The sequence below is a fragment of the Bos grunniens genome, chromosome 27 (assembly GCF_055505025.1).
Source record: "Bos grunniens cultivar Pamir isolate PY7600 chromosome 27, Bosgru_T2T1.0, whole genome shotgun sequence".
In the NCBI taxonomy this organism is placed as follows: Eukaryota; Metazoa; Chordata; class Mammalia; order Artiodactyla; family Bovidae; genus Bos; species Bos grunniens.
In genome coordinates this window covers 37901948-37974036 of record NC_141191.1, presented here as the reverse complement: position 1 = coordinate 37974036, position 72089 = coordinate 37901948, and the positions used below count along the sequence as shown (strand labels likewise).

At 45.2% G+C, this 72089-nt stretch overlaps 1 long non-coding RNA gene across 1 annotated transcript; it reads left to right on the top strand.

The window, feature by feature from the left end:
- The first annotated feature begins 42930 nt into the window (after nt 1–42930).
- Nucleotides 42931–52637, top strand: LOC147343814 (uncharacterized). Its single transcript, XR_015156044.1, has 2 exons — nt 42931–43119; nt 51525–52637. It is a non-coding gene; the product is annotated as an uncharacterized LOC147343814 (long non-coding RNA).
- Nucleotides 52638–72089: the final 19452 nt, after the last annotated feature.

Sequence of the window (72089 nt, the reverse complement as noted above, 5' to 3'; positions counted from 1 at the left end):
TCATTCAGTGGCACTTTGCCATACAGGTAAAATAGAAGCAAAACATGAGTTGAAACAGTGCAATAAAAAATTAGGAAATGGTCGCTTTTGAGTATCTATTCCCTTTGTTTTTGATATGGCTTATATCATTTGTATGACTAAGTTTACAAAACTTGGTTTTTAATGATTGTTTACCTTAACAATGAGATCACAAAATCTCTGAATACTTAATGGTTGATACTCATGAGCCAGTATGGGCCAACTCCAGCACACCACTGGTACAAACCAGATAGAAGCATGGGATGGAGATTTATACAGAGTGTTTGGTGAATGTTGTACCTAACGGAAAGTTTTTATTTTTATTTTTTACAGCACTAATGATGATTAGCCTTGATGTTCCTGTTCACATTCTATTTTCTTCTGTTGGATCTAATCCTAGGAACTCAGATGGCTAGGAATCCCAGCTGCCCGCCTCCAGAGCTCCAGAGAAAAATCATATAAATAAATCTTTTGTTGTTGTTGCTGTTTGAGACTCCATGAAAGACAGTTATTGAAACATCATTGGCCAAAAGTCACTTCTTTGAACAAGGAGGCCTTCCCCAGGGAACAAGCCAGAAACTTCTGTTCCTTTCTCTCTCTCCTCCCACGGCTTCCTGCGCTGGACTCTGTTCATAGGTCAGCTGGAAGAAAGGACCACCGCGGGGGATCTTTCTGGAAGGAGAGACAGGTCCCTGCATTCATTTCTCTCCAGGAAGAAGACTCTCAGACACAACTTGTGCTCACACTGGATTTTCTTGCCCAGTTAACATGACTTTTGGACATCAGTATATGACTATTCCCTGGAGAAGGGAATGGCAACCCACTCCAGTATTCTTGCCTGGAGAATTTCATGGACAGAGGAGTCAATGGGGTTGCAAAGAGTTGGACATGACTGAGTGATTAACACTTTCAGATTTTCATATGACTGTTAAGCTCGGGAATGATGATATTTAAAAGGAAAAAGGAAGAGAATGAGTTGGTCTGTTCATACATTAACCCCACAAGTTGTTTCCATATTCAAATTGCTGAGCAATCCTTTTCCTGAGATGGTATGGGATGTTAATTCTTATATTATTATTTGGAATGATTTGAAATGATTTGGAGTGTTTTGACCATGGTGTACTTTAAATCCCACCACTAGAGTCTTCCTTTGGAATTCTGAAGGCCTCTCAGCTCAGAACTTGGGCAAACTCCAGGAGATGGTGAGGGACAGGGGAAAGTCTGGAGTGCTTGAGGTCCATGATGTCAGGAAGAGTTGAACAGGACTTGGTGATTCAACAACAACAGAATTGAGTTTATAGTCACCAGATGACATTTGCCCTTGCAAATGTCTTAGAGTTCTATTTCCCTTCCTGATCTGTTCTCCAACTGCAATGGTGAGAGACCATTGCACCAGGCTCTGGAGACATAGAGAGAAACGGAGTGTAGGTGAAGTAGAGAGGAGTCTGGGAACTGAGCTCTGAGGCAGGTGAGGGGCCCCCACAAATAGCCTTAGGAGTGGCCAGTGATGCAGGGGAAAACCATGAGAAACAAGTGGTAAGAAGCATAGAGCATTCATTTTTTCTCTCAGTTTTATTGAGATAGAACTGATGCACAGCACTAATGACCTACATATATTGAGAGATGATTACCGCCATAAGTTTAGTTATATAGACACCAAAAAGAAAAAGGGGGGGATGTTTGTTTTTCCCTTGTGATGAGAATTTTTAGGATCTACTCTGTTAGCCGTTTTAAAATATACCAGATAGCAGAAGCATAGGACATACTTAAAGAAAGATGCTGTGATTTAATTGTGTCAAATGCTGGTGAAAGTTGATATAAGAGAATTGACATTTAGGTTTGGTAAAGAACCTGGTGACTATGTGTATTAGTCAGAGTTCTTTGGAGAAATAGAACCAATGGTATGTACATGCATATATAGAAAGTGACTTATTTTAAGGCATTGGCTCATATAATTCTGGAGGCTGGGAGGTACAGATCTGCAGGGTGAACCAATGGGCTGGAGACCCAGGAAGACCTGATGCTGTGGTCCAAATCTGAAGGTCATCTGCTGGAGAATTCCTTCTTGCTCAGGAGAGGTCAATCTTTTGTCTATTCAGGCCTTCAAGGGATTGGATGAGGCCCACCTACCTACAGAGGGCAATCTGCTTTACTCTAAATCCACCATTTTAAATGCTAATTTCGTCCAGAAGCACCCTCACAGAAACACTGAAAGTAGTGTTTGACTGAACTGCTGGGCACTGTGGCTCAGCTAAGTTGGAATATAAAATTAACCATTGCACTTGGGCAGCAGCAGTTTTGGTGAATTATTGGGAGCAAAGGTCTTGTTAGAGGAGGTTCAAGACATAATGCAAAGAGGAGAAGGAAAGCCACAGAGTGGCGACTACTCTCTGAAGAACTTTCGCTGTAAAGGGAAATGGAGAAATGGATCAGTAGGTGGGGAGATGTGGGGTCAAGAAAGGTTTCACTTTTAGAGATGAGATATTACAGAATATTTACATATTGATGAGAATTATCCAGTAGGTGCAAAAAATGATGGAGAAAAGGGAGAGGACAATTGCTAACAGGAGTGTTTGTTTAGATAAGAGGCAACAAGGTCCCATGTACAGCTGGGAGCGGCCTTAGGGCAGATTTGATGGCAGGAACATGTAGAAGGTCTATTCTGATCGCTTTAGTTTTCTCTGTGACATAAAAGAGTTACTATTTATGAATGATATGGGAGAAGGGGCTCTTGTAATACAGAACTTGAGAGCAGAGACTGGGTTGCAAGTTCAGGAAAATAATGGCTATTTGAGATTGATTAAGCTGAGAACTTTCACTGCTACAGCCTTTCTCAAAGGGAAGAGAGGGAGCTCAGAGAGAGGAGGTGAAGGAAAGGTCAAGCATTTCTCCTTAATGTGGAGAACACCTTGAGTATGTTGGAAAGCAGAGAGAAGAGAGAGAGAGAGAGAGAGTCAGAGAAACACAGCCAGAGACAGAGATGGGGGCTCTGTAGGAGGACAATCAATTATACAAGCTCTCAGATGGCTGAGGACCATTTCTACTCACCTTTGTAGTCAATGGGCAGCTTGCCAAATACCCTATTTATTATAGATTCTTAAACATATAAGCAAATGGTTAGATTTGTTTTCTTCACTTAACAAGCGATAGGGAAGAAATTTTTATTTGAACCCACATTATTTAATTATCTCCTGCCATGTATCAAGGGCTATGAACTTGAGGGAGTTCTAGAACTCAAAATTTATGCAATTTTCTTCTGTTTATCAAATGTAGCTATTTTTTTTTTTTTTTAACTCTAGTTTATCCATCACTCACTGAACTCTGTTTTTAGTCTTTTGGGATTTTTTTTTTTAAGTGTAGGCTAACAGGAAATTCTTCTGTAATTTTTAGGTTTCAATAAAGGCTCAAAATGTGCCTAAGAGAAGATGGGGAAAGATGTAGGTAGGTTGGGAGATTTACTGTGAAAAGAAAGAGAGGGCTGCAATTTTTAGAATAATCTCCTCTTGCTGAATCCACTCAACATTTTCAAATCTCCATTTGACTTGTCTTAGCAGTGATGGGAATTAATGACTCTTCCCTCCCTGCAGGCTCACAGTCATCTACTTTGTCCTTAAATGTCAGATCCCCAAAGCTATTCCTTTAGGCTTCCTCCCCTTCTTGACATAGACTCCTTCACTAGACAGACTTCTCCACACAAGTGCTTTCTGTAGGCAGATTAACGCACTCAACCCAGACATCTCTGTGGACCTTTAGACCCACACATTCAGATGCCTACTTGGTATTCCTCTAGAGGTCTCCAAAGCACCTCAAATGCAAGCCTCAGAACCAGCCTAATGACCCAAGCTACACTGATGAGTCCCTCTTTTCTTGTGCCACTACATCTCTTTACAATTATATGTACACCTGCAATGGCTATGATTAGCCTGGGACCACCTACAGAATGAGGCCTTGTTGACCTGTGAGTCACCAGCTCTGACTCTGGGGCTTGGCAAAAGCAGACAGATGGATGGATGAATAAGTAAATGAATGAATTCTCTTCCATCCTTGAAAGACCCTGTGATTTTTCAGTTCCAACAAAAGTAAAGAGTACTATTTGGTTTCCCTCCCCATCATGGCACTGAAACTGTTGCCATAAAAGTCATCACTACCGCTATGTAGCCAATATGTGGACACTTTGGTCTCATCTCAGGAGCCCTCTCATGTGACATGATTTATCCTTCCTCTTTGGTTTCATGACATTGTTCACTGTGGGTTTTCTGTCATTGGAGACTCATTTTTTTTTTGGTTCAGTTCAGTCACTCAGTCACGTCCAACTCTTTGCAACCCCATTGCCTGCAGAATGCCAGGCCTCCCTGTCCATCACCAATTCCTGGAGCTTGCTCAAACTCATGTCCATTGAGTCGGTGATGCCATCCAACCATCTCATCCTCTGTCGTCCCCTTCTCCTCCTGCCTTCAATCTTTCCCAGCATCAGTGTCTTTTCCAAGGAGTCAGTTCTTCACATCAGGTGACCAAAGGATTGGAGTTTCAGCTTCAGCATCAGCCCTTCCAATGAACATTCAGGACTGATTTCCTTCAGGATGTACTGGTTGGATCTCCTTGCAGTCCAAGGGACTCTCAAGAGTCTTCTCCAACACCACAGTTCAGAACATCAATGCTTTGGTGCTCAGCTTTCTTTATAGTCCAACTCTCACATCCATACATGACCACTGGAAAAACCATAGCCTTGACTAGATGGACCTTTGTCACAAAGTAATGTCTCTGCTTTTTAATACGCTGTTTAGTTTGGTCATAGCTTTTCTTCTAGGTTGGTCTAGGTTGTCATTTTTTTTTAAATGAATTTTACTTCAACTTTATTGAAGTCTAATTGCTTTGAGGAGTACCGGTTAGATATGTTGTAGGATGCCTTTCTATCAGATTTTGTTTAGTGTTTCCATCGTGATTAGACCATGGGTATGGTTTTGGGGAGGAGACCACAAGCAGACTCCATTGTCATCACACCTTATCACGAGTGTGTATTATCTAAGTGATCTGTCACCATTGATGATGACCTTGATCACTTTGTCAGGTCTCTCCACCATGAAGCTGAGCTTTTATTTTCCCCTTTGCATACTATAGCCTTTGGAAAGAAGTCACTGTGCATGAATCACGCTTCAGGAGTGGGAGTTATGTTCTTTCTCCTTGAGGCCACGTGGAATACTTACTTAAATTTTTTTTGAATTCTTGTCTCTTTTTTGAATTAATTTGTCTCATTTATTTATTAATTTGTTTATATCAGTATGGATTCATGGATATTTCCTTTATGTTTTAGGTTATAATTCAATACTACTTTATTTTACAGCTCAACTTGTTCCAGCTTTTGGAGCTCTGATTGGTTCCTGTGTCTCTTTGACACACTCCCATCAGTCACCAATGTGTGTGTATGTGTGTGTGCACATTTTCCTGAGTACTTTTTAACTTCCTGGCATTAAAAGATGCTCCACATTGACAGAGGAATGGATAAAGAAAATGTGGTATATGTATACAATGGAATATAACTCAGTCATAAAAAAGGATGAAATAATACCATCTACAGCAACATGAATGGGCCTAGAGATTATCATCCTAAGTGAAGTGAGTCAGAAAGACAAACACCATATGATAGCATTCATATGTGTAACCTATGCAACCTTTGTGCAGTAAAGTTCTGTGAGTTTTGACCAATGCGTAATGGCATGTACCCACCATTACAGTATCATAAGAATAGTTTCATTGCTTGCAAATCCCCTCTGCGTCACCTCTTCAACACTGTCACTACCTCCCTGAATCCACTTACATTCTTACCCTCTCTATAGTTTTACCTGATACAGAATGTCATGTAATTGAATTATACAGCTTTTTAGGCCTTTTTAGTGATAGGCATTAAGGGCATCTATGTCTTTTTGTGGCTTCATTAATCATTTTTTTTAAATCACAGAATAACATTCCATGATTTGTATGTACCCCAGGTCATCAATTCGGCATACCGAAGAACATCTTGGTTGCTTCCAGTTTTTTGGCAGTTGCAACAAGGCTGCTAAAACATTCACGTGTGGGTTTTCTGTGTGGACATACGTTTTCAAATCAGGCCAGCAACTGCAAGACACATGGTGATGAAGAAAGATTTCCAGCCCAGCAGGTACCTTTCAAACAAAAACAAACAAAAAGCTTGGGTCTCCAACTCAGCTTCTTACAAACAGCTGCTTTCCTGGGACTCTAAACCAGTTTCAGAGAGTATACTCAGAATCCTAGAAATAAATACCTGCTCTAACATGTTTCAAAGGACTGCCATATGGATCATTCAGCCAGGGATGAAGATAAAGTCTTTAAGCGTGCTCCCTTAGGGTCCTGAGTAAGAGGTCTGGGAGTCCAGTGATGAATCTGATCTTATCTGAGTCATGGCACCCTAACTGTTAAAGGAAAAAAGATTACACTTATTAAAGATGGCAAGGAAGACTTTATTCAAGGTGAACAGTGGAATAGGGCTTTTATGGTAGGGAAGAGAGATTAGAATCAAACCTGAATACAGTAAAGAAAGGTGGGGATTTGTAGCCAAGAAGCAGGATGGGAGATTGGTGGATGGAGAATTACTAAGAGACAGGTTAATTCTTTGCTAAACTTAACTGACAGGAGTTTTGTCCAGGGCAGAAAGTCAGAAATGGAACTCCGAGGAGGCTGATTCAAGTTTGGTGAAGGAGAGAGTCTTTGTTATGTAAACCAACAAATAAAGGCATACTAATTTACTAATAATGCACGTGCATATTTATTATCTATTTGCTGTTGTGGCTGGGTCTCCCTTGCTGCACAGGCTTTTCTCGCTGCAGCAAGCCAGGGCTCCTCTTCATTGTGCAGCTTCTAGGAGCCACGGGCTTCAGCAGTTGCGGCCCGTGGGCTCAGGACTCGTGGTTCCCAGGCTCTGTGCACAGGCTCCACGGTTGTGGTGCGTGGGCTTAGTTGCTTCGAGGCAAATGGGATCTTCCTGGATCAGGGATGGAGTCCATGTCTCCTGCACTGGCAGGCAGATTCTTTACCACTGAGCCACCAGGGAAGCCCTTTCAGATGAGTCTGGTGGGGTAGGTGAGATCAGGATATTAGGAAACATGGAAGCAGCAACGTGAAGTCTGCCCAGAGGAATTCGGAATGACTTCAGAGAAGAGGTAATGGAAGCGTGAACTGACCTTGCAGGAGGAGAGAGTGCTTGTCTCATAGGGAAGGAACCATGCATTTCAGGCAAGAGGGAGGAGGCTTTACTGAACTGGAGTAGAGCTAGGCATGTGGTGGAGGGAGATGATGCTGGGAAACAAGTTTGGATGAGTCAAGATGGGGGACTTATGCCAAAAAGAGACAAGGATGCCACGTATAAGAGTTCAGGTTGTACCCTGCAGGTGAAGGACCAGGGAGCCTTGGGAAGAACAGCATCTTCATCTCTTGGGAACTTGTTAGAAGTGCAGGCTCTGGGCCTCCACTCCAGACCTAATGAACCAGAACTGGCACTTTAACAAGATCCCAGGGGCTTCCTAAACACCTCAAAGTTTGAGAAGCACTTCTATAGAGAGCTCTGGGCAGAGATTACAGTGCAACACTAGCATTTTGATAGACCTTTTTTTTCTGTGTTAATGCCGTTTTCCATTGAAAACGTTTCCAGTCTCTTGTCCGAGAGCATTGGCCTGGCAGCCACGTTTCAGGAGGAAGTGGGGGTGGCTGCTGTGAGTCTGAAGGTCAGTATTTGGACTTTAACTTAGTTTGTTTTTGGCATCATGCCTCATTCTTGCCATTTGGGCATGGTTTTGCTCAATCTGGACCTTCTCCTGAGAATAAATTTCCAGTTTCTTGAATGGAGTGAGTGTGGATATTGTCTGGTAGGGAAACGAATCTGAGGGTCCGAATGTTCTACATGTTTATTTATCCCCTTACTTTCAGCCCCATGCTACATGGTCTCTGGTACTTTCAGGTATGGTAGGAGAAACTGGCTTATTTCTCAAAGGTACTACTTACTGCCAGGGATCGCGTCTTTCTCTGCTCTGCTAAGAGAGGCAATAGGCTTTATACACACACAGTTTTCTAAAACTCTCCTGAAACCTCTGAAACTATTATTGTCTGTGCTATTTGTACTTGAAGATTTGATTCCTTTAATGATTATTGAGTTGAGCTGAGATAAAGGGGATCTTCTTCCATGTGTCACTGAAACTTTTTGAAATTATGCTTTAATCTCCTTTTTTTTTTAGTAACTTAAAAAAAAAATTAGCTCTATGTATGTAATAAAATGTACCGATTCTAAGCACACCCTTTGATGAGTTTTATCTCCAGTCAAGATATACGTTTCCATCAGCCTGTGCACTTCCTTCCTGAGGTTGGCAGCTACTGAAAAGGCCGATTGATGTCTACCTCCTAGCAGACACTCCCCTGTGTCACCTCCTTCCTCGAGTGTGAGGTGTATCCAGGGACGTCGTTCTAATGAACAGGACACAGCAAAGGTGATGGAACGTTGCCTCTGAGATTAGGTTACAAAACACTGGTGGCTTCCATCTTGTTGGTGTTCCCGCGCTCTCTTGCCCTCTTGCTTGTTTTCGCTGACAGAGCCAACTTCAGTCATGTGAGCATCCCTGTGGAGAGGCCCACAGGCCCCCCAAAATTGAAGGTGTTCTCTGGCCAACAGCTTAGGAGGAAGAGAGGCCCTTCCTCCAACAGCCTGCAAGAAACCGGATCCTGTCGACAACAGCTTGAGTGGGCTAGGAAGCAGGCCCACTCCTGGTTGAGCCTTCAGAGGAGTGCAGCCTCAGCTGAACCGTGACTACAGACTTGTGAAATGCCCAGGGCCAGAAACTGAGAGATGATAACTAGCAAATGCTAGCATTGATCATGAAGCAGTAGATAACTCATATACCTCCTGACCCTTTGCAGTCAACCTCTCCCAGCCTCCAGTTCCGGTATCCACTCATCAGCTGACCACCCTGTCGTTATGGATTTGTCTTCCCTTTCTGGAATGTCAAATGACACATACATATATATATATTTTGGGAGTGGGGCCGCACTGGGTCTTTGTTGCTGGCAGGGCCTTTCTCTAGTTTCGGCAAGTGGGGGTTACTGTCTAGCTGTGTGTGTGGGCTCCTCGTTGCAGAGGCCTCCCTTGTTGCAGAGCATGGGCCTAGAGTGCAGGCTCAGTAGTTGTAGGGCACTTATATTTGGGCTTCGCTGCCCCATGACTTGTGGGATCTTCCTGGACCAAGAATCAAAATGGTTTCCCCTGCATTGCGAGGCGGATTCGTAACCGCTGGCCTACCAGGGAAGCCCAATATATATCTTTTGTGCATATGACTTACCCATGTTGTGACATATGTTAGATACTGGTTCATGTTTATTGCTGAGTAATATTCTAGTGTACGGATATACCCCAAATATTTTACCTGTTCACCTACTGATGGACGTTTGTATTGTTTCCAGTTTTTGGTTATTATGAATGAGACCTCTACTATCATCCTTGCATAATTTGTGTGTGAAATATGCTTTATTTCTCTTGGGTAAATATGTTGGAACAGAAATGCTGGGTCATATGGTAAGTGTAGGCTTGTATGTTAATCTTTTAAAGAAACTATCAAACTGTTTTCTAAAGTGTTTGTACCGTTATCAAGATTTCTCATTCTTTTTTTTTTTTTTTTTGATTTCTCATTCTTTTGACTTTCAGCAGTTGACAGGGATATGCCTTGATGTGGCTTTCTTTGTATATACCCTGCTTAATGTTGTCGAAATTCTTGACTTTATAAGGTAATGATTTTCTCTTAATTTGGAAAACTTCACCACTATTTCTTTAAATATTTTTTATTTCTCTCTGAGACTCCAATTACGCATACATTGGATTGTTTGCTATTTTTTCACAGATTAATTTCTAATGGTTTACATTCTCTGTTAAGATTTTCTGTTTGTTCACTCATTAGAACCACATTTTCCTTTAATTGTTAGTACTTATTTTCCTTGAATACTTTGAACACATTCATAAAAGTGATTTGAAATCTTGGCCAAATTCAAAATCTTGGCCCACGCATAGTTATTTTCTGTTGACTGCTTTACTTTCTTATTTCTTTGCATATCTAATTTTTGTTGAAAATTGAGTAGAGTGGGTAAAATGTAGCAATTCTGTATTCTGCTACTTTCTTCTGAGAGTTTTGTTGCTACTGTTGTTCCAGAATACAGTAAACTGCCTCGAATGAAACCAGAAACGCTGCCTCCTTTGCACTGTGCAGGAGCTAATCTATGAGCTAATCTATGTGCTCATTTCTTCCAGTTCCTAGTTGCTGAGTATTTTGGACTGGCCCCCTGGGGGGAGGTGTGGGGGGAGCTCCTTCCTAGGTTCCTTGCTCTCCCACCCCACACATGCATAGTTTTGTGGTCGTTGAAGCATCATGACATAGTTTGCATACAAATTTTTATTCTTATACTTTCCACAACTCTCTTGTTCCCAGGATTTTGAGCCTAAATTTCCACTGCTCTGCCATCCCTAAACTCTTTTCCCTGACACTTTGAGTTGGTAAGACTAATTTTTTTTCACGTCCACAGCCATAAGGGTTGCAAAGTACTGTCAAAGTACTTTGTTTTTGGGAAGACAAAAATAAAACAACAAAATACAAAACCAAAACGCATCAACTTGTAATTCTTACTTGGAGCAAGTACAACCTTTCAAGATTTATTTATAATCTTATAGTTATTTATAATAAATTATTTGTTTATAATCGTCTCTGATATATTAACCAGGTACTTCAAATAGTTGATTATTTAAAAATTAATTTGTCCATATTTTGTAATTATTATTATCTAGGAAAGGATTTACCAACTACTTTACTCCAACATTATTGGAAGCAGAAATTAGTGGAGATTTTAGGTATTCCTGAGGATAGCTTATGTGCATAGAAAGATTATTTGCAGGTTGTTAACATTAATATTTGATTTATTAAAATTGCAAATAAAACCCAAGATTTTCCTTAATCCTTTAAGTTCAACTTACAAATCTTATGAAATTAGTAAAGTACAAAAATTTTAAATTTTCCTTTGATTAAAGTTTACTTAATTCAGGGTGAATAGAACATATCCCCTTAAACATTTAGTCCCATTTACAGCTCAGTTAATTAAATTCCTTCAATCATTAAAGCTGTATTTATAAGTTTAACATAGTTGATTTTCTTTTCAGCACTTCAAATACCTCTGAAAAGAATTACCTTCCCAAGTACCTGAACAAGCGTATTAAGTCTGATAGAACAAACTGATAAATATAGCAAATCTTTAAAAACATTCCAGTGCTGTTTAAAAATCCAGTTGAAGTCTCTATACCTTTCAACTTACAACTATAAATCAGCTACTCAATTGCATGTTGTAAAATGGAATCACAACTATAATCTGCTAAATTCTCTCTATGCCAAAACTCTTAATCCTACAATCACTGCAAACACCAGACACACACAGATTGTTCCAGTGATACTAAAGCCTATTTTCGAATGTAAACACAAAAGTGTTGATCTTGGAGGGACAGCAGTGAGCAACCCTGAAAAGAGACCTTACTTTCGTGCCCAGGAATTAAACCTGGGGAACCTGGATGAAAACCAAGAGTCCTAGCCACTAAACCACCAGGGGCTAGAGACTGGAAGCAGAGTGGCCCTGGCTCTTGCCCCTGTTTGAAAGCCAGAATGTTTCCAGGGGTCAAAAAGCTGTAAAAACGGGTACAAAGTTTATTATTAGAGACAGCACAATGCATGGGAGAGCACACAGGAAAACTGTCCAACTCAGAGGCACAGCAGGGACGCACATGGAGAGAGAAAGGGTATGGGCACCCTCTCTAACGAGGAGCGCGGTACATCAGACACTAGGCGGACACACACACACGAGTGCATCCTGAGCCGGGAGGAGCGCAGCACGGAGGTGACGTGAATCATCCGTATAGGACAGTCCTTTCGGTGCTTGTTTACCTTTGGCCAATTACCTTGTTTCCTTCCTCACACCTCACTGGTCCATGATCCTCCCCGAGATGCGTGCGCAACTGTTTGCTAAGACGGATCCCACCATTGAGGCTTATGGGTGCATGCCTGCGCTTATCATGCCTGCGCTTCCTTTTTGACCCCCAGGAAGCCTTCTTGCGCATGGGCAGACAGGGAGGTCCTCCTTGACCTCAGGAGTGGGTACCACATCTCTTTGCTTTAGCAGAGCTCAACTTTACCACTAGCTTGTCCTTGGAGTGTCTGGGTGAGAACAAAGGCTCAGTTTTACTCCACTTGATGACCTGGTGGTCTGGCCCAGAGGCCCACTGTCTCCTACCTTAGTATTAATGTGAGAGTTTCTTTTATTTACTCATCTCTGTATTTGGTTCTAAACCTCCCTAGGGCTAAAAAGACACCTGTGAAAGAAAAACTGATGCGATTACTAGCCAATTAGAATTATTAGCCCAATCAGATTGCAGGAGACATCTCAGCAGACTATGGTTGCTGTTGGGACAGAGATTCTTTTCCAGACACCAGATCTTATTCTCCTGGAGCCACTGAGCCACACACTCAGTTTTTTGAGAGTCACAAGAAAACAGGGACTGTGAGTTCATATCCTTTGGAAGGGATTGATCTCTTCTGAGTTTAAGATCTGCCCTTAATTAACCCTACTGCCTGACATGAAGTCTGCTACCTCCCACCTGGTTTGCTTCAAGTTTGATAATTCTATTTCCAGCCTGATTCTGTTAATATTCTGAATCTGTATGTTCTGGCCACCCCTTGATAGCTATGTAATGACATCTTCTTGAATTCAGTATATACTTCCTGTTTGATTCAAACTCCCAGGATGGAAGCCATTCTCACTACATTTTCTTTCTGTAAAGAATATTACAGAAACATCCATCACCCAGCTTCCTCAAATCTTGACCTTTTGTGGTGATTACCTCAGGTTTTAAAAAACATGAAAACATTTTTGATGCAGCTGAAGCCTCCTGACTTTACTTTCTCCCTGCCCGGAGGAACACTCTCCTGGATTTTGTGTTTAGGATTTCCAAGCACCTTTTGACTTGACTGTAATATGAATGTACTACTAAAATATATTGTTTTGCATGGTCTCAAATTGTATGTAATATTATTTTGTATATCAGACTGCAGCTTTCTTTTTTATTAATCAGTGTTATGTTTTTGAGAGCGACTAATGTGGATATGCAGAGTACATCATGAGAAACGCTGGGCTGGAAAAAGCACAAGCTGGAGTCAAGATTGCCAGGAGAAATATCAATAACCTCAGATATGCTGGATCATAGAAAAAGCAAGAGAGTTCCAGAAAAACATCTATTTCTGCTTTATTGACTATGCCAAAGCCTTTGACTGTGTGGATCACAAGAAACTGTGGAAAATTCTTCAAGAGATGGGAATACCAGACCACGTGACCTGCCTCTTGAGAAATTTGTATACAGGTCAGGAAGCAACAGTTAGAACTGGACATGGAACAACAGACTGGTTCCAAATTGGAAAAGGAGTTCGTCAAGGCTGTATATTGTCACCCTGCTTATTTAACTTATATGCAGAGTACATCATGAGAAACGCTGGACTGGAAGAAACACAAGCTGGAATCAAGATTGCCGGGAGAAATATCAATAACCTCAGATATGAAGATGACACCACCCTTATGGCAGAAAGTGAAGAGGAACTCAAAAGCCTCTTGATGAAAGTGAAAGAGGAGAGTGAACAAGTTGGCTTAAAGCTCAACATTCAGAAAATGAAGATCATGGCACCTGGTCCCATCACTTCATGGCAGATAGATGGGGAAACAGTGGAAACAGTGTCAGACTTTATTTTTCTGGGCTCCAAAATCATTGCAGATGGTGATTGCAGCCATGAAATTAAAAGACGCTTACTCCTTGGAAGGAAAGTTATGACCAACCTAGACAGCATATTGAAAAGCAGAGACATTACTTTGCCAACAAAGGTCTGTCTAGTCAAGGCTATGGTTTTTCCAGTGGTCATGTATGGATGTGAGAGTTGGACTGTGAAGAAAGCTGAGCACCGAAGAATTGATGCTTTTGAACTGTGGTGTTGGAGAAGACTCTTGAGTGTCCCTTGGACTTCAAGGAGATCCAACCAGTCCATCCTAAAGGAGACTACTCCTGGGTGTTCATTGGAAGGACTGATGCTGAAGCTGAAACGCCAGTATTTTGGCCACTTCATGCAAAGAGTTGAGTCATTGACTCCCTGATGCTGGGAGGGATTAGGGGCAGGAGGAGAAGGGGACGACAGAGGATGAGATGGCTGGATGGCATCACCGACTCGATGCACATCAGTTTGGGTAAACTCCGGGAGTTGGTGAGGGACAGGGAGGCCTGGCGTGCTGTGATTCATGGGGTTGCAGAGTCGGACACGACTGAGAGACTGAACTGAACTGAATGTGGATATGTGTAGCTTCAGTTAATTTATCTGCTGTATAACAGTTCAATACATATATTGTAATTTTTCTGTTCATTTGATTGATAGATATTTACCTTTTTCTGAATTTTTTGCTATTACTGTTATTGTTGTAATTAATATTTTTGTAGGTCTGTGTATATACATATGTGTGTGAGAGTTCCTTAGAATATATATATATACACAATGGAATTTCTGAGTTGAAGACCTATGTTATTGATTATTATTAATTAGTAATTTACTCGGAGAAGGCAATGGCACCCCACTCCAGTACTCTTGCCTGGAAAATCCCATGGATGGAGGAGCCTGGTAGGCTGTGGTCCATGGGGTCGCTAAGAGTCGGACATGACTGAGTGACTTCACTCTTCACTTTCATGCATTGGAGAAGGAAATGGCAACCCACTCCAGTGTTCTTGCCTGGAGAATCCCAGGGACAGGGGAGCCTGTTGGGCTGCCATCTATGGGGTCGCACAGAGTCGGACATGACTGAAGCAACTTAGCAGCAGCAGCAGTAATTAACTACCATATGTGATAGCTCCCTTTGCTCCCTTTTATTGCTGACACTTATTTGCAAACTTTTGCGGTATGATAACTGTGAAATAACTATTCACTATTGTTTAGTTTTAATTCCTTTGTTACTGGTGAGTTTAAGTATTCTTCTTCTGTATAAAACAAATTTATTTATTTATGGCCACACCACACGGCTTGTGGGATCTTAGTTCCCTGACCCGAACTGAACCCAGGCCCACAGCAGTGAAAGCTGGAGTCCTAACCCCTGGATTGCCAGGCAACTCCCTTCTTGTGTCTGTTAACTGTATTTTCTCTTCTCTAAATCGCCTGCTCATATGTTTTACTCATTTTTCTATGGTAATTTCTTCTCTTTAGAAATTGTATTTGTGACTTCTTTAAAAATGCAGATTTTAATTCTTCGTTAGCTTTATGCATCAAAAATACCAAATTTTAACTTTTAATGGGGTCAAATTTATCAACATTTTCCTTATTATTATTATTATTTTTTTTTTTTGGTGTGTGGGAAATCATAAAGATTTCCTGTGTTGCCTTCTAAAAGCTTAACCTCTTTGATTTTACACATTTAGAATTGATTGTTTTGTGTGGAGAATAAAGTGTATCTATTTTCCAAATGATATCACCTTTTGTTAGGTCTTCATTCAGGTGGCCTAATGCCACCTCCAGGTCTTTATTTGTTAGGTGGCCTAATGCCACCTCCATTGTATATCGAGTTTCCTAGGTTGTATGAGTCTGTTTTTGGACTCTCTAAACGGACAACTATCTGTGTGTATACACTTGTGAGTGTGTGTAATCCTAAGGCAATATTTCTTTTAATTACTATAGATTTGTATTTATTTATTTGTGATCCTCTGTTCATTATATAAACTTAACATCTGCTTATCAAATTCACAAAAAATTGTATTAGAATATTGACTGAAATTGTATTCAATTTATAGATTTGGGTAGAATTAGCATCTTGATAATATTGTCTTTTGTCCATGAACTTGGCATTTATTTCTTAGTGTTTATTATATCCTTTCTTAATGTTTCATGATTTTCCAATAAATGTGTCTTATACATTTTTGCTGCATTTACATAATTATATATTCAACTATTTATACATAGATTCTTATGGTTTTCATTGCTGTTGTGAGTAGGCTCTATTTTTCTATTATAATCTCTGGTAGTTGCCAGTAGAAATATAAATTATTAGTTTTAAAATATTACTGATATTTCTAATCAGTTATAACAATTTTTAGAAGTCTTAGATTGGCTTTCCACATAGAAAACCATCAATTGGGAATAAAGACAGTTTTACATTTTCTTTTCCAATTATTACTAGTTTTATTCTTCTCTCTCATTGCATTACCCATGACTTCCCCTATAGTGTTAAATCCAGGTGATGATGGTAGAGATCCTGTCTCACTCCTGAATTATTGTTTATGCTTCTCAAGTTGTGCCATTAATTATGATATTTAATAGGTTTTCTGGATCACATTTAATAATATAGATTATGAAATTAAGGAAATGTTTCTTATTCCCAATTTTTTTTCAGCATGAATAGGTATTGACTTTAATCAAACATCTTTTCAGCATCACTTGAAACATCCACTTTTCTGTTTTAATCAATTAATGTGATTTATTACACTAGTAGTCTTCAGATGTCAAATCATACTTTCATTTCATTTGGCATTAAGGGTATACTATTCCAAAGTAAGGGTTCCCCAGTGGCTCAGTAAAGAATCTGCCTCCAGTGCAGGAGCCACAGAATATGCAGGTTCAATCCCTGGGTTGAGAAGATTCCCCTGGAGGAGGGCATGGCAACCCACTCCAGTATTCTTGCCTGGAGAATTCCATGGACAAAGAAGCCTGGCAGGCTACAGGGTCGCCAGGAGTCAGACACAAGTGAAGCAATTTAGCACACACACACTCATTCCAAAGTCAAAATACATTATGGGGTTTTCCTTCTTTTTTCTTTTAAACATTTTTGTAAACAAATCCCTTGAATGTTTTGGAAAATTTCATCCATAAAACACTCGAGACTTGTGCCTCTTGGAAGCCTTTTGATTACCAATTCAATTTCTTTAAACTTTTGTTTTTTTGCATATTAAGGCATTCTATTTCTTCTTAAGTCAATTTTGGTAATTAATTTTCTAGACATTTATTAAGTTCATTAAAATTTTCAAATCTATTAGCAGGGAATTCATGTTAGTGATTTTTTAAAAAACTCTGCTATCCTAAGACTGTGTCTCTCTTTTTGTTCTAAATATTGCTGATTTGTCTTTTCTCTTTTTTCCTTGATTATTCTTACTGTAGATTTATCTTATTAATATTTACAAAGCCATTTTCTATGCTATTGATACTATATTTCTTTGTGTTCTATTAGCTCCTGTTGCTATGTTGCTAAGTCGCTTCAGTAGTGTCTGACTCTGTGCGACCCCATAGATGGCAGCCCACCAGGCTCCCCCATCCCTGGGATTCTCCAGGCAAGAACACTGGAGTGGGTTGCCATTGCCTTCTCCAATGCATGAACGTGAAAAGTGAAAGCGAAGTCGCTCAGTCGTGCCTGACTCTTAGCGACCCCATGGACTGCAGCCTACCAGGCTCCTCCATCCATGGGATTTTCCAGGCAAGAGTACTAACCTTATTCTTTTCTTCCTTCTATTGTCTTTGATATGTAATTAATATCCTGTCTTGCTTTGTGAGTTTCTAATTATCTTTTGATCTTAAATTTTTTTTACAACGTGGCTTTAAAGCTATAATTTCAGTCTAACTCATCTCACTGGTTTTCATTGTGTGCCATTTTAATCGTTATCCATTGGAAATAGTTAACCTTTCCATTTTAATTCTGTCTTTATTCCATGAGTTATTTAGGATTTCATTTAAAAATTTCCAAACATACGGAGTTCCCTGGCGACTTAGTGGTTAGGATCCCACAGCTTCATTGCCATGGCCTTGGTTCAATCCCAGGTTGGGGAACTGAGATCCCACGAGCTGCATGGCCCCCCCCCCAAAAAAAAATTCCAAACATACATATCTTATTCTTGCTTTCTATTCTATTAATAATTGGATCAAGATCAGAGAATATGGTTTGTCATATTTATCCTTTGAAATCACTTGAAGCTATCTGTGAAATCTGGAGAAGGCAATGGCACCCCACCCCAGTACTATTGCTTGGAAAATCCCATAGACGGAGGAGCCTGGTAGGCTGCAATCCATGGGGTCGCTAAGAGTCGGACACTACTGAGCGACTTCACTTTCACTTTCATGCACTGGAGAAGGAAATGGCAGCCCACTCCAGTGTTCTTGCCTGGAGAATCCCAGGGACGGGGGAGCCTGGTGGGCTGCCGTCTCTGGGGTCGCACAGAGTCGGACACGACTGAAGTGACTTAGCATTAGCATCTTTGAAATCTCAGATATATTCAATTTTTATAAAATTTTTATCTGGAATAAAAATTACATCTCCATGTTGAGGGTAGAGAAGTCTTTTATATGAACATGTGCTCCAAAGAAAGTTGACTCTAATAGCTGAGATTACAGTTTTTGTAATTATTAAAAATTGGGACTTTTCTCTACCATTTATCTTTTTCATCTTCCCTTTCTTTTCTTTTTCTGCGCCTGCTATTTCCTTCCTTTGAGGTATTAATGAATTTTTCTATATTTCCTTTCTCAAATTGTTTGAAAACTCTAGGTGTCACTTCCATTCTTTTGAAACATTCATACTTAAGTATACACTGCTTTTGTATACTTGTGTATACATTTTTAGGGGCTTCCCTGGTGGCTCAGATGGTAAAGAATCTGCCTGCAATGCAAGAGACCAGGGTTTGATTCCCGGGTTGGGAGGACCCCCTGAAGACGAAACGGCAACCCACTCCAGTATTCTTGCCTGCAGAATCCCATGGACAGAGACACCTGGGGGCTACAGGTCATGAGGTCGCAAAGAGTTGGACTCACCTGAGCGGCTGACACTTCTACTTTCACATATTTTTTGTAACAAAGTCTATAGTTACTCAGCGTGTCTTTCCTCTTCTCAAACATGACAGAGAATTTCTCAAATGTTGACAACTTTTATAAAAGAATAATCCTCTCTCCTGCCTCGCTGTCCCTTGGTCTAAGATTGGTATCTGGTGCAGTGCCACTGACTGCCATATAGGTAATTTTAAATTTTGTAGTAACCAATTTTTTTTAAAAAAGGGAAGAGTGAAAATAATTTTAATATATATTTCCTTTAAGTCATATCCAAAATATTATCATTTCAATATGCAACCAATATAAAAATCATTGAGATATGTTACATTACAGCGTCTTCACAATCTGGGATGTGTTTTACTCTTTGTGTGTGCATGCTCAGTTGTATCTGACTCTGCAACCGCACGGATTGTGGCCCGCCAGGCTCCTCTGTCCATGGAATTTTCTAAGCAAGAATACTGGAATGGGTTGCCATTTCCTTCTCCAGGGACTCTTCCTGACCCAGGGATCAAACCCATGTCTTCTGCATCTCCTGCATTGGCAGATGGATTCTTTACCACTGAGCCACCTGGAAAGTCCCATTTTACACTTCATCATATACTTAATCTGCACTGAAGAATTGATGCTTTTGAACTGTGGTGTTGGAGAAGACTCTTGAGAATCCCTTGGACTGCAAGGAGATCCAACCAGTCCATTCTGAAGGAGATCAGCCCTGGGATTTCTTTGGAAGGAATGATGCTAAAGCTGAAACTCCAGTACTTTGGCCACCTCATGCGAAGAGTTGACTCATTGGAAAAGACTCTGATGCTGGGAGGGATTGGGGGCAGGAGGAGAAGGGGACGACAGAGGATGAGATGGCTGGATGGCATCACCGACTCCATGGACGTGAGTCTGAGTGAACTCCGGGAGTTGGTGATGGACAGGGAGGCCTGGTGTGCTGCGATTCATGGGGTCGCAAAGAATCGGACACGACTGAGCGAATGAACTGAACTGAACTGAATATACTTAATCAATTCAAATTAGCCACAGTTCAAGTAGTCAGTGGTCACTGAGAGCTAGTGACTACTGTATTGGATATCTCAGGTGTACAGTTTTTATTTTTACCTATTTCAAACATAAAATTTACCTATACTCATTAATTGTAGTTATTGTATATGCAAATATATATTATATAGTATGCTCTGTGTGTGTGTATATATATACATGTAGTATAGCTGTATATTATATCCTTCCCTGATAGCTCAGTTGCTAAAGAATCCACCTGCAATTCAGGAGACCTTGGTTCAATTCCGGGGTCGGGAAGATCCGCTGGAGAAGGGATAGGCTACCCACTCCAGTATTCTTGGGCTATGTATGTTATGTAGCTAATGTCAGCTTCACCAACAAACCAACCCGTTTTAGTTCTCATTATTATTTTTTAGGGCTTCCCTGGTGGCTCAGAGGTTAAAGCGTCTGCCTCCAATGCGGGAGACCCGGGTTTGATCCCTGGGTCAGGAAGATCTCCCGGAGAAGGAAACGGTAACCCACTCCAGTATTCTTACCTGCAGAATCTTGTGGACGGAGAATCCTGGTAGGCTACAGACAACGGGGTTGCAAAGAGTCGGACAAGACTGAGCGACTTCACTTACTCATTTCATTATTTCTTAAATCTGACGTCTTCCCTCTGGGTTTGCTCGTCTTTTTGTTCACTCACGTCATTATCGTTCTTTGGCTGAGGGACTGTTAAATATAGTCTTAAAATTTCTTGTCAGTCTGAATGACCTACTTTGTCCTCACCCTTGAGTAACTATGATTCTGGGCTGACAATCCCCTTCCCTCAGGGCTTTGAAGGCGTGGTGTCTCCTGCCTTCAAGCGGGGAGCCTGGCTCCTGCCCCCTGACTTGGGGAGGGTGCTTCCAGGGCCCTTTATGTGAAGGAGCTGAACTCTGCTTGTCTGGATGAGCGAACCTCAGCAGGCCCAGCGGCCCCACTTTCCATATTCCTTCCTATTTCTCTTCAGTTCTGACCTGTGGTGATACTTATTTTTGAATTAGCTATGCTCTTCTAGTATTCTTTTTTATTTTTTATCCATCATTGATGAGGAAAGTGTCAAAGTAGGAGCTAATAGAACCACCTTGTCCAGAGATCAACAACTTTGTTCAAGCAGAATCTCAAGTATTTTATTTACAGTTTTGTTGCATTTGTAATTTTGATCCTTTCCTTCATGGTAGGACATAGGAAAGATACTGATTTTTGCATATGTATTTGTAATTACCCATCTTCCTTCCTAACTAATTCTGCTTGGCTTTTCAGTCAATTTTGTAGATAAAAAGTAAAATAATTTGCAAGCAATGTGCTCTTCTTTGTTTAGACGTGATTTCTGTAATTTCCTTTTCTTATTTTATTACATGGGTTGGATCTTTGGTATTAACAAACAGTAGTGATAACTAAAATCCATGTCTTGTCCCTGACTTTAAAGAAGATTTATCTTTTGTCTCATCATCAAATGTGATCGTGGAATTTGATCCAAAATAAATACTCTTGATTAGGTTAAAGGAGTATCCTTTTATTTCCAGTGTACTGTCTTTAAAACAAATCAGAAACAACTGTAAAATTCTTTTTTTGGGGGGAGGTGGTAAAGTTCTTAGTTTCCCTCAAGATATTCATATGTTTTGACTTATTATTGTACTAATATATATTGATTTCATAAGATTGAATCATCCTTCACTCCTGGAATAAGCCTTATTTGGTCATAGAGTATTATTCTTTTAATATACTGCCGGATTCCATTACTAATATTTTAGTTAGACTTTTAGATTAAAATAACAAGTGAGATTAGCCTTGTAGTTTTTCTTTTTGTGCTTTCTTTGGGTTTGATTTGAGAGTTATGCAGACTTTGTAAAATTAACTGGGAAGCCTTCCATCTTTTCCTATGCTCTGAGAAAGTTTAAACAGCATGGGAATTATCTGTTCCTTGAAAGTTTGAAAGAATTCATCTGTGAAACCATCAGATTATTGTTTCCAAGTTGTTATTTTTACATTGTGAATCCTCCATTTCACAAGTAATTTTTAACATTTGCAATTGGTTATTTAAGGAGACTTGCACCAATTATACTGAACCTTTAACAGTGTTACTTAACCCTTTCTTTGTCTGGTGTAACTGCCCTCTGATATTTATCTCAAACTTTTCCATTTGTAAGCTGTTACTTAATTGAATTATATTTTAAGATTCTCCAAGGAAGAATATATATGTTCAACTCCCTTGCTCATGTGATCATATCTCTCCTTCCTACATGACATATCAATTTCCTGAGAGTAATTCTTGGGGTATAATCTCTTCTTCTCAAAACCATGTAAAACTTTTCATCTGACATTTATTACAGCAGTACAGAATTCTAAAAGTCTTGGATTCATTCCTTTGAAGATAACCTGTTTTAAAAAAAAAAAAAATATATATATATATTATTCTTGGATCTTTAGAAGATTTTTATCTGCATCCAATAATGTAAAAATTCTAAGGTATGCTTATACTTGGGTCATTGCTTATTGATTTTTGCCTTGAACGTTGTTAACTCCTTTAGTATGCATTCCTACATCTTTTTTTCCCGTGGCTTTTTAATGTATTTTAATTATATGTATTTTGCATACATATACAGCTCTTGCTTTAGTTCCAGTTCTCATTTTTCATGACAAATAATCCTTAGGCTTGATTATTTGTTTGTACTACAGATATTTGAGGGGGGCTTATTTGGCAAAGGACTCTGATCTAGGTTCATGCACATAACTTGCAATTTTTCTCGTACATTTCTTTTCAGATTTTTTTCCTCTATACTCTGGTTTGATGCACTGATACACTTTCAGTTTCTTTAGAGTTCTTTCTTATCTCAATCATATTTCTTTTCACCTCATTTTGTTACCCTTTCATCTTTTCCTGTCATATTCTTAAGAGTACTTGTTTCTGTTTTTGCATTCTTTGGCAAATAACAAGATAAATGAGTCTCCTGCATTTGCACTAAACCTTCTTCAGAGGTTATGTTCTGCCCCTGAATCTTTGGGTTCAGTTTCCTTTCTTCTCACTCTGCTGTCTCCTCTCATAGACCTCATTTGGTTTATTTCCTTTACTCTGGAATCTATGAATAATAGCTGTGTTGACTCAGAGCTTGCCAAAAGACTTTGAGACTCTCTCTCTGCATTCTCTCTTCAGACCTGCTGGCGTGCTCAGTTCTCAGCGGGGGGTGATGTCTATCGTTCCTCCTCACTGCTCCACCCCTTTTGGGAACTGCCCACTCCTCTTCTTGAGGCTGGCCCTCCTGTAATCCATCCACAGTGCCAAGTTTTTACCCCGTCACCCCGCCTCCAGGCCACACTGCGGGCACCTGGCCGGGCCATTCACTCTTTCATTGGAAGTTTTGAAATTATTAGGGTAAGGAGAGATCTGTTTCTCTTTGGTTCACTGAAGCTGTGATGCAAATTTTAGGAGGGGTCTCAGTCATGTTTTCTACCGTGTGGACTGGAGAAGTGCAGAAAACTGCTTCGGAGAGAGAAAAAGAGATGAGTCAAGCAGACGAACAGGGAGAAAGAGAGATGAGAAGGGACTTGTCATTATGGGAAGGGGCATCAAAAACACCCAGAGGTGTTATTACTGGAGTCTGGAAATATCAGCATAAACTCATGGGGAATATATACAGTCTCCACATAGTTATGGTGACGATTATATAGAGATCGTCTCCTTGGGGAAATGAACAAGTTTAGGCAGGGGCAAGGAAAGTACAAAATGAGCCTGAACTATCTTATTGTGGTAGGAAGTAGGGTAAAGGGAGCATGTGAAAGAAACAGGGGCCAGGTGAAGGGTTCCAACTAACCAGATTCAGGGCAATATTGAAATCATTAGGGGTCCTTTCCAGGGCTCTGAACAGCTCCGTCTGGCACCACAGTCCTTGCTGTCTCAGTGCAGGAAGAAATTCAGCAAAAGGCAACGTGATAGACAAGAAGTGATTTGTTAGAATAGGGTGCTTGTAAGGTTCACAAACAGACAGGTAAGGCTTAGGCTGCCCCCGATTACTCAGTGGGTTACATTTTTATAACCAAATGAAGAGAGGGAACTGGGGTGGGGAGAAGACCTTTGTCTTTCTTGAGTAGACATCATGCTTCCAACATCAGTTCTTACCCCCCTACCCCCACCCCAGGTAGGGTCAGGAAGTTTTCTTGTTCCTATATGGTCAGGCCAGGACTGTAATAACACTTTGGAAAAATTATGTCAGGTCTCATTACAACGAGGGTCTTTCATTTTGAAAAGTCACCTTCCAAAATGATTAATTTTTGTGTACACCAATCATGTCCTGGGGGATCGTTAACTTGATGAACGTCTCTGGGTGGGTTGTAGGCCTTATTCTCAATTATTGCTTCATTTTGGCGGGGGGGCATTGTACAAAGAAAATATCTTAAGGGCCAAGGAGCACATTTTGGCTGTCATTAACTCACTGAGCTCACTGGGCAGGATGCAGGTCTCACGCCACCATTGTTTCATTGTTTGGGGTATGTCTTGTGCTTCTGTTGCAAGGTTTTGCTACTAAGCAAGTTATCTTGATTTTATTGTTAAGCGACCCAATCTGGCTTTGATGACAAGTGACTTGTTTTGCTTTATGAGTCAAGCAAGCCCACATTTCAGAATTTTCCCATTACGTTCTTCAGTAATCATTAGTCTTATTGTCCCAAAACCCCCTAAAGTTCTCTGCCTACACCCTAATGGGGTTTCTATAAGATTTCCTATAATCCTACAGGAAATTAATCCTGAATATTTGGTGGAAGGACTGATGCTGAAGTGGAAGCTCCAATACGTTGGCCACCTGATGCATAAAGCCAATTCATTGGAAAAGACCCTGATGCTGTGAAAGATTGAGGGCAAGAGGAGAAGAGGGTGGCAGGTGATGAGATAGATAGGTTAGGGTGGCAGGTTAGATAGCATCACCGATTCAATGGACATGAATTTGAGCACACTTCAGGAGATAGTGAAAAACAGGGAAGCCTAGCATGCTGCAGCCCACGGGGTCACAAAGAGTTAGACATAACTTAGCGACTGAACAAATAGGGTTTCTAAGCTAGTTGTTTGATTACCCTACTCTATCCCTATCAATATGAGCATTAAAATAAACAATGAAAGCCTTGGGTTAAAATCTATTGAATAATAAAGAAAGCCTAAATCCACAGCAGTGTAAGAAACAAATTGAGGAGAAAGGAAATCTCTTCTGATAAGCAGAATGCCAACTGACAGTAGCAGTTAGCAGACACCAGAAATGTAGTTGATATAGGTAGGGAGTGGTCATTGACTCCTAAGGCTGGTGGGAGGAAGTTTCATGTGAGAAGTGGAATATGGATGTAATATCAGAATATCTCCCAGCAAAATGCTAATCAAATACAAAGGAAGATATGGTGATTTGTACAATGGAGAAAATCAAATCAGCAGATACCAACTTGAGCGGATCATCAAGGCCAACATGACCATCACTAGAACTAGTCAACAATTTTTCTACTGATGTGATGTTTGTTGTTCAATTGCTAAGTCATGTCCGACTCTTTGTGACCCCATGAACTGTAGCATGCCAGGCTCCTCTGTCCTCTACTATCTCCTGGAATTTGCTCAAATTCATGTCCATTGAATCAGTGATTCAATCTATCTCATTCTCTGCCACCCCTTCTCCTTTTGCCTTCAATCCTTCCCAACGTCAGGGTCTTCTCCAACGAGTCAGCTCTTTGCATTAGGTGGCCAAAATATTGGAGCTTCAGCTTCAACAATATTCAAGGTTGATTTCATCTAGGATTGACTGGTTTGATCTCCTTGCAGTCCAAAGGACTCTCAAGACTCTTTTCCAGCACCATAATTTGTAAGCATCAATTCTTCGGCACACAGCCTTTATGGTCCAACTCTCACATCTATACATGACTACTGGAAAAACCATAGCTTTGATTATATGGACCTTTGTCAGCAAAGTGATGTCTCTGCTTTTTAATATGTTACCTGGGTTTGTCATAGCTTTCCTTCCAAGGATCAAGTGTCTTTGGGTTTCTTGGCTGCAGTCACCGTCCACAGTGATTTTGGAGCCCAAGAAAACAAAATCTGTCACTGTTTCCACTTTTCCCCTTATATTTGCCATGAAGTGATGAGACCAGGTGCCATGATCTTAGTTTTCTGAATGTTGAGTTTCAAGTCAGCTTTTTCATTCTCCTCTTTCACTCTCATTAAGATGTTCTTTAGTTCTTCTTCACTTTCTGCCGTTAGAGTGCTATCATCTGCATATCTGAAGTTGTTGATATTTCTTCCAGCAATCTTGATTCCAGCTTGTGATTCATCTAGCCTGGTATTTCACATGATGTACTCTGCGTGTAAGTTAAATAAGCAGAGGGACAATATATAATATGTGATGTAAGATATACCGAAAAGAGAGCAGTGTAATTTTTGTGGTTATTTCCCAGAGTTTTAAAGTAATTATGGCAATTGTCTTCTACACTTCTGTTGAGAAGTCTGATGCCAATGCTATGCCCTTATATGAAAGCTGCTTTTTCTCTATAAAGTTTTTGGGGTCTTTTAGCATGTGTTCTAAAACATCAGGATGATATATATCCTAAGGCATATATATCAGTACTTTCAGCCACTCTTCTGGGTACTTTGAGGGGCCTTTTAACATGCAAATTCAACTTTCTAGAATCATTTTTTTAAGTTTTCATTTCCTAGTTTTCTCTAGTCTGTCAGATTTTTGAACTTCTTAGATTAATACTTTAATTCCTTTTTTTCTGCCCCTCTCTGATTTTTATCTGCTCTCTCCTCCCCTTGCTCTTAAAAAGAAACCTTTTGGGTTCAGTCCAAGATGGTGACAAAGGAGGCTCCTGAACTCACATTCCCTTCTGGATATACTGAGTTTAAAGCTGCACACAGAGCAACTCCCTCTGGAAGAAATCTAGAAGCCAGCTGAGAGACTCCTACACATCGAGTGAAAGAGAAAACACCCACTGTGAAATGGGTAGGGAAGGTTGAGACATAAGTCTCACTATAAACCCCACCCTGATCACAGTGTCATACAGTCAGGAGGGAACTCACCACTCCAGCTTCTCACTGAAGACTGAAGGGTTTGGACACACATCAGAAGTCCCAGCTTTTCAGACTTCCACTTGAGGGGTCCCCAAACACCTATCTCTGAAGGTTCACTGGACTTGCATCCATGAGATCCACACAACTACACACAAAAAAACAGCTCTTAATGGGCATACTGATACCCAGATAATCATCCCCCTGGGCTCGGTGAAGAGATTAGCAGGCAGAAATGCTCTTTTCCCATTATTTCCCTGAAGAGGCTTATTTGTATACTTTCTAAGCTGCTGCCTGAGGGTCAGACTTCTAGGACACCTTCACTTCAGGGCTGATGGCAATCTTTTCCAGAGACAGGGAAGGTGCTGACTCCACATTCTCCCTTTGGCTTGCTCCAGGTCACCTGTGCCTTTCTGGGAGTCTGTGCACATGTCTGGCACCTGGGCTTCTGTGGCTGCCACCCAGAGGATGCACCCTTTGAATGCCTGGCTCTGGTGGCCAATGGGGCTCATGTTTGCAGATCCCACAAGATGTGGCAAACAAATAAACATTTCTTAACTGGCTGCCAGCCCCCTCCCCATCCCACTCCCCACCCACCCAGGGCTCAGTGCTGGAGTTGAGAGAAATGCTCACTCTCCAGCCTTCCTCTGAAAGAATTCTATTTGCATATTATAAAAGCTGCTACCTGAGGGTTCATCTTCCAATCAGTTTGCATCTAAGTGATGACTCTGATCCTTTCCTTCGGGAGACTGACAGATCTTGGCAAAGCATCACCTACTGAGAGTTACTAAGAACAAAGGTGGTTCAGACAATCACAAAGGTTTAGAGACAACCAAGAGTGCAAAATGGGCTAAACAATAGGATCCATTTCCTACATTCTTTCCACTCTGGCAAGACTGGGAGATGTGGCTGTCTTATGCAGAAATCAACACAAAAAATCAAGGAAAATGAAGAAGCAGAGGAATAGGTTCCAAATAAAGGTAAAGAATGAAGATAGCTTAAGGAACTTACGTGACATCATTAAGTGAACCAATATTCACATTAAAGTTTTCACAGGAAGAGAAGAGGGAGAGAGTAAGAAGCAGAAAGCTTTTTCAAAGAAGCAAATGCTAAAAACTTCCCACCCCACTCCAGTACTCTTGCCTGGAAAATCCCATGGATGGAGGAGCCTGGTGGGCTGCAGTCCATGGGGTCGCTAACAGTTGGACACGACTAAGCGACTTCACTTTCAGTTTTCACGTTCATGCATTGGAGAAGGCAATGGCAACCCACTCCAGTGTTCTTGCCTGGAGAATCCCAGGGATGGGGGAGCCTGGTGGGCTGCCGTCTCTGGGGTCGCACAGAGTCAGACACGACTGAAGCGACTTAGCAGCAGCAGCAACCTAGGGGAACAGACATCCTAATCCAGGAAGCCTAAAGAATTCCAAATAAGAGGAATACAAAGAGACCCACACGGAGAAACATTATAACTAAATTGTCAAAAGTTAGAGCTAAAAAGAGACTCTTAAAGATAGCAAGAAAGAAATAACTTGTTATATGCAAGAACACCCTCATCACACTATTGACAGGTTTTTCAGCAGAAATTTTACAGGTCAAAAGGAAACTGCATGGTATAGTCAGTGTTGAAAGAAAAAAACTTCCCAACCAAGAATACTCTACCTGATAAAAGTGTCATTCAGAACTGAAGCAGAAGTACATTGCTTCCCAGACAAGCCAAAAATAAAAGAGTTCATCAACACTAGACAAGCCTTACAAGGAATGTTAAAGGAATTTTAAAAACTGAGATAATGGACACTAATTAGTAACAGAAAAACATATGAAAATATAAATCTCATTGTTAAAAGTAAATATATAGTTTAGATTCAGAATGCTCTAATGTTATATGGTGGTGGATAAGTCACCTATAAATCTAATATAGAAGTTAAAAGATAAAAGTATTAAAATAAATCAAACCACAATATTAGTTAATGGGTACACAAGGTAAACAGATGTAAACTGTGACATCATAAACTGTTGGGAGAGGAGAGTAAGAATGTTGTGCTTTAGTATGTGTTAGAAGTTAAGATGTTATCAGCTTAAAATAGATTGTTACAAATGTAAGATATTTTATGTAGGCCATATGGTAACCACAAGCAAAAATCTATGGTAAACATGCAAAAGATAAAAAGCATCCCACTAAGTATCCCACTACAGAAAATCGTCAAATCACAAAAGAAGAGATCTAGTGAAGAAGAAAGAAACAAAGGATTTACAAAATAGACAGAAGATAAATAATAAAATGGAAACAGAAAGTTTATATCTATCACTTACTTTACATGTTCAGTTCAGTCCCGTCACTCAGTTGTGTCCGACTCTTTGTGACCCCATGAATCGCAGCACGCCAGGCCTTCCTGTCCATCACCAACTCCCGGAGTTCACTCAGACTCACGTCCATCGAGTCAGTGATGCCATCCAGCCATCTCATCCTCTGTCGTCCCCTTCTCCTCCTGCCCCCAATCCCTCCCAGCATCAGAGTCTTTTCCAGTGAGTCAACTCTTCGCATGAGGTGGCCAAAGTACTGGAGTTTCAGCTTTAGCATCATTCCTTCCAAAGAACACCCAGGACTGGTCTCCTTCAGAATGGACTGGTTGGACCTCCTTGCAGTCCAAGGGACTCTCAAGAGTCTTCTCCAACACCACAGTTTAAAAGCAATTCTTTGGCACTCAGCTTTCTTCATAGTCCAACTCTCACATCCATACATGACTACTGGAAAAACCATGGCCTTGACTAGATGTACCTTTGTACCTTTAAATGTAAAAGGACTAAATTCTCCAGTCAAAAGACAGAGTGGCTGCTGAATGAATAAAAAATCAAGGCCCTACCATAAGCTGTCTATGAGAGACTCACTTCAGCTTAAGGACACACACAGACTAAAAGTGAAGGGATGGAAAAAGATACTCCATGCAAATGGAAACCAAAATAAAGCAAGGCTAGCGTGCTGGCTGTGATGGACCGCACAGAAGCATGGCTGAGAGGAGCTACCCCTCGCCCAAGGTCGGGGGTGGTGACCGAGAGTGCCTGGCTGCGTCGGCACAGGAGCAGCCGAGAGGAGCTACCCCATGTGCGAGGTTGGGGTGGTGACTGAGAGGAGCAACCCCACGTCCAAGGTCAGGAGGGGTGGCCGTGAGAAGATACCCCTCGTCCAAGGTAAGGAGCAGCGGCTGCGCTTTGCTGGTGCAGCCGTGAAGAGATACCCCACGTCCAAGGTAAGAGAAACCCAAGTAAGATGGTAGGTATTGTGAGAGGGCATCAGAGGGCAGACACACTGAAACCATAATCACAGAAAACTAGTCAATCTGATCACACAGACCACAGCCTTGTCTAACTCAATGAAACTAAGCCATGCCCTGTGGGGCTACCCAAGACGGGAGGGTCATGGTCGAAAAGTCTGACAGAATGTGGTCCACTGGAGAAGGGAATGGCAAACCACTTCAGTATTCTTGCCTTGAGAACCCCATGAACAGTATGAAAAGGCAAAATGATAGGATACTTGAAAGGGGAACTTCCTGGGTCGGTAGGTGCCCAATATGCTACTGGAGATCAGTGGAGAAATAACTCCGGAAAGAATGAAGGGATGGAGCCAAAGCAAAAACAATACCCAGCTGTGGATGTGACTGGTGATAGAAGCAAGGTCCAATGCTATAAAGAGCAATATTGCATAGGAACCCGGAATGTCAGGTCCACGAATCAAGGCAAATTGGAAGTGGTCAAACAGGAGATGGCAAGAGTGAATGTTGACATTCTAGGAATCAGTGAACTAAAATGGACTGGAATGGGTGAATTTAACTCAGATGGCCATTATATCTACTACTGTGGGCAGGAATCCCTTAGAAGAAATGGAGTAGCCATCATGGTCAACAAAAGAGTTCAAAATGCAGTACTTGGATGCAATCTCAAAAATGACAGAATGATCTCTATTTCCAAGGCAAACCATTCAATATCACAGTAATCCAAGCCTATGCCCCAACCAGTAACACTGAAGAAGCTGAAGTTGAATGGTTCTATGAAGACCTACAAGACCTTTTAGAACTAACACCCAAAAAAGATGTCCTTTTCATTATAGGGGACTGGAATGCAAAAGTAGGAAGTCAAGAAACACCTGGATGCTACTGCTACTAAGTCGTTTCAGTCGTGTCCGACTCTGTGCAACCCCATAGACAGCAGCCCACCAGGCTCCCTTGTCCCTGGGATTCTCCAGGCAAGAACACTGGAGTGGGTTGCCATTTCCTTCTCCAATGCATGAAAGTGAAAAGTGAAAGGGAAGTCGCTCAGTCTTGTCCGACCCTCAGCAACCCCATGGACTGCAGCCTTCCAGGCTCCTGTGTCCATGGGATTTTCCAGGCAAGAGTACTGGAGTGGGGTGCCACTGCCTTCTCCGAGAAACACCTGGAGTAACAGGCAAATTTGGCCTTGGAATATGGAATGAAGCAGGGCAAAGGCTAAAGCAGTTTTGTCAAGAGAAAGCACTGGCCATAACAAACACTCTCTTCTAACAACACAAGAGAAGACTCTACACATAGACATCACCAGATGGTCAGCACCGAAATCAGATTGATTATATTCTTTGCAGCCAAAGATGGAGAAGCTCTATACAGTCAGCAAAAACAAGACCAGGAACTGACTGTGGCTCAGATCATGAACTCCTTATTGCCAAATTCAGATTTAAATTGAAGAAAGTGGGGAAAACCACTAGACCATTCATATATGATCTAAATCAAATCCCTTATGATTATACAGTCGAAGTGGGAAATAGATTTAAGGGACTAGATCTGATAGACAAAGTGCTTGATGAACTATGGATGGAGGTTCGTGACATTGTACAGGAGACAGGGATCAAGACCATCCCCATGGAAAAGAAATGCAAAAAAGCAAAATGGCTGTCTGAGGAGGCCTTACAAATAGCTGTGAAAAGAAGAGAAGTGAAAAGCAAAGGAGAAAAGGAAAGTTATAAGCATCTGAATGCAGAGTTCCAAACAATAGCAAGAAGAGATAAGAAAGCCTTCTTCAGCAATCAATGCAAAGAAATAGAGGAAAACAACAGAATGGGAAAGACTAGAGATCTCTTCAAGAAAATTAGAGATACCAAGGGAACATTTCATGCAAAGATGGGCTTGATAAAGGACAGAAATAGTATGGACCTAACAGAAGCAGAAGATATTAAGAAGACATGGCAAGAATACACAGAAGAACTGTACAAAAAAGAGCTTCATGACCCAGATAATCACGATTGTGTGATCACTCACCTAGAGCCAGACATCCTGGAATGTAAAGTCAAGTGGGCCTTAGGAAGCATTACTGTGAACAAAGCTAGTGGAGGTGATGAATTCCAGTTGAGCTATTTCAAATTCTGGAAGATGATGTTGTGAAAGTGTTGCACTCAATATGCCAGCAAATTTGGAAAACTCAGCAGTGGCCACAGGACTGGAAAAGGTCCGTTTTCATTCCAATCCCCCCAAAAAGCAATGCCAAAGATTGGTCAAACTACTGCACAATTGCACTCATCTCACATGCTAGTAAAGTAATGCTCAAAATTCTCCAAGCCAGGCTTCAGCAGTATGTGAACTTCCAGATGTTCAAGCTGGTTTTAGAAAAGGCAGAGGAACCAGAGATCAAATTGCCAACATCCACTGGATCATGGAAAAAGCAAGAGAGTTCCAGAAAAACGTCTATTTCTGCTTTATTGACTATGCCAAAGCCTTTGATTGTGTGGATCACAAGAAATTGTGGAAAATTCTGAAAGAGATGCGAATACCAGACTACCTGACCTGCCTCTTGAGAAATTTGTATGCAGGTCAGGAAGCAACAGTTAGAACTGGACATGGATCAACAGACTAGTTCCAAATAGGAAAAGGAGTACGTCAAGGCTGTATATTGTCACCCTGCTTATTTAACTTATATGCAGAGTACATCATGAGAAATGTTGGACTGGAAGAAGCACAAGCTGGAATCAAGATTGCCGGGAGAAATATCGATAACCTCATATATACAGATGACATCACCTTTAAGGCAAAATGTGAAGAGGAACTCAAAAGCCTCTTGATGAAAGTGAAAGAGGAGAGTGAAAAAGTTGACTTAAAGCTCAACATTCAGAAAACAAAGATTATGGCATCTGATCCCATCACTTCATGGAAAATAGATGGGGAAACAGTGGAAACAGTGTCAGACTTAATTTTGGGGGCTCCAAAATCACTGCAGATGGTGATTGCAGCCATGAAATTAAAAGACGCTTACTCCTTGGAAGGAAAGTTATGACCAACCTAGACAGCATATTGAAAAGCAGAGACATTACTTTGCCAACAAAGGTCCGTCTAGTCAAGGCTATGGTTTTCCCAGTGGTCATGTATGGATGTGAGAGTTGGACTGTGAAGAAAGCTGAGCGCTGAAGAATATATGCTTTTGAACTGTGGTGTTGGAGCAGACTCTTTTGGGTCCCTTGGACTGCAAGGAGATCCAACCCGTCCATCCTAAAGGAGACCAGTACTGAGTGTTCATTGGAGGGACTGATGCTGAAGCTGAAACTCCAGTACTTTGCGAAAAGTTGACTCTTTGGAAAAGATCCTGATGCTGGGAGGGATTGGGGGCAGGAGGAGAGGGGACGACAGAGGATGAGATGACTGGATTGCATCACCGACTTGATGGATAGGAGTTTGAGTGAACTCCGGGAGTTGGTCATGGACAGGGAGGCCTGTCGTGCTGTGATTCATGGGGTCGCAAAGAGTCGGATACCACTGAGCGACTTGAACTGAACTAAGCTATCTTTATATCAGACAAAACAGACTTTAAGCCAAAGATTGTAAAGAAAAAAAAAAAGACAAAGTCTTTATATAATGATTAAGGAGTCAGTCCAACAACATTTTGATGTTCTGCTTCTGTCCAGAGTCTGTCTTATGGAGGAGGATGAGGAAAATAATATGCATGTTAGTTCATTCTTCCATCTTCTACTGAAGGTCTTAAGATCTGTGTCCTCTAGTTTATTGTTCCTTCCATAGAGGGAGCCTTGTGCATATGTTGAGGCTTAAACACTTGGAGAAGGCAGCATTGGTTTGGGCAAAGTTCACCAGGGCCACCACTGTGAGTTCTTCTGAGAGAGACCCGGTACTCAATGAGCCAAGTGGTGAGCTCGGTGGCATAAAGAATTAAGGGGACTTTATTATTATGAAAAATATTTCCATAATTGCAAAATTGTATAGAGATCTCTAAGGTCCTATTTTAAAAGACAGTAAGTGCATATTTTTTTTTTTAAGTAAGAAGTGACAGAGCCACCCTGCTATCTGTAGTGGCTCTTTCTTTCTTCTCATGGACTTATGGTACAACCTACAAACAGCGTTTTTTAAGTTCTCCAGTGGGTAAAGTGAAGGATTTCTGGTCAACCCAACCATAACACTATCTAAGAATGCTAAATGCTACTTCCCCACAATTTAGCATATTTTCCTAAGGGATAATTTTTCTCTCCTGAAATGTGGTTGTCTCCTATTCCATTATCTGTTTTTTGGGGTGGACTAGACCACTCTTGCCTAGAAAATCCCATGGATGGAAGAGCCTGGTGGGCTACAGTCCATGGGGTCTCAAAGAGTTGGACACGACTGAGTGACTTCACTTTCACACATTGGAGAAGGAAATGAGGTCGCTAAGAGTTGGACATGACTGAGTGACTTCACTTTCACGAATTGGAGAAGGAAATGGCAACCCATTCCAGTATTCTTGCCTGGAGAATCCCAGGGACAGAGGAGCCTGGTGGGCTGCCGTCTATGGGGTTGCACAGAGTCGGACACGACTGACTCGACTTAGCAGACTAACATTGCAGTTGAAAGTAAACAATCTCCTGCAAGTCCTTCTGGCTGAGCATCTCCTGTTTTGTCACATGCCTGAGACAAATGACTTTTGGGAACTACGCTTTCCAAGAAGCAACATGGCACCTGCCAGGTTCGCAGGCTGTTGACTCCCTGGCTTGTGATGTCTCTCTGAATGGATATAAAAAGCCTAAGGGACTTCCCTGGTGGTCCAGTGGTTAAGACTCTGCCTGCAAATGCAGGGGACACAGGTTCAGTCCCTGGTCTGAGAAGCAACTAAGCCCATGGGTCACAACAGCTGAACCCATGCTCTAGAGCCCAAACCCCACAAGAAGAGAGGCCACTGCAGTGAGAAGCTGAGAAGCCGGCACAGGGCAGCTAGGGAGTAGCCCTGGCTCGCTGCAACTAGAGAAAGCTTGCACACAGCAACACAGACCCAGCACAGCCGTAAATAAAGAAATAAATAAGGAAGTTTGGAAGGGAAAGTTGGGGTGGAGGGGAACAGGATCCATCCCCAAAACCAACCAAACAAAACAGACAACACTTGAAATGACGGTTTCATTTCCTGGATGTTAGTGAATCAGGAAGAAGACAATGAGGGTTGCGAGGTTTTTCCCAAACTCTTTTCAGGCCTTATTTACTTTATAAAGAAAAATCTATGGTAGGGTTGTCAGACGTTCCCTGCAAAAATACAGACCATTATCTGTATGTGTGGGAAACACATTTTTAGTCAAAATATTTATTTAAACATTTCAACTGATCATTTGTTCCTTTTAGGAAGAATGATTTCACTGCTTGTGAACCTCGATGGAAAAAAAGTTGAAAAATTGAGTAGTTCGTTCTCCATAGCTCCAACTCACATTCTGCTTCCCTCATCCACACATTATTATTTCTATCGAAATTTCTTTTTACACCTTCCTTTGAGACAGGAACCTATACACAGCCCTGAAACAATTTCAACAAATGTCAACACAGAACGTAGGAAGAAATACACCAGGTGCGTTTTCCGAATCAATAAAAATGTTATTAATAATAAAAGACATTTGCAGTTTGTAAATTTTCATTTCGCTGGGCAGGAAGCCAAAATTCTGGATCATCAGGTTAATACCAGACACTCGGAAGCTGGCTTGAGAAGGAAGGCTTTCTTCATTCTGCTCTGTTGGAGCAGGGTTCCTAGGGATGTTTCTTAGGGCTGAACCTGTGCAGGAACTGGGGGTGTCCCCTTTGGCAGTTCCCTCACTAATCAGGTCAAGAAAAGACTGATCGAGGCTCTGCTGGGCTCTCTAACCTGGTCCTAAGCATTAAATAACCTTAAACTTCCCGATTTTAGCTGTTTATCCCAGTTCAGGTGAAGTAAAGAGGCTATATAAAGGCCTTCCTAGTTTTTTGTTTTGTTTTTTCTGGTTGTCAGATTTGATGTTGGAGTATCGTATTTAAAAAAAAATTATGGGTAAGTCTCTTTTTAAAAAAAAAAGTGGTAACCAAAAAATAGTTTTCTGCCTTTCTACGATTAATTGGTGAATCTCTACCCAATTAACGAAGGCAAACTTCAGATTTGCATTATTGCTGCCCTTTCAGATTCCAATGGAACTTAAAAAAAAAAAAAAAAAAACATTCAATGGCTCGTTTCAGCTCTACCTAAATGTCCTTACAGCGCAAACGTTAATTTTGGCTCAGGGCATATGCTTTCAGCTATCTCCCTAAAGCTTTCCCCGCCCAGGCTGTGGAAACCCAGCTTTGCTGAGTCTATTCAGGCCCCTTCACATTTGCATGTCTATCAGGGGTCTTTCACAGCCCAGTGGCCCCAACAAGTACTTGCCAATGGCCTCATTGTTCTTCAAAACAACCCCAAATCAGGACTTGCAGCGTCCTTCTCGCCTGGCCATTGAAACACCTGTTAGTTTTCTGGGATTTTGTTTTTTCCTTAAGAGTTGTACCTTCTCTACTTGCTAAGATGGCTATTTGTGGGGAAATGCTTGAACTTCCGCCTGGAAAATTCTTTGGAAGCTACCTCCTGTTTTGTACGATGTTGTCTGATCCCCCTTAGTGCTCATTTTTACTTCATTCAAAAAAAGCTGGATGGCCACATGGATGGGAGAATGAAAGAGACTTGTTTCTCTCCCTCTCATGTGCTTTAGAAATTGAAAATTTCCCCCCCACAAGAATCTGAAAAAGCGTGGATCTGTGTGTACGTGTAACTGAATCACTTTGCTGTACACTTGAAGCTGGCACAACATGGTAAATCAACTCTACTCCAATATCAAATAAAAATTTAAAAAATTCTCCCCGAAGTTAAAGTGTCCATGAATCTAAAGCAATTATATTGTGAAACCAACATTTCAGATTAGCCTGTAAAACAGCTCTGTGTTCAGGGAGAGGAATTAAAATCTATTGCAAATATTTAGTTCACATTTGCACAGGTCCAGGGAAAGAGGGGGAAAGAGCAGGCAAGATTCTGAGTAGCTACGTTTGTGCTGACTTGCGTGGCTATATATATGTAATATATGCTTATGTGTATAGATACATACGTTACACAGATATGTTTATTATAAATACATGTATATACATTTAAATGTATATACATTCATGGTGACTTAGAGGCCTTAAAGACTTAAAAAATAATATCTTTCATTTTTATTCCTTAAAATCTGTATTTAGGGCCTGCATAGCATTAGGTTTATCTATAAATTTATGAATTTTTGCAGACTCACGTTTTGATACTCAGACCTGAAAGTAAGACAACTCACTATTTTTATTTCCATGTTATATATGAGTTATTATTTTAATAACTACTTTATCCTTCAGCTGTTTGGAAGCAGACCAGGCTTTGTGACTTCTGGCCTTTACTACCCTTTTCTCCTTGTTCCCAGCTTGGTGGCAATTTCCCCCCAAAACTGTGATTTTTAAAATACGATCGTATAGCACTTATATTGAGTTAGAATTTTAATAACAAGCAGATAATTAATTATAAAGCAAGTCATAAAATTTCATTACCGTCAGCAATGAATGGGTAAAAATAGTTTAAATCGGTTTCTCCATACTGAGTTCAGGGAAGCTGTGTGCTTTAAGATTTTGCACTGTGCCTTTTTAAGCGACTTGGCTTCACAGCCCAAGAAGCTTTAATTCACTGTTTCTCAGAAGGGTGGTCAATTTGCATTTGGGCTGTTTTCAACAAGTCATTTTGGGGCTTCTGGGTAAATTGTATGTAAAATATTTATTCTATGGAGTCACCCAAGAGAAATGGTACACATCTCCATTTTTGGAGATTTGTGATTACAGCCAGACCAGGCTAGATAGGATAGAGTCTGAGAAAAAATTCAAAACCTCGACCACCTAAGCAAACGTGGCATTCAGGCAGGAGGTCCCCCCGTCCCCCAGCGTCTCTGAAATACATGGATCACCAGAGGGACCATGACCCATGGATTCAAAGCTTGACCTATTTCCTCTGGGCGCCCCCTTCCTTTTCCTTCTGGGTAGAAGCCTTTTTTTTCCCCCACAGGCTAGGTCTTGTTCCTGCATTTTCTGCAGTGGGTGGTTATCACTCCGTTCAAATACATTCATATGTTTTTTCTTTTCCAGGCTTGGGGGCTGGGGAGGGGATTGGCTGGCTGTTGTAAGGAAAATTTGTGGCTATCTAAAAGCAAGATGAAACAATCGAGAAGATTATGTTTCAGAGAGACAGAACTGGCTGGGCCTCCTTGGGAGATGCCTCTGAACTGTGCAGGGCCCGAGATGGGATTAGACACAGCCCGGCCCAATGCCCACTCAGCTTGGGGCTCTTTCTGGCCCCTCTCCTCTGGGGAGAGCCTGGGAGAGAGGGCAACCGTGTCGCCATTATCTCCCCGAGCAGACAGTGGAGGTTGGGGAGGGGAGAGGTTAAACACTGGTGTCAGTGTTTGGGGAGTTTGGGGAGTCGGTCCACAGAGAGGTGGGGGGTCGGGAAGGGGGGAAGGTGAGAGCCCTGGCAAGGCTGACCCAGAGCCCAGGGAAACAGGCTGGCCTCGCCTGCCTCCCCAACTCCAGACCCTACATCTGCGTGTTGGCGGCTGTGCTGTGATCTCCCGCCTGCCTCCTTCAGCCCTGCGGTTTGGCACTGGCCTCGGCGCTGGAGCCTCATACACGGGATGCTCACAGAGGATGCTTGTCAAGGTATCCTGATCGTGCCTTGCCTTTGGCTTCCCTGGAAATCCTCTGCTTTCAGAATGCCTTTCAGGGCTGGGCCCCAGTTCTTCACATGGCCTGAAGGGTTGCTAATTTTCTTACAGCGAAGGTAGAACTGATTTTGGGGAAGAAGTCTTGCAGCAATCAGAATCATACCTGAAAAGGGGTAGAAAAGGAAGCATGGGCTTACTGCAAAGGAACCCCTTTGAAAATACGGGGTTACCAGAAAGTAGTAATACATGACATGTTTTTGTGATATATACATGGTATATATTTTTTTCTGGAAATATTCCAAAATAATTTTGCCAATAAGTTAGTACATTTGGGGTAAGGTGTGCAGCTTCTCAAAGTGAGTGGTCATTTTGTAGCATCCGGTCTGCACACAGAGTGTTTGTCTAGAAAGAAAGGTTTGTTTTCTTCGTCTGTTGTCATATCCCCCGTGATGGACTTTTCCTCAAGAGCTGAAGAGAGGCTCTACTCACAGCCCCGAAGGGAAAAAAAAAAAAAAAAAAACAACCCCAGTTAGCTCCCAGGTTGGTTGCCAGGATCCCTCCTTGGAGGAATCTGCCACCTGAGAGGATGGGGAGAACAGCCTGCTCTGGGGTGAGACGCAGGCAGGGATGCCGTGAGGGGGCCTGGCTGGGATTGGGTCCACCTGGTAGCTACTTAGTGATTTATTTATTTGGCGGTTTCACTCCTGACTTCCTGACTGAATTTAAAACCTCCCTTCTTGGGCTTATATTTTCCTTAGCTCTAAAGTAGAAAGAAAGAAAAAAAAAAAAAAAAGAATGATTTCTCTGTACAATCCAATGCTATAGAGATGACTGTGAAATTCTCTGGGCTCAGAAAAGGGAAAAACAGAGAAAGAAGCAGAAAATCACAACAGAGCAGAACAATACAGAGACAGGACTGGCAGGGAATAGGGAGGAAGGGCAGAGATGGGAGAAGAGCTGAGAAGGGAGAAGAGAGGAAGGGAGTGAATGCAGGGATGAGGCAGAAAGGAAGTGCGGAGGAGAGAATGGTCTGATCAGACCCGAGCTTGGGGCGCCCGAGGAGCCCTGGCGGCCCTGGGGAGACAGAGAGAGATCTGCTCTGAAATCTTCAGGGATCTATTTTCCACAGATGTGCTGGGTACAGAATTCCAAGGCCTGGGAAAAAAAACCAAATTGCCATCTTCCTGTGGTACAGGGCTGTGGGGCTGGATGGAAGGGAAGGAAGCCATCTGCAGAAGGAGAAAGTGACGGGTTTCCACCTCTGGCTTGCTATGTGGACCGCGAGCTAAGGCAGGGTGGGAAGAAGACAGACTCTCAGGTTGGGGGGAGTATATGCAAAAACCTGCAAACATCTAAAGAGGGGTTAAACTCTAATGTATATGAAATCATATGTATAAAAGTTAAACACACTTTGCTTTGCTATAGAACAATGTATTTTAGGGGGCTCCCAGGTGGCTCTAGTGGTAAAGAACCCACCTGTCAATGTAGGAGACATGAGAAACTCAGGTTCAATTCCTGGATCAGGAAGATTCCCTAAAGTGGCAAACCACTCCAGTATTCTTGCCTGGAAAATTCCATGGACAGAGAAGCCTGGGGGGCTACAGTCCATGGGGTTGCAGGGTCAGACGCAACTGAAGCAACTTAGCACACACGGTGTATTTTTAAAAAATCGCTATAAAAACAATCAAAATAGAACAATTAAATTCTAAAATTTATATGAAATCACAAAAGACCCAGAACTGCCAAAGCAATCGTGAAGAAAAAGAACAAAGCTGGAGGCATAATCCTCCCAGACTTCAGACTATACTACAAAGCTACAATAATCAAAACAGCATGGTATTGTTACAAAAATGAACATGCAGATCAACAGAATAGAATAGAGAACCCAGAAATATACTCATGCACCTACAGTCAATTAATATAGGACAATGCTAATGCTAAGTCACTTCAGTCGTGTCCGACTCTGTGTGACCCCATAGACAGCCTCCCATCAGGCTCCGCCGTCCCTGGGATTCTCCAGGCAAGAATACTGGAGTGGGTTGCCATTTCCTTCTCCAATGCATGAAAGAGAAAAGTGAAAGTGAAGTTGCTCAGTTATGTCCGACTCTTAGTGACCCCATGGACTTCAGCCTACCAGGTTCCTCTGTCCGTGGATTTTCCAGGCAAGAGTACTGGAGTGGGGTGCCATTGCCTTCTCCGAATATAGGACAAAGGAAGAAAGAATATACAAATAGAGAAAAGACAGTCTCTTCAGCAAGTGTGCTGGGAAAGCTGGACAGCTGCATATAAATCAATAAAATTAGAATGCTCCCTCACATCATATACAAAATAAAAATTAAAAAAAAATCAAAATGATTTAAAGACCTAAATATGAGACTCGATAACTTCCTTGAAGAGAAAATAGGCAAAACATCCTCTGATATAAATCATAGCAATGTTTTTTAGATCAGTCTCCCAAGGCAAAATAACTAAAAGCAAAAGAAAGTAAATAGGACCTAATCAAACTTAAAAGCTTTTGCACCACAACTATCAACAAAATGAAAAGGTGACCAATGGAATGGGAGAAAACATTTGCAAAGGAGACCAACAGGGCGTACTTTCCAAAATGTATCAACAGCTCATATGAGTCAATATCAAACACCCAGACAACTGAATCAAAAAAATAAGCAGAAGACCTAAATAAACATTTCTCCAAAAAGACATACAGATGGCCAACAGGAATATGAAAAGATGTTCAACACTGCTAATTATTAGAGAAATGCAAATCAAAACTGCAGTAAGGTGTCACTTCACATCGGTCAGAATGGCCATCATCAAAAAGTCTACAAACAATAAGTGGAAAGGGTGTAGAAAAAAAGGAACCCTTGTATATCCTTGATGGGAATGTAAGTTGGTGTCGCCCCTATGGAAAAGGAAAGGATCCTCAAAACTAAAAATAGAACTACCATATGATCCAGCAATCCTCCTCCTGGGTATATACCCCCCAAAAGACAAAAACTCTAATTTGAAGATACATGCTCCTGAATGTTCATAGCAGCACTGTTTACAACGGCCAAGAAATGGGAGCAGCCTAAGTGTTCACTAACGAGATGATTGGCTTAAGAAGATGTGCTCTCTATATAGAATATTTATATGTATATGAATATTAGCCATAAAAAGAATGAAACGTTGCCGTTTGCAACAATATGGATGGCCCTAAAGACTGTCACATGAAGAAAATCAGATGGAGAAAGACAAATATTACATGGTATCACTTATATGTGGGATCAAAAAAATAATACAAATGAATCTATATATATATATAAAAAGAAATAGACTCACAGACATAGAAAACAAACTTTTGGTCACTAAAGGGTAGAGGGAGAGGGGAAGGATAAATTAAGGGCATGGGATTAACAAACTTGTTTGTTAAAAAACTATACAAACTATTTTTCATAAAATAGAAAAGGGAGTTACATTCAATATCTTGTTGTACCTTAAAATGGAGAATAATCTGAAAAAAAAAACAAAAACGGAATCACTTTGCTATACACCTGAAACTAATACGATATTGTAAATCAACTATAGTTTAGTTAGAAAAATCGAGGTAGAAGATCCAGCCCTATGATGGGTGGACACCTGTGTGCCCACTGGGGGCTGCCATCCTGAAAAGGTACCAGTCTTGCTGTGAGCGGGGAAGGGTCTTTGGAGCCCTTGCTGACACACTTTGTATTAATAATAGCGTCCTTGTATGCCCAACCCGAGAGAGAAATAGGCAGCTTCACTGCACGATCTGACCCTGGGATGAGTATTTGAAGTCAGAATATTGTGGGAAATCACAGGAAGCTACCAGCACATTCAGCCACCAGAGAAGGCAATGGCACCCCATTCCAGTACTCTTGCCTGGAGAATCCCATGGACAGAGGAGCCTGGTAGGCTGCAGTCCACGAGATCGCTAAGAGTTGGACACGACTGAGCGATTTCACTTTCACTTTTCACTTTCATGCATTGGAGAAGGAAATGGCAACCCACTCCAGTGTTCTTGCCTGGAGAATCCCAGGGTCGCGGGAGCCTGGTGGGCTGCCATCTATGGGGTCGCACAGAGTCGGACACGACTGAAGCGACTTCGCAGCAGCAGCATTCAGCCACAGGTTTGCTTCCTCCTCCCAGGAAAGGAGGTGGGTCCCCTCCCAGGAGTAGCAATTTCAGGTCTGCGTAGAAACGGAATCCGAGGGTTGTTCCAAGGGATGCCCGGTCCTTGGATGAGATTTCCTTTCTCTTTATCCCTCCAAGGGGAGAGTGTGGAGATCCCAGGGGGAACCCCCAGTGCGGGGAGGCGGGGAAGGGCAGGAGTCGCTGGCTGGGCTGAACTGGGGAAGCTGACGAAACGCAACCCCCTCTCAGCCCGGTCGAGCGCCCACTTCCCGGCGCCTCATCACCCCCAACCCGCTGTAACGCAGGGTGTAATCTCGCGTCTAAACACCGAATTACAGCAAACCAGGGGGAAAAAGCCCCGAAAGGAAGAATTAATTTCTGCTTCCCCATGCAAATCCTTTGGCCAGTCATTGAAGGTTCAGAGCAGGACCAATTCAGCTCCTTGTGCAAATTCCAAGCTGAAGGCATTTAGAAAAGGAGAGAGAGGGAGAAGGAGAGAAATTGAATGGATTTACTTTTCTAAGCACCAGCATTAACAAAGGTTCCATTTTCCATGGTTATGGGTCTGGCCAGCCGGCTCTCCCTGACGAGCTCTCCAAACACATGTGCTGGCCTGTTGAAAAGGCCTCACTGTTGACTGACAGATAATTGAAGTGACAAATTGTTTCATTGTATTTGGCAGGGAGAGTGCTGTATTAGATAATTATGGGGAACAGAGGAGCTCTGGGGTCTCAGGTCACAAGACATGCCTGACCCTATTTTCTGAACGCTCTGAATGGAGTCCTGGGTCCCAGAGGACCTGAGTGAGGGGCTCTTTTTTTCTTGATGCTGCGTTTTTGTGTTTTTGTTTTTTTTTTTCCTTCCCCTTTACCTTCCCCTCCCCCTCCCGGCTCACCCCTCCCCCTCTTTTCCGATCTAGTGATTAAGAGCTGAAGCATATAGAGACCTCCAGGGAGAGGGGGGCCCTGCTCTCGCCCCCATCTCACCCCAATGCCAGTTCCTGGCCATTTAGGAAAATAGCTTGTGGATTTTATCCACAGGAGCAAGTTTGCAAACTCGTCATCCTTGGTTTGGCTGCCCACAGCGGCCTGAAAGGAGGCTGGCTGGTGTGGAGGGACGGGGGCTGGGGTCAGGGAGTCCCTTCAAATGGCTGTGGGCGCTGGGGGCCCATCCTGCCAGAATAAAGGGGGTAAGGGGTTTTCTGTGTCATCAGGTGTTCCTGCCTTTGGTTTACCTGAAGAAAAATTAGGGGGTGAAAAAGAGCTAAAGATTATTATTAGGTAGTAGCACGATCTCTTTTCCCAGCTAAGCCCCAGGAGGGTTATACCATTTGTTGGTGGAGAAACAGGGGAGCCCTCAAGTTGGAGAACTCCCCATCTGGCACTCTTTGCCTCAAACAGGAGGGCCTCCTAGGAGATAATGAAAAAAAGTTTCTGTGAGGTCAAATACAAATTGTGTCCACCTCTGCCTTTCGAGAAGCTGGAAGCGCATCATGTGTAAGGGGTACATGGATGGGTGGATGAGTGGATGGATGGATGCGTGGGTGAATGGATGGATGGCTGGGTGGGTGGGTGGATGGGTGGGTGAATGGGTAAGTGGATGGGTGTGTGAATGGGTAAGTGGATGGGTGTGTGAATGGGTAAGTGGATGGGTGTGTGAATGAGTAAGTGGATGAGTGGATGGATGGATGGGTGAATGGGTGAGTGGATGAGTGTGGGTGAATGGATAAGTGGATGGGTGAATGGGTATGTGGATGGGTGTGGTGAATGGGTGAGTGGTTGGTGGATGGATGGATGAATGGTTAAGTGGTTGGTGGATGGATAGATGAGTGGATAGATGGATGGGTGGGTGAGTCAATGGGTGGATGGATGGATGAATGGGTAAGTGGATGGGTAGATGGGTGGATGGGTGGGTGGATGGATGGAAGGGTGAATGGGTAAGGGGATGGGTGGATGGATAGAAGAGTGGATGGATGGATGAGTGGATGGATGGGTAAGGGGCTTCCCTGTGTCACACCTCCTGTCCTCCCCCACACACCAGGCAGTCATTCTCAGGAGTGGGAGGAGAGGCCCAGGGTTTGAGATGCCTCAGATGGTTCAGGGAGAGCCCAGAGCAGGCCAGATGGGCCAGGAAAGAGCCTCCTTTCTACTTTACAGGAGTGAGTGGCTGATCTTCCTGTCCTCAGCCTGTAGCAGCTTGGGAAGAGGTGGACAGTAGATTGGAGTCCGAGGATTTTCAGTCTAAACCTCTCTTGTTTTCTATGGAGCTTTGATGTTTCAGAAGATTCACTTTTCTTTCCAGTGGAAAGGTATTAGAATTATACACACTCTCAAGATTTCTCAGTTTCAGCTGAATTTTCACTCCGCCCCCCTGGACTTTCCCCCCCTGCCCTCCCCCCCTTTTTATTTTTTAATTTTTCACTCTTAAATAGAAGGCCAGAGGAGAACCTCAGAAGATGATTGTCATTTGGTTTCTAAAAATAATAATAATAATAATAATAATGGTGGGAATACCTGAAAATTTCTGCAGTGTATGTGACCCATGGACTTTCTCTGACTGTTTAAAAAATCCAATAACTTAAAAAAGAACAAAAAATCTCTCCAGTGGCTTTAAGGCAGTCATTCCCTGGGTCAAACTCTGCTGTGCTCAGTTCAAGACTGGCTTTGACTGACTTACAAAATATATATTCTGTGTGTGTGTGTGTGTGTGTGTGTGCACGCGCGCTAAGTCACGTCCGGCTCTTTTGTGACTGCATGGACTGTAGCCCACCACGTTTCTCTGTCCATGGAATTTCCCAGGCAAGAATACTGCAGTGGGTTACCATTTTCTTCTCCAGGGGATCTTCTCAACTCAGGGATCCTAGCTTCTCAACCCAGGGATCCTAGCTATTAACTGGAGGGGTTGTGAGTGTGAGGGGAAGGGAACAGAGCAGCACAGGATCAGCAATGAATAAAAAGGTTTTAGCATCTTGTGATAAGATTACAGCATGGCTCTATGGCGAGTTTTCAAGCATGGCTGTTCTCAATTCCCTGGCACTTGCGTGCTTCTCATCTCATCAGGAGATGGACTCAGATTCCCTTCCTGTAGGACTGACCTTAATGCCTTACCCGAACAGTAGGATATGGCGGAAGTGACTTTCAAGGACTTTTATGGCAAGGTCATGAGCACTTTGCAGCTTCTCCATCTGGGTCTCGTAGAATAGTTGCTTCTCGGGACACTCCTTCTTGGGACATCCCTTCTTGTGGCCCAGCCAGCATGCTATGAGAAGCCGTATGGAGAAGCCACATGAAGTTGTTCCGGTCCTTAACCAACGGACCTCCAGCTGAGACTCAACTGGCAACTGTCATCCGTCTGCCAACTGCCAACTGCCAACTGTCGGCCATCCAGTTGAAATGGAGCAGGACCCTCTGGGGCTTTCCCGGGATGGAACTTCCACCCACCCCTATGTCTTCTGCCTGGTTTTTGTCTGTAGAAAAACTTGAGTCAAAGAATACATTTAATCAGAGAAGTCAGAAAATGTAGATGCAAAGGAAAGCAGTAAATAAGATGAAATAATAATGACCGAGTCATTAAGAAAAGCCAAGGACCCTTAGTTCCTCCTCAAGGGTTCTCGATAACACTCTGAGCCATATTCTTTGAACTGCTTTGTAGATACTGAAACCCTTACCAGGTGGAAGAAGTTACTATTAGACTGTAGCCATGATACAAGCTGACACCGTTCCAAGAACTGGCCTCAAAGAAATGGGAACAGACTAACCCTTGAACTAAAGATGAACTGACTTAAAACAGTCAAGAGGACGCTGATCAGACCACAGATGACCAATTTCAAGATAACTGTTATAGTTGACTGTTCTTTTCTGCATGTAGTCCCCTTCCTCTGTCTATACACCCAGGAAACTCCCCTTTAAAAACTCTGGCCCAGTGCTATATGGGGAGGGGACGAGAGGGGAATTGGCCTTTGGGCATGAGTCTGCCTTCTCCCCGGGTTCCCAGTCTCTGAACAAAGCAACCTTTCCTTTCTACCAACACTTGCCCCTCGAGTCTTGCTTTTCAGCAGTGAGCAGACTGAGCCATTAGAAGACTTCAGCCCTGACCCCTCTCTATCCGAATACAACCCAGGAGACATCTTAAATGAGCACAGCCCAACTGCCCCATCAACAGACACACGAGAGGCAGTAACAAATTTTTGTTTCAAGCCACGATGTTTTGGAATTGTTTGTTAATCAGCCAGGTGACCAGCACATACACACACAAAATGAGGCTCTGGCTCTAAAACCTTGTCTCAGGGAAGGAGCTAAAGAGAGAAGGGGGACTCCAGAAGAGGTAGGAGAAATAGAGCACTGTCTATGCACAGTAGATAAAGCAGAGACCTAGAAGAAGGAGGCAGAAATTCTATGGTCCAAAGGATGTTTCAGCTGATGTAAGACGTGCCGCTGGCCCCACATGCTTTGAAGTGCTAGGGGAACAGCGGCATGTTTTTCTCTCCTTCATATTAAAAGGGTGCTTTTCCCTATGAAATCCATCTGAAGGACTCACCATGTTAGGCAGCCTCTCCTCCCCATCCTGTGCAACTGAATGACAACACACTCGTTTCCCTTGACGGGAAGGGAGTATAATGTATGGGGTTCTCCGTGTGGGGTAAGTAAAGGTTGAGGATGTTTTCATGAACCTGAGTGATGAGTTTTGAGAGTTCGCATCCAGAAGCTGGAGAGATTTGCAGAAATCCAAGGTTCATCAGGAAAACAGTCTGGGGACTCTGTCAACTCAGTCCCTTGACCCTACACAGTGCTGGATGCAGGAGCAAGCACAAGTCAGCGACATCGAAGGTCCTTGCTTGGGGTTCCCATCTCTCTTGCCCGGTGGACTTATTTCTTGTTTCCTTTTCCCTGCTTCTCCATCCCATTGCACCTTCTAGCAGAGACCCTTCCGGGGTGCTTTAAAGACCTCTTTGGAAATGAATGGTCTCAGCCCTTTCTGGTTCTAAACCTCCCTTTCGGAGTTAGGCTCCCAGGTGGACCTGCATCCAACTCTGGCAAACAGGCATGCCCTCCTGAGGCCTCAGCCTGGAGGGAGACTGCAGGCAAAGCACTCTGCTAGCTGTTTCTTCTGAAAGAAGAACAAAGAGGAGATGGATTTTCCTCGAGAAAATTCAATATGAAAAATTCAGATTTCCTAGAAGGTAAATTAGAGAGCTATTCATGCTGTAGGAGGTATTCCTTTAAGCGTCCACCAGTGCATTTAAATATAATTTGATTTTAAACCTTCACCAAAGTAGGATTTCATCAGGCTGTGTTTACCATGTAAAGTGAGAGGGACAGATGTTTATAAGAAGGGGATCTAGCAGAAAGTGCCTCAGTCTAGAGACAAAGGGAACCCTTGATTGATTTCTCAGAGGGGGAGATATTTTTCTACCTTCTGGAGTTGAAAACAAACAGCCAAAGAGGTGGACAAAACAGGCTTTCTGTCGTCAATTCACTTCACCAAGCGCTTTGTAAAAGAACCTATATGCTCCCATTTGGAATATGCCAAGTAAAGAGTTTCAAACTAGTAAAGTATACATACTAGGAAGAAACCTTCTTAAAAAAATATAACAAGGTGAAACAAATTTTACTATTGTAAAGGGGGTAACATGAGGCAGTATTCTTTATTCCTTTATTCCATATCATCTCTATAAAAATAGGCTGATACTCTTAGGTCTCAGGAATGGAAAATGAATTTTGCCGAATTATCTACACAGAAATGTCTAGATCTATCTGTGAAGACCTTTAGATTCTAAGTTAAACTTCTCAGACAAACTCATTCTCAGGGTAAATCAAAATCAAATCCAAACAACCAAGCTAAACAAATAGACCAGAAGGAAAAAAAAAAAAAAAAAGCTGACCATAACAAAAACAAAAGTGAAAAAAAATTTAAAAAATAAAAGGCTTTGTGGAAAGAAATTACAGTTAGGGTGGAGGAGAAATGGAAGCCTAATTCGATTTGATTCCATGTAATTCAACTCAACCCAGCCCACCCCAGCCCAACCTAAACCAACTCAACCCAGTCCATTCCAATCCAATCCAGCCTCATCCAACCTAATCTAATATTTATTGAGTGCCTACTATATGCTGGCAGACTGTTAGATTCTGTGGATTTGGAATAGAGTGGGACACACACTCTGCTCCCAAGGAGCCCTGTTTGCAGCATCTGCAGAGGATCAGATGTACATTCATATATGAGAAGAGGTCCCGGGCTCGTCCACTGCTTCCTGGCCCTCTGGGAAAGCCCTGCCCTTATGACCCCACCTCTGCGCTGCCAGCTCGGGGCCAGTGCCTTCTTACCTCTGCACAGATGTAAACTCCACGTGTATGGCCGGGGGTGGGGGTGCACGGGGGCAATGTGCCTGGTCAGATAGAGCACATCTTTTCCAGCACATTCGCTAGAACTTAAATTTCATTTATGACCCCTTTTATTCCTCTCCCACTGTCAGCCTAGCACAAATAATAATTATTAAAGCCCTTTCCCCACTATCGAAATAAAATACAGCCAGAGAGCTAAAGCACAGGCAGTCCATTGAGAGCTGACTGAAGCTGGGTAAGGCCAATAATTCAAAACAGATGAACGAATGGCAAATACTATGGGCTCAGTATCCCAGGCTGACCTGACCTTTGAAACTTGCTGAAAGTTATCCTTGAAATTCCCCAGAACTCCTTGAATAACTTCTGTAAAAGGCTTATTTATCACAAAGTCATAAATAATATTCGCTAGGTATTTGCTCCATCCATCTAGAAAATGAACGAGGCCAGAAGGCGTGAGCTCAGTGGCTGAGCTGGGGTGGGGGTGGGGTGAGCCAGGGTTGTGGGGTAACCGCTCACAGCTCTGGGGAGAGACTACAGAGGGGCTGCAGCTTTCCGTCTTCCGTACGTGGGGGTGGCGGGGATAACAGGAGGGTTGCTCGAGGAATTTGGTTCAATACAGCAGATTTTAATTTCATTGCCTCTATGCAGAGGTGGCTGCAGATGGCTGTCAAGAGACATAGCTCTGGCAAATAATTCAAGTGATGCTTTTACAATCACCAAATTGTTTCTGGGCAAGATCCCAAAGACCCTTCCTCTTGAGGTAGGTGCTCTGAAACTGCCTTCTGTGAACGCTAGAGGCACGAGTCATTCATTCATTCATTCAACAAATCTATCCAAAGGCATCATCCTCAGTTTTTGAGGGCTATAGAGATATAAAGGATTCGATTACATCTTCCAAGGAATCTTTGTCATTAGAGAGACAGAAAAATACTCAAACATCTAGGATACTATGCGGAAAGCGATAAGCATCTTAGGGCAGGAACACAGACAGGGCACTAGGAATCCAGAGGATGACTTCCTGCTTATGGGGGCAGGCAGTGGTAAGAGGGGGGCAGGGGAGGAGATGAGAGGATTTCTAGAGGAAACCCCACTGAGCGGAATCTCAAAGTCTGGGAAGGATTTAGCAGGGCAGGGGTGAATCCTTCCAGGATGAATGGAGTGTGAGAAGATCAAATATAGACAGATACAAGGCTTGGCCCCAAACAGGCTATGAATTTAAAGAGGGGTTGGTGGTGGGAAGGGAGGCAGGGAAACGAGGACCACTGAAAGTGCTCCTCATAAGATCTAAGGAAGACGGTGTTACAGGAATGAAGAGAGAGGGATGCTCCACACCTATTATGCAGGGTGACAGACAGAAGTTGGCGTCTAATCGTGTGGGTGTTGCGGGGTGGGAAGGCAGATGAAGGGATCCTCAAGCAGTAATGTTAAGATCATTTCCTTTCTCCAGTGTGTGATGCTATTAAAGATGATGGTCTTTAATGGTCACCGTCTGAGTCTGCCTGCAGGGAATTGGGGGTCAGCAGGGAAGTTAGGAAGTGATGCCTGCTTGGGGGAGAGAATCACAAAGGACAATCGACTGTGTCTTAGGCAGCTGACAGCTGGGGCCAGGGAAGGTGTGAGGTGTTTGCAGGTGAAGGGGATGGAGCCCCCGTGGGGAGAGGCTGAGGAAAGGGAGGGGTAAGAAAAGAAGGGGTGAACAGCCTGCAGGAGGAAGCCTGGGCTCTCACGAGCGAGCGGATGTCCGGGAAAGTCGAGGTGGGGAGAGAGGGGAGTCAAGAGAGTGCCTGGGGAGTTCCCTGCTGGTCCAGCGGTTGAGAGACTCCAAGCTTCCAATACAGGGGCCAGGGGTTCAGTACCTGGCTGGGGAACTATGATCTCACATGCTGTGTGGTTAAAAAATAAAATAAATAAATGAATAGGGGGAAAAGTAACTTAAAAAAAATGAGCTTGTCCTCCCTCGGATGAGGTCAGAGGACACAGAGAGCCACCTTGAGATCTGGGGAGGTGGTTGGTGCTGCACCAGGTTGGCAGGGAGCAGTGGTCAGGACCTTCTGCCTCACGTTTTGCCTCTGTTTTTATTCTTTATCCAGGGCTGATGTTGAAGCTGAAACGCCAGTACTTTGGCTACCTGATGAGAAGAGCTGACTCATTTGAAAAGACCCCGATTCTGGGAAAGATTGAGGGCAGGAGGAGAAGGGGACGACAGAGGATGAGATGGTTGGATGGCATCACTGACTTGATGGACATGGGTTTGGGTGAACTCCGGGAGTTCGTGATGGACAGGGAGGCCTGGCAGGCAGCAGTTCATGGGGTTGCAAAGAGTCGGACACGACTGAGCGGCTGAACTGAAGGTCCACTGGGCTCAGCTGGGAGCTGTGTCTCCATCATTCCTCCCTGGAGTACAGAGCTCTGAATTGGGTGGTTGGGCTGTTTGTCTTTTCTGGGGAAGCGAGCCCTTTGGCAGGATGGTGGCTGGATAGATTGGAGAGGGTAGGTTTGCCATGCCAAGGAGCTCTGCCCCGCGACACTCTGAAGACCCTGCTTGCATTTCTGTGTTCTTCGGTGGCCTTCTTGGTGACCCCCAGAGGACACGTGCTGTCTGCAGGGCACAGCACAACTGGCTGTGATGGAAAGCTCACTAGGAGCTTGACACGGTTCCTGTTCTTATCCTAGAGTGTTAGAGCTGAACGGGGCCTGAGGGGTCATATTGACCAGGGGCCTCCTACCTGTCTGCCCAGGAAACCAGGTCTGGACTGAGTGTCCCAGCAGCTGCTGGAGAAGCCCTCCAGGGTCACGGAGGGAGCCTGGTGGTGCAGCTTGGGTTGGTGTCTCCCTGCCAGGGCAGATGTGATGCCGGGCTTCAGAGATGGAGTGGGGAACCAAGCTGCTAAAAAGGTGCAGAAATGACTCATGGAGGTGATCTCCACCCGGCAGGACCATGAGCTGGGGCCTGGTGGCTCAGACAGTAGAGGATCTGCCTGCAATGCCAGAGACCTGGGTTCAATCCCTGGGTCAGGAAGTTCCCCTGGAGAAAGGCATGGCAACCCACTCGAGTATTCTTGCCTGGAGAGTTCCACAGACAGAGGAGCCTGGCAGGCTACAGTCCTTGGGGTCATGAAGAGTTGGACATGACTGAAGCAACTAACACGATGATGCCTGACATAGAGTAGGTGCTTAATAAATATGAGTTGAAATTAAAAAAAGTGAGGACATTCATTAATTCCATTGTGATTAGAGAAGGAATAAAGTTTGAGGAATTAGGGGTTTTGATTATGAGTTCAGTCTCCTCTCACTGCACCATAAACTTTTCCTCCCCAAACATCCCGTTTCTTAAGGACTTTGTGTCTTCAACAGCTGCATGTCTTTCTTCAGCTTCTTAAAATTCCAGAGTCTTCCTCCAGGCCTGAGCGACTCAGTTTTCTTTAGGCACCCGGAGTGTTAGACCTCCGTTCACTGTTCACTCACTCACTCCTTATTCAGTAATTCTTTTTCATTCTTCCTCTCTCTTTCTTTTCCTCTTTTTTCAATTACACCATGAAGACATTGTTAATTGGTCATCTATTGTAAGTCAGGTAAGGAAGAGACATTCTTGATGTTCCCTGTAGGACTGTGTGTAAACAAAAGGCAGCCTGGTGACTCTTGTCCCCGGGTGGTGGGTGCCCAAGTGGCCACGATTCGCCCCTGCCTGAACTCACACCATCCTGCCTGCTCTCTGACCGCCCTCCCCCTCGGAGCCTGGGCTTTGTCACGTGACTTGCTCTGGCTGCCGGGAAACCAGCAGAGGCTGAGAAGCACGTGTGCGGTGAGACCGGTCCTCTCCCCATTTTCAGAACCTGTGTCTGCCGCCATGTGAAGAAGCTTCTGGTAATGGGAGACACTCTCCCTGGTTGTTCTGTCATCCTGGTTGGCCGTCTGCCATCAACCAGATGTGGAAGTCATCCCATTACATGTCAGGGCTGTTTATGAAAGTGAAGTCGTTCAGTCGTGTCCAACTCTTTGTGACCCCCTGGACTGTAGCCTACCAGGCTTCCCCGTCCATGGGATTTTCCAGGCAAGAGTACCAGAGTGGGTTGCCATTTCCTTCTCCAGGGGATCTTCCCGACCCAGGGATCAAACCCAGGTCTCCTGAATTGCAGGCAGATGCTTTACCCTCTGAGCCACCACTTCAGTTCAGTTCAGTCGCTCAGTCGTGTCCAACTCTTTTCGACCCCATGAATCTCAGCACGCCAGGCGTCCCTGTCCATCACCAACTTCCGGAGTTCACCCAAACTCATGTGCATTGAGTCAGTGATGTCATCCAGCCATCTCATCCTCTGTTATCCCCTTCTCCTCCTGACCCCAATCCCTCCCAGCATCAGGGTCTTTTCCAATGAGTCAACTCTTCGCATTAGGTGGCCAAAGTATTGAAGTTTCAGCCTCAACATTAGTCCTTCCAATGAACACCCAGGACTGGTCTCCTTTAGGATGGACTGGTTGGATCTCCTTGCAGTCCAAGGGACTCGAAAGAGTCTTCTTTAGCACCACAGTTCAAAAGCGTAAATTCTTCTGTGCTCAGCTTTCTTCACAGTCCAACTTTCATATCCATGGCATCTGGTCCCATCACTTCATTGGAAATAGATGGGGAAACAGTGGAAACAGTGTCAGACTTTATTTTTGGGGGCTCCAAAATCACTGCAGATGGTGATCGCAGCCATGAAATTAAAAGACGCTTACTCATTGGAAGGAAAGTTATGACCAACCTAGATAGCATATTAAAAAGCAGAGATATTACTTTGCCAACAAAGGTCTGTCTAGTCAAGGCTATGGTTTTTCCAGTGGTCATGTATGGATGTGAGCCACCAGGGACACCCATCATCCTTGAGAGGCTGTGAAAAGTGAGCTTCTAATGTCTTTCCAACTAAAAATTTATTCTTGCATCAGGATGTGCCATGCTTTAGTCCCCGAATCATTCTCCAGCTATGGATCTCACTTTATTTTGTTCACACTTCTTTTTAAACTTTTAATTTTATTTATTTTTTAATTGAAGGATCCTTGCTTTACAGAAGTGTGTTGGTTTCTGCCAAACACCAGCATGAATCAGCCATCGGTATACATATGTACCCTCCCTCTTGAACCTCCCTCCCATCTCCCATCCCTTCCTACCCATCTAGTTTGTTACAGAGCCCCTGTTTGAGTTCCCTGAGTCATACAGCAAATTCCCATCAAAATCACCATCTGCAGTGATTTTGGAGCCCCCCAAAATAAAGTCTGACACTGTTTCCACTGTTTCCCCATTTATTTCCCATGAAATGATGGGACCAGATGCCATGGATATGAAAGTTGGACTGTGAAGAAAGCTGAGCGCAGAAGAATTGATGCTTTTGAAATGTTGTGCTGGAGAAGACTCTTGGCTATCTATTTTACATATGGTAATGTAAGTTTCCGTGTTACTCTGTCCATTCATCCCGCCCTCTCCTTCCTCCTCCCCTTGTTCACTCTTTCAAAAAAATTTTTTACTTATTTACTTGGTTGCACCAGGTCTTAGCTGTGGCATGCGGGATCCAGTTCCCTGACCAGGGATGGAACCCAGCCCCCTGTATTGGGAGTGCGGAGTCTTAGCCACTGGACCATCAGGGAAGCCCCTTGTTCACACTTCCTTGAAAGCCATTTGCTCTCTTCCAACCTCTGGCTTGAAATCAACAATAACTATTTATTGGCTTCGCCTCACAAGACGCAAAGTATGAGCAGTCTCCACCAAATTCCCCGGTCTACTGGGAGTGGGTGCAGTGGAGGAAGAAGTGTGCATATCCCGGGCACCCCCAAGGAGCACGGGAGAGCTGCTCCTTCAACCAAGGAGCCTTGCAGACTGGGCTCCACTCTGTCAGGCACCCGAATGGAGGGCACCCGTCACCCTCCATCCACAAGGAGCCTTAAAGGGCCAGGGATGGCCATCCTATTGCAAGGCCCCAAGGGGCAGCATCTCTGTCCGCCCACTCAGGAGTCTTCCCTGGGTGAGGGCAGAGTCTCAGCTTCTGGGGCACGAAGACCCAGCTGAGGAATCTGCGTTTTGTTATAAGAGGGGATGATTCCAGAGGGTGGAGTTGGAGCCTGCTTTGGGGATGCTCTGTGATTCAGTGGTCCCTGCATTCGTGGGGTGACTTCTAGGGCTGGGGAGACTGTCAAGAAGATGGATAAGTGATGCAGATACATAAGTAAGGGGTGGTGGTTACAGAGATGCAGTGATAACAACAGGGGGAATCAGGCGTCCCTGGCCCTGCTAGCAGGGTGATGGAGCTCGCAGTGCTGTAGGGCAGGGTTTGCGCTCAGCCAGCCTTGGTGCTGCCCACTTGCACAGGGCACCCTCTCTCTGGCTCTCCCACCTCCAACCTCAAGCTTCTTCACTCCAGTCATCCTGACAACACCTTGAACATCCAACACCCTCTCCTGCCAAATCCATGTCCCTTCCTCTGTCACAGTCCTTCTGGGCTCTGGTCTCTACCAACAGACAGTTCAGCCCAGATAAAGGCAGCCCGGTTAATCTGTATGCTACTGCAAGTGTTCCAGTCCCAGATAATACACTCATTACTGCAGGCACGTGGCCGGGCTCTTGGAGAAGGTCATGGGGCTGGGGTTTGGTTTGTACCTGGGGATCCTGGGGAGAGCTTGAACAGATGGGGTCTCACTACCTCTTAAGCCATCATGAGGGTATGGCCATTCAGGCCTCCTCTGTGTGTCTGGCGCTGACCTTTGAGCTGGGGCAGCAGAAAAGTCACAGGCTTTGCAGTCAGATGAATCTGATTTGGCCCCTTACAAGCTCTGTGCCTTACAGTTTCACTTCATGCCTCTGGACCTCAGTATTTCGCATCTGGATAGGAAAGTATCTCATCTAATAGGAAAAGTAAACCTTTTCCTAGCAAGTGTGGGCTTGCTGTGAGAATTGGAAAGAATAAATGAAAAGTAGTTACCCAGGGTGGGTCCCTGCCAAAGGCAGTTCTGGGATGAGGGGGTCGTCCTGCCTGAAGCCTTGGGGACACAGGGTGCCCCCAGGCTCAGGGCTGCAGGCTTGGCTCTGGAGTCAGACCCCGTGGGCTCCAAGGCTGGTTCCAACACTTATGAGATGTGTGACTTTGAGAAAGCTACTTTTCTGGGCCCTGGTTTCCTTATCTGTAAGGGGACAATGTCAGTCCTTAAGTCATAGGGATTAAGTAAGGGATCTCGGAGTATGATGGAGCTGGCACTGTACCAGGCTAGAAGCATAGTTTGAGGGGGCTGGGGGAGGACTTCACAGGCTGCCCGTTTTGTCTCCTCTCTCTCAGTTCTGTCTCTCGCCAGTGGCGGGGTCACTGCTGGGGCAGAGGCACTGGGGAGCAAGCTGTGGGGCGCGGGGGGCTCAGGGTGGAGGTGCCCGCCCCATACTGCAGAGGGCAGGGGTTCTCAGGGTGTGACGGATCAGAGCATCTCACCTTAAGAGGCCTGGAGAGCTGCAGACAGAACTTTCTGGGAGGGACAGCCTGGGGCCTGGGGTGTGAGAGGTTTGGCATGCAGGTGGAAGGGGAAAAAATTCAGCTCTTTTTTTAGCTCCTGGGTGTGTTAGAGCATTATTAATATACTAATACATTATCTCCATTAGTCTTCGTGGATTCCCGAAGGTATGTTATTGCGTTTTTAAAATTCTTTTTTGGCTGTGTCATGTGGCATGTGGGATCTTAGTTCCCCGACCAGGGATCAAACCCACGCCTCTGCAATAGAAGTGCGGAGTCCTAGCCACAGGGGAAGTCTTGGGTATATTATTATCACCCCGCTTTGCAGACAGGGAACCTAAGGCAGACTGGTTTCTATCTGCTGAGGTCACATGGAGAGTGGCTGAAGGGAGTGGGACTAAGCCAGGTGTTTGCTGGGCTCCAGAGCTCCTCCTGGGCAGAGGCTGGGCCGCGGCCCCAGTGGCTTCGGCATGATCCGCGGATCCTCCAGTTACCAATGAGGCCAAAGCGAGCCGTGTGACTAGGGTTCAGCTAGATCCTTGGGGTGTGGCTCCGCGAATTGGTCAATCAACAGACACAGGCAGACTCCAGCTTCTAACGCAGGCTCGGGGCAGCAGGGGAAGGAGACCTGCTGAGCTTGCCGACTTGGAGCGGAGTCACCAGCTCGGCGTTTGCTGAAATCACCTCTGAAACTCCGGATGGTAAGGCATCACAAACCCTCCCTTTTTCTCTTCTCCTGAAACTGTTCTTGACCACAATTTCTACTGTCCGTTTGTTTTGTTGGGTTGTTTCTCTTTCTCCTGCAGAAAGGACACTCAGATTGAAAAGACAAGACAAACAAAAGCCTCAGTGAGATAAGAATTGCGGCTGATGGAGTTCTGGCTAACTGAAGCATCCTGCGGAAGGCAGCTTTTATCCCTGTCACTCAGCATCGGTTTAGTGTGTATCTGCCGTCGCCACTGACAACCAGCGAGTCCTGTGTGTGGTCACGTTACCTTCTGGGGTGTGTCCGTACCAGGGGATAAAGGGGCCCAGCAGATGGGTCTGTCCCTCCCTGATCTCCTGTAGGGTCAGTGGCCCTTGGAGAGGAAGAGGACCTCATGGGGCCAAGCCAGCCCTGCTCTGCCTTTGCATGTTTTCTGCGCAGTGATCCCAGGTCTGTGTGATGGATGCGGCTGAAATGGGTACCAGGTGCGGGGAGGGGAGGGAGGGAGCCATTGAGAGAAGGGCTGCAGGTCTGGCATCTTCAGTGGGCGAGGCCTCTCTGGTTAGGAGCTGGCTGTCCCCAAGGCCTTTTGTTTATCGTTCATTCCTGTGTCTTCCTTCCTCCTTTCTCCTTTCCCCTTTTTCCATCCACCCATCCATGACACTCTGTAAGAGATGTGGGATGACATGTATAAGACGAGGTCCCTGCCCTTTAAGAGCCTCCAATCTAGGAAGATGGGTGTGTGTGATAAAGACACACACAAAGCAAAGCAGGAAAACAACAGCAGGGCTGTAGAACAGAGCATAACGGGCTTTCAGGGCAGAGGTCTTGCTGATGCGGTCAGGAAGAGAGGTGAGTGAGTTGAGCCTGGAGGGGTAGGTGACGGGGTTTCAACTGATGGAGGGGACAGGATCAGCCTGTCAGGGATCAGAAAGAGCAAAGGTCAAGGTGGGAGGGTGGGAAGCCTGTGGGTGTCCAGGGAAAGGGGAGCTGTTTGGTTTGGCCTTGGAGGAGGATGAGCGAAGATAAAGATGGGGGAAGTTTGGAGCCAAGTTGCAGAGGGCCCTGACTTTAGGCTTTGCTGGGAGAGGCAGTCAGGATCCACACAGGGTTTCTGGCTGGTGGGTGCCTGTCCTGAGCGGTGTTGACACATAGCTGGCAGGGACTGCAACACCAGAAAGGGCTTTCCGTGGCTCTTCTTGGATGCCCGGGGGCGAGTCCGCACCCACTGTTGCTCCCTGACCCGGAGGTGCCTGCCATGACTTGCCCGGTCACTCCTCCCCTGTCCCAGCACTGCAAGCCGCTCCCATTAAGGTGAGGATCCACAGAGGAAGCCCCGCCAGACTTGACTAGATGACTAAGTGATGGGTCACCCTTATGGAAGGAAAACATTGACCAGAAGAACCTGTCCAAGGGAGGCAGAGTTTGATACAATTAAACTTTGTCAGAGACAGAGAGGAATCGCTTGGTAGATGTACATGTCCCAGCCATGACCGGAGAAGGCAATGGCACCCACTCCAGTACTCTTGCCTGGGAAATCCCATGGGTGGAGGAGCCTGGTGGGCTGCAGTCCATGGGGTCGCTAAGAGTCGGACACGACTGAGCGACTTCACTTTCACTTTTCACTTTCATGCACTGGAGAAGGAAATGGCAACCCACTCCAGTGTTCTTGCCTGGAGAATCCCAGGGACGGGGGAGCCTGGTGGGCTGCCGTCTATGGGGTCGCACAGAGTTGGACACGACTGATGTGACTTAGCAGCAGCAGCAGCAGCAGCCGTGAGGGTCCTTTTTTTAAAAAATGCATTTTATCAAAGTATAGTTGTTTTACATTGTGTTAACCTCTGCTGTACAGCAAAATGATTTCAGTTATGTATAGTTATATACAAATATGCACACATTGAGTTATATATATGTATACTTACATAGCTACGGTTTTTCAGAATTGAACCATAAAGAAGGCTGAGTGTTGAAGAATTGATGCTTTGGAATTGTGATACTGGAGAAGACTCTTGAGAGTTCCTTGGACAGCAAGGAGATCAAAGCAGTCAATCCTAAAGGAAATCAACCCTGAATATTCACTGGAAGGACTGATGCTGAAGCTAAAACTCCAATACTTTGCCACCTGATGCGAAGAATCGACTCATTGGAAAAGACCCTGATGCTGGGAAAGATTGAAGGCAAGAGAAGGGGACAACAGGGAATATGCTGGTTGAATGGCATCACCGACTCAGTGGACATGAATTTGAGCAAAGTACCAGAAATAGTGAAGAACAGGGAAGCCTGGTGTGCTAGAGTGCATGGGATTACAGAGCTGGACACGAATGAGTGACTGAACAACAGTATATATACAGATATATATATACACACATACGCATTCTTTTTCATGTTCTTTTCCATTCTGGTTTATTACAGGATATTGACTCTACTTCTCTGTGCTGTAGAGTAGGACCTTGCTGTATCCATTCTCTCCATTTGATAGTCTGCATCCGCTAACCCCAAACTTCCACTCCATCCCTCCCCCACACTTCCTTGGGAACCACAAGTCATGATTGTCTTTTTGAATGAGAGGTGAGCTTAGTTCTTACAAAACTTTAAAGAGTGTGAAAAGGTATTTTGTCCACAATAATTATCTCTCCCCCACCACTGCCCTAGGCCTTGGGCACCGTTAGGCCTTCTTCTGGTTCAAGGACTACACGGCCCCCAGTGTATAAACACTTACCTGGGAAGGGGAACCCACAGAGCTCTGGGGTCCTGACACCTCAGGATGAATGGACTCCTCAGGTCAGCAAATCTGTATGCTGCCAGCTTCCGAGGACCAGCACCCAGGACTGGGTGGATGCAGAGTATTTTTAACAAACACTGAACAAGCATCTACTTGTTAAGTGTGCCAGCGTCTACATCGGAGCTGGGACTGGGGAAATAAAGATGAATACATCTCAGTTGCTTGCAGTAGCTGTTCAGAGGATCCTGCAATCTGGTGAAGAAGAAGCATCGCTAACGTTCTGCAGGGGATGAGGACTGTTGACAGGTGTTGTTAGCTTCTCCATGCGTTACCTCCTCTAAATGCATTAATGCACCCTTGTAAGAAGCTACTAGGATTGTTACTATTTTAGGCTGAGGAAAAATGCTCAAAAGCAGGTATACATCGTGTTAAAATCAAATGAGGGAGAGCTGGGGGTGGGGTGGGCAGGGGTTGGCGCGCGACCGGGTGCGGACTTAGCCAGATTCCAGCATCCACGCTGAGTCTTCAGGGTTAACAGATAGGAAGGCTGTTCTAAAACCCGACCTCCATGGTGAGGTCAGGAGGAGAGAAGCCAGCCAGACCCTGGGGCAGGAGAATAGAGCCGGGGGGAGGCAGGGCAGGCCCTGAGGTGGCCCAGGGCGGGTGGCACCCCTGGGCCCACATGGTGCTTGGTGCGTGAGAAGCACTTGGTCAAGGCTGGAGGAATTTGCTCTTTTTCTCTCATCAGTGAATTCTGGGGGCAGGATCAAAGGAAGGATGGTGGGAGGCCTGCCACCCCACTGTGGGGTTGACTCAAGTGGCCAGAACCCAGGTCCTCTTCTCACGGAACCTGCCAGCCTGCAGATTTACGAGAGAATCAATGTAATCCCTTCACTCAGAGGCCATGGTAAACTTTGATGCAACCCTAAAACTACGTGGAGAATAAAAGCTTCCCCTGGTGGATCCTGGGAGGATGTGTGTGTGTGTGTGTGTGTGTGAGTGTGTGTGTGCGTGCACTCAACCAAGCTCCCTCAGTCCCATGCAAACATGCGGGCTCCCTTTTCTTGGAGGAGGTCAGTGACAGCCCAGCCTCCCATTCACAGGTTGGAAAAAGGGCATTAATCTTCTTGACGTGGCAGGGGGGTGAGGGCTTGGGGGCCGGAATCCCTCAAACTGGGACATCCCTGGGAGCAGAGAGACCCTTGTCTCCTTCGACTGTGAGAATAAGCTTTGGTTCATAAGCCCAGGACATAAAGTTGGGGGGCTTGAAGAAAATCAAGTAGCATTACAAAAAGTAAATACCGTCTCCCCTCTTTCTTCTTATTGCCTTTTTTAGGGAGGTAAATAAGGGCAGACAGGGTTTCCCTGCTGGCTCAGATGGTAAAGAATCTGCCTGCAAAGCAGGAAACCTGGGTTTGATCCCTGGATTGAGAAGACCCCTCGGAGAAGGAAATGGCAACCCGCTCCAGGAATTGCCTGGAGAATCCCCATGGACACAGGAGCCTGGCGGGCTACAGTCCGTGGGGGTCGCAAAGAGTCAGGTACAACTGAGTGGCTAACACTTTCAGTTTCACTTCAAGGGCAGACAGGGAGTGGGCTCTGTGCCCTTGGAGGAATTCTGCAGTGTTTTCTGAGAACAGACATCCATGTCATCAGCAGGAGGGGCAGAAAAGGCAGGCCTGACGCAGTCTGAACTTGCGTGCGGAGCATAATTCATATGGCCAACGGCTTGTGCAAACTGCTGGCAAGCTGGCGAGGCCTCACCTTTCTCGAATGGAGTCCTTTACCTGGATGTTGCTACCTCCCTGAATCCTCTCTGTTCACCTGGGCTCTGCAGCCACAGCGGGGACTCGGGTCCCGTCCATGCGGGACGAGAGCGGCAGGATTGGGAGTGAGGCGCGGAGTGGGTGGTCAAGCACCTACATCCATCGGGTACAGTTACCCTGTGCCCGCACCCTCCTGACTCAGGCCTGGGGGCTTCTTTTCCTGCCCCATCCTTGCCCCAAGTCCAATCTTCCCTCCCATGGACCACCTAGACCCCTCTCCCTCTAGCCCCGACTTAACCCAACATAGATTCTGCCTCTTTCTCAGCCCCACACCATGAAATACGGGCTGGGCCCTCATTGTTTCACTCGAGGTCCTGGGGGCTTTGCCCCTGGCGGGGACGTTGGAACTGTCCTGCTCCAGCTCTCCAGGGAAATGTCACTTCTCCCAGCCTTTCAGATGGAACCCTCCTGCTTGGTTCTTTTCCCCACAGCACCTCCCACTTTCTTAACGTCCTGCTTCCTGGCATGTTGGTTCCTTCCTTGTCTCTCTTCACTGGAAAGTCGGGCAAGAAGGCAACTGGTCGCTTTGCTCACCACAGCAGCCCCAGTGCCTCGAACGATGCCTGTCTGCCCCGGGACTAGAGGTGCTCGGGTGGCACAGTGGGAAGAACGAAGCCCGGAGCCAGCCGTGCAGACCTAGGACTTGGCTTGCGTCCTCTCCTCCACACCCTGGGTGATTGCGGGTGGGTCCAACAGCTTCCCTGGGGCGGCATGACGGCAGCCCTTCCTCCCGTGACACCAGGGCCCTGGAGCGGGGCACGTTAGGGACTCTCAGGCTTGGCTGGCCAGCCTGCCTTGGCAGCCAGTGCCCTGCACACAGGGGAGATGCTTGGGTGCGCCCGGGGCTGCAAAGTTCTTTATGGAGCCACCGGAGCAGGCTTCGTTAGTGAGGAGAGGAACAGGAAACAAAGAACGACCTTCCCAATTATTAATAAGGCAGCAACCCCATCCATCTTAATGAGACAGGGCGGGAAAACCCAGCGGCCCGGCAGCGGGCACACAATGGGGCACAATAGAGACCTTGCTCTCCTTTTAGAAAGGAGGAAAGAGAGAGAGACAGACAGAAGGGAAAAGCAGCACAGACTGGAAAGCCAGTCCAAACGTCCACCTCCATGGCCCTCGTAGAAGGTGTCCCCCATGGGCCGTGGCCACGGATGTCGGAAAAGTGCCAAGGCTGCCGTGGTCCTCTGCTGGCCGGGCTGGGGCTGTTTCTTCGGTGGGTGGGGGATGGAGTGGTGCTCGGCCAAGTGAGAACTTTTGATTCCTGGGTGCAGATCTAGCAGCACAGGACTTGGTACCCGAGAAGGGATTTCAAAAAGTTCTGTTAACCTTTTCAGCTAGCAGCTCCCCTCCCCCCACCCTGCCACCACCACGTGTGTCAAAGACTTTCCGAGTCCTGGATCTGGGTCCTTCTACTGGTCCGCTGAGTGACTTTGGGCAAAGCGTTTAGGGTCTCAGGCTCCATTTCTTCAGCACGAATTCACCTCCCGGATTTGCTGAGGTTCTGCCAAGCTCATCAATGCACCAACGAGCCTCTAAGCATCTGACACAAAGGAGGGATTCCGCAAACCCTCCTTGGATCAGAGTCTGAACCTCATCTCAGCTGGCGGAAGGCACACAAGGGCTCCAGGCTGCGGCTGGGCTACCTTGATGGCGGGTCTGCCTCGTGTCTGCCCTGATCGCCATCCCCTGGACCCCCTCAGGGCCCAGCACGGAGTAGCTGAGTGGATGACAGAAAGGCCAGGGCTCCAATAAAGTTCTCAAGACAAGATGCTGATCAAGTGTTGGTCCTGCCCTGAAAGGTGAGAAATCGTCCCTCCTTCTGGAGAAAGTTCCCTGAAACATGGAAACCCCATCAGCCTTGAGGGTCCTTCCCTCCACCCCCTACAGGTCCCCCAGGCTGCGAGCTCCAGCTGGGAGCACCAGCCGTGCTCCTCTTCTTCCGGTTGCAATTCTCCACCTGCAGGAGATGGTGGAAGGACGGACGGAGGGAAGCAGCACACCTGGGCATTGGAACCCCGACAGGTGGGGGCACAGAGAGGGAGTGGCCTGGAGCCCAGAGTACTCCAGTGGGGTGACAGCACTCGGACATGCCCTTCTCATCTCCAGTGGGGTGACAGCACTCGGACATGCCGGTCTCATCTCCAGCGGGGTGACCGTCCCTCGGACACGCCGTTCTCATCTCCAGCGGGGTGACGGCCCTCGGACACTCCGGTCTCATCTCCAGCGGGGTGACCGTCCCTCGGACATGCCGGTCTCTTCCCCAGTGGGGTGACGGCCCTCGGACATGCCATTCTCATTTCCAGCAGGGTGACAGCCCTCGGACACGCCGTTCTCATCTCCAGTGGGGTGGCCGGCCCTTGGACACACTGGTTTCTTCTCCAGCGGGGTGACTGTCCCTTGGACACGCCGTTCTCATCTCCAGCGGGGTGACCGTCCCTCGGACATGCTGGTCTCTTCCCCAGTGGGGTGACGGTCCTCGGACACGCCGTTCTCATTTCCAGCAGGGTGACGGCCCTCGGACACTCCGGTCTCATCTCCAGCGGGGTGACTGTCCCTCGGACATGCCGGTCTCTTCCCCAGTGGGGTGACGGCCCTCGGACACACCGTTCTCATTTCCAGTGTGGTGGCCGGCCCTTGGACACACTGGTTTCTTCTCCAGCAGGCTGACCAGTCCTCAGACAAGCTGGCCACATCTAGCTAGGTCCAGGTGTCCTGTGTGGGCTATGGAAGGCACCTCAATGTGGGGGAAGGGGAGGGAAGAGGGATAGTTGGGGAGGTGGGGGGACACGCTGCAGGGCGCCCGGGGCGTGTGCCCTCCCAGGGGTCCGGAGGCGGGGCAGGAAGTTTCTGAGGTGGAGGGCCCTGCTCCCAGGCACTGCCGCCCTCCAGAGGAGGCAGGGCTTCATCCCAATTAGAGCTAACGTTGCCTGCCAGTGATGGCTGCACGCTGCCAGCACCCTCATTAGCTTGGCAGGAAATCCCTGCTGCCTCACTGGATCCCGCCACAGGCCCAGACACGCTCCTGGGGGGTTCCAGCCCCGAGCTCTCTGCCTCCCTGCTCTTGGTGGGTGACACCTCTCCGGTCCAGCATTTCCTGAGAGCCAACACCCCCAGGGCTCTGCAGGAAATGCGGGCCCTCCTTGCGGTGCGCAGGGACAGGGTTCTCACTGGCCTCCCCATCCTGGGATACAGTCCAGTCCAAGCGGGAGAGGTGTGTTTCGTGTGGCAAGTTATTACAGGACGAATTCCTGCCACCGAGAAAGGTGGCCGCCAAGCTCTCCCCTGACATGATAGACATATGACCTTCCACGGCTCCCCTCTCAGCCCCTTCCCGTGGGAGTGTCATCCAGCAATGTCCAGGGGGATGGAAGGGACCCAGGCAAGTTTGCTGGGAGGCAGCTCAGAGGCATCACCAGGGACCACTGCTCCCCCACCCCTTGCTCAGAGTTGGAGCAGGTGGACCAAGCTCAGTGTCTCTCCCTTAAGGGATGCAGGATGCAACGGACGGACGACCAGACTGGACCTGGGGTGCCCCGGGAGGGCAGGCAGCCCAAGGAGAGCAGATGGGGGTGGTGGAGGTCTCAGGGGGCAGTGAGGAGGCCACATACCCAAGAGTGAGCAACGAGGCACAGCAAGAGCCTTGCATGTAGTAGGAGCTCATTAAATGCCTGTTGACGGATTGACGGCGAGCGAGCTCTCACTCCAAGCTTCGCTTCTGTGTGGTCTGGAAATGCAGATATGATTCTATAGGCAGTGTGAACTGGACAATGAGGGCAGTTATCCAGAAAATGTGAGCCATCACTCACCCCCTCCCACACGAAGGCTTTTGCAATAATTACCTGATGCTTCAAATGAGGCAGGATTTTTAAGAACCTATGTCACTGGGGCTAATATTAGAGACTCACCGTGTTCTTTTTGCTGAGAAAAATGGTATGGTGTTCTCTTTACCCAACCTCTTTTCTTTAGCAGTAATATTTATTCTCTTACCCTTTCCCCGCCAAAGTGACTTATGGCCATTGTAGACATTTTAGAAAATGAAAAAAAAGCCAAAAGAGTAAAGTTTAAACCGCCTGTGATTCCCAAAACCAGAGGCTGTGAACACTTCAGTGTTCCTATTTTCAAATATTTAGTTATCTTTTCCCTTCTTTCCTTCCTTCCTTCTTTCCCGCCTTTCATTTTTGTTTTACTTATTGTATATATATATTTTTAATGTTTTATTTTACTTATTTTTTTGTCTATGTGGCATGCGGGATCTTAGTTCCTCAACCAGGAATCCAACCTGGGCCCCTTGCATTGGAAGCATGGAGTCTTAACCACCGGACCACCAGGGAAGTCCCTCTCCTTTCTTTTTTTAAATTGAAGCGTGCATGTGTGCACGCTAAGCCGCTTCTGTCGTGTCTGACTCTCTGCGACCCTGTGGACTGTAGCCCACCAGGCGTCTCTGTCCATGGGATTCTCCAGGCAAGAATACTGGAATGGGTTGCCATGCCCTCCTCCAGGGGATCTTCCAGACCCAGGGATCAAACCTGTGTCTCTTATGTCTTCTGCATTGGCAAGTGAGTTTTTTACCACTATTGCTAGTGCCACCTGGTAAGCCCAAATTGAGGTATAGTTGACTTACAGTATTATGTTAGTTTCAGATATACAGCAAGTGATTCCTTTTTCTTCATATTATTATCCATTATTTCCTGGGCTCTACAGTAAATCTTTGCTGCTTCTCTATTTTATGCACAGTATTTTGTATCACTTCCTTCTTTCTCTTCCTTCTATTCCTTCTGCAAAATTTGCATCATACTACATGTATGTTTGTATCCTATATTCTCCACATTCATTCATCATTAGTTCATTCATCAAACAGCAAGTGTTTCTGTATTGAGTGCTTTCTAGGCACCAAGGCACCGTTCTATGGGATGCAGTTGTGAACAAAACTGATATAAATCTCTGCCTTTGAGAAGCGGTGGTGGCGGTATAAAGCGAGACAGACAATAAAATAAATTAGAAAAATATGTGGGTGTTAGAAGATCACAAAAGGTGGGTAGGAAAATCAAACAGGAAAAAAGAAAAACAACAAAAAAACAGGCCAAGGGGTTGGTTTTGGTAGAAAGGCCAGGTACATTTTGAAATAGAAAAGACCTCCCTGAGCAGGTGACATCACTGACAAGAGAGCATTCCCATCTGAGATGCCTCATGTTCAATAGCTGGGTGCTTGGGATGACTTTCTTAGGTACACAAAAAATCTAGGCAGAATTCTTGTGTTTGCCATATTGATTATGCAATAGTAAAGAAGGAAAATGCAAAGAGAAGAGCTAAAAGCTGTCTCTCTCCAGGGGGGGAATCACAGCACATCCATGGCAGAGAAGAGAACCAGCTGGGAGAAGGCCAGGTCGGTGGGGGCGACGTTGTAGCACCTGCTTCTCTGCCAACGGGGTGTACTCTTGTCTCTCCAGCTTGACACAGTCGTTACAGGAACGACAAAAAATCGCATCCGAACAGCCATATTTTTGGTGATGGCTTTGCTCGTTTCACACTGGTCTTTGCCAAAGGTTATAATCATCACTAACACTTGTACTGGGCTCTTGAGTTTCCTGGTGTTTGGGGAGTTTCTAGTGCAGTATGAGATGTAAAGGAAAGGACGTATGGCCAGAATTTTCTTTCTACATAAAATGTCAAGGTTTGAAATGGCCTAGAGCTTGTGTAGGCTGTGTGTGTGTGTGTGTGTGTGTCTCTGTGTGTGTGTCTGTGTGTTAGTCGCTCAGTTGTGTCCAACTCTTTGCAACCCCATGGACTGTAGCCTGCCAGGCTCCTCTGTCCATGGAATTCTCCAGGCAGGAATGCTGGAGTGGGTTGCCGACTTCCTCCCAAATTAAGGCCCTGAGGCTCAGAGAGGACAAGAAATAGGTCCCCTGGTTTGCTCAGGCAGGGAAACCAGACTCTTCCCATCACAGAGCTGATGGCTGATGTTATTACAGCACTGTTTCCTCCCAGAAGCCGAGCTGGTTTTTCCTAAATAAAACTCCCAACACGAAAGGTTGTTCTGGGGTTAACCACTGGTACCAGGCCTCGCAAATTAAACACAGAACCTGCCTTGCCTGCGTCCAGGGCAGTGCACGGTCGCTAATCTCAGGGGCAGCTGGCCCTGACCAGATGGTGTCTGCCTCCCGGCTCTTTTCTGGGTGCTGGGACGCTTGGAGTGTGGGGCCCAGGAAGTAGCCCGGGTTGGTGCCCCCGTGCCCATTAGCCACCCCCTTCGGAAGCCCTGAATATGGACTTTGTCTGGCGGCCTCCATTCTGCTCCGAATGGACTAAAGCCAGTCATTTGGCAAAAATCAGCTCAGTTGCCGCCATTGTTCGTAAAGAGGCAGAGCTGAAAAGGCTGCGGGACTAATGTATTCTATTGTGCCCTGCGCGGCCTCTGAGCGTGGGGAGGGGGCTGCATTCCACAGACGCCCCCGCCCTCAGTGCTGGAGCTATGGAGCCAGCCTTTGGGGGTTGGGGGTGCCTCACCTCCCAGGGAGAGTCCCAGAAAATCAGGTGGGGGAGGCACTCCATCTGGAAGCCCCTCAGAGGAAAGAAAGGGTCTTGAGAGCAGCCAGGAGCCCAGTCCGAGAGCCAGGGATGGAGTGGAAAGTGGGGAGCTTCGGGGCAACCAGGAGCATCGCGCTGGTGGGTCCAGCCCTGCCTCCCTCACCCCACCCCCTCCGCCCACCGCTCTGCAGGGCACAGCCACCAATCAAGCAGCCCCTTTCCCCTGCAATCCATTCCCCATCAAGAACATTCCATCTCCGAGGACAAGAAGGGTCACGGGATTTGTTTGGAGCTGCCTGCAGATCTCTGGTTCCAGGGTCAGTTATGCCCGAACCGAGAGAAATATGATGTGTGAGAGATAAGGGGAGAGGGCCTGGCGACAGGGCGCCTGGGCGGACACATTCATCATATGCGCCCTTTCGGCGCAGAGAAGCGGTTTTGTGAGTAGTCTTGGCAGACTATGTCTGGTTCCCTGTGTTTTTGCAAAACTGGACCTCCATCCGGGGCTTCCCCTCACCTTGGAGGGCTAGAGGGGACCTCAGCCAGGGCAGGAGGGAGGGAAGGCCTGGTGTGGCCCGCTGGTGCAGGACTTTCCAGCATGACAGAGGTGTGGAAGTGTGATTCCTTTGGACTTCAGGATGCCCTGCTTCTTCCTGCCAGCCACCCCCTTTAATCTGTTACAACTGCACTTAACTCTTGTGACAACAACTACCCAACCTTTGGGGGCAGTATCAGAAGGCTGAGAGCCTCCTTGTTAGTTAGCTAGTTAAGGGAATGGACAGAATGATGGGGGGAGCGGAGAGAGAGTGATTCCTAGACGATAGAAGGATGGGTCTGAGATTGAATACAGGGTCTCTGCATGCTGAACGCCACAGTGGGGGTGAGCCCCTCTCTCCAACCTTGCTCTGCCTACACCAGCCCCCTGAGTCATCTCTGACGGGTCTTTCTTTCCCATCTCTACACTCTTAAGGGTCTGGGGACACATCTTAGATGCCTGCTTCCCCACAGGACCCAGCTCAGACAAAGCTTGTGTCAGGAGAAAATGGAGGATGGAATCAACCCTCAGTCTGAAATCCCCACTGATTACGAGGCAGCACCTTCCTTGCAGTGGAGCCAGAAATAGAACCCCCAAAGCTGCGTTAAAATCATGCAGGGTGCAGAGCGTGTCATCTTCCAGAAAGGATAGTTTATCCTCCGGTCAAGGTGCCAATGATGATGGCCGTAAAAGAAGACGCAAGTGATGGCGGTAAGGACTACGTGACGCCTCAGGAAGTGGTTGGTTACCTATTTACGGATGTAAATGGCTGTTAAACTTCTCACCCAAGAAGCTCATGCAGAACTGGGAAAGCACTCCAAGGCTGAGAGGTTCTACTTGGGAAGTTGTTACTGATGGAGCTTATACCGTGTATTCAGCAGTTTGGTTAATAGACTGCAGTTGAAAGTCGAAAACAAAGGGGTCAGATGGACACGCTGTGCTTTCCTGAGGGCTGGGGATTATGGCTTTCTTGTAATGCTGTAAATGTTAAAAGGATCCATAAAAGGGCAGGCTTATCTAGGGACAGATACTAAATAATATAGACTCTGAACCTGCTGGAAGATTACAGAAGTCTCCAGATACACAACTGCTTATTCTGCAGTGAGTGGGGGAGAAAGTGCGGTCTCTTTGCTCCTGGCTGGTGCGGTCAGCCTTGGAGGGACCAAAGGCCAGCCCTTCTGTGCTGCCTGCACTTTGCCTTGTAGTAGCCCTGAGCTGTTTCCTTAAGAAAAGAGAGTCTCCTGTCCACCCTTCTGTCTTGTGAACTTGGATTCATTGCTAAAGGTCTGTCTGAATGCTCTATCCTTGAAGTGGCTGGTAAGCTTCTCTGTGACTCAGTCTCCTCTTCTGATAAGTAGGGGTCCATAAGCCCCTTCCAGTGGATTGCTAACCAAGGAATACAGAGCAATGAGGGTGCTTATGCATGACAAATGCACTGACACCTAGATAGAGGATTCTTTTGCAGCTATAGGCATCAAAACAGAAGAAAGAAGAGTTTCTTAGGATGGTACTTCTCAATCTTAAATATGCATAACATGCATGTAAGATTCTTGTTAAAATGCAAATTCTGATTGAATATGTCTGGGATGGGGCCTGAGATTCTGCATTTCTGACAAGATCCCAGAAGCTACTGATGCTGCTGGTCTGGGGACCAGACTATGAATAGTAATATCCCAGGAGGCAGTAAAAATTAGAATGTTCAGCCCTCCCTTTTCCTGTCTGCTGTGAGAATCTCTAAATGAGAGACTTGGGTCACTTCGGTTTGTTTCTAGCTGTTTGAAAGAGAAAACCAGAATGACTTTGAATTTCAACAAGTGAAGCAGAGACTGCAGGTCTGGCCCAATGAGAATTCTGGGGTAAGCCACTGAAGTCACTACTTATAATCCAGGTTCCTCCCATCTTTCTGTTCCTACATTCTAGTATGTGAGCCTTTATCTGCATGCTTGTGGTCCTCATGGTTGCAAGATGGCTGCTGTACCTCTTGGCATCAAATCTGAATTCCAGGCCAGCAGAAGAGTGGAGAGAAGGTCAAGCTGCTTGCCTTCTAAGGCAGCTTTTTTTTTTTTTTTAACTTGCTATGCAGCTTGTGAGATCTTAATTTCTGAGTAGGTACTGAAACTGGATCCTCAGCAGAGGAATCAAGGAGTCCCAGCTGCCAATCCGCCAGGGAATTCCCTAAGGCTGTCTGTTTTAAAATGCTTTCCAGGGTGTTCCACTTAACTTCTGACTGCACAGAGCTGGGTCATAGGACCTGTCTCACTCAGGGATCCCATTTTATGACATGGCAGGCAGGGGGCTAAGTATGGAAAATGCAAGGATGAAAAGGATACAGCTTCTGGCTTCAAGGAACTTCTGGAGGAGCTCCAGACATGCAGACAAGCAAAGAGCGTTTGAGGAGGGCTGCCTGGATAGCTGTGGTACACAGGGGCAGACAGGGGACCACCCTGGTCTTGCAAGGAGAGCCTGGGGAGTGGCCAGACATGAAAAAATGGGAAGCTGAATCTTGGGTACCGGCTGGGAGGTCAGTGGGCCTGCAGGGGCAGTGTGGTGCATTCTGGGAATGGCGCATCCTCTTGCTCCTCCATGGGAACTGCGTGGTGCTGGGATGCAGCGGCACACCTGCACGACTCCATAGGAGCTTCCTACCTGGCATACAACCTGATTGGTCGTGCCATACTGGTTTTTAAATATTTTTAATATTCCCCCTGGGAAGACCATGCAACCTTGTAACTCTCAAGATGTTCAGGCCCTGGAGAGGACTGTGGACAGGTCTTCTGCCTTACATCATGGACCAGCTCTGGTCTAGCCCTCTCTTTCTCTCTCTCCCCGGTGTAGCGAGCTCTCCCTCTTTGCATGGTTCGCAGTCTTTTCTCTCCTG